Source organism: Lynx canadensis, chromosome A1 (assembly GCF_007474595.2).
Source record: "Lynx canadensis isolate LIC74 chromosome A1, mLynCan4.pri.v2, whole genome shotgun sequence".
In the NCBI taxonomy this organism is placed as follows: domain Eukaryota; kingdom Metazoa; phylum Chordata; class Mammalia; order Carnivora; family Felidae; genus Lynx; species Lynx canadensis.
Window position 1 is genome coordinate 61,465,072 of NC_044303.2, and position 72,089 is coordinate 61,537,160.

The window sequence follows — 72,089 nt, forward strand, 5'->3', positions numbered from 1 at the left end:
TTCCCAGTCTGTGGTCCAGAGAGGTTTTCCTCTTGTGCTAACTCAATGCTGCACTATCTCAATACTTCTTTCTCTCTCTGCTTTGTCTCTCCATGAAAAGGCTTACTTTTTCTCCATGCCGCCACCATTCTTTTCTCTTCCAATTCACATCCGTGCACCTGGCATCTGCCAAGCTGTCTCCCTCGAACTGTGAAGATCCTTTTGCATGCTGCAGATCAATTTCCTGGGTATTTCAAGTAATCTGACCTCTATATACCTGTGTTTGAAGGATAAGGAAAGCCCAGGGTCCCCCGACTTCTCTGACATCTTAAATAGTCTCTGGATGGATATTATTTGGCACAGTATGACCCAAGATAGAACCCCAAATTTAATAGATTCATATACTTCTTATATATGTTTGACAGTCTGAGTTGATGTGCTTTAGCAAATACTATTTTTGGTTAATCCAAATTAAAAATGGTTTTCAAAAACAAAAAACATAAATAAATAAATTAATTAATCAATTAAAAATGGTTCTCAAACTTACCAAAATGGCACCTGAGCGCTTTTACACCATTAGACATTTTTTTCCATTTTTGGTATAATATGATATTTTCTTAAGATAATGGAAAAACAATAAAGCTATTTTTAAAAAAGCTCCGGTTTGGCTCATTCTTCACTTATATTTAATTTTAAAGACCATTTGTGATCAGACTCTAATTTGCTATTTCTTTTTTGCTACTATGCATTTTGCATTTAAGAACTCCATCCACAAATCCGTAATTTCAGTGTAGTAAAATAAATGACAAACATTTAATAGTATGATGTTAGTAAGATCAATTTTTGAGTTTTAAAATAACTCACACTGGTTAATTTATTTGTAAGTGTTAATTATTTACCTGATATTGATTAATTTACCTGATATTGATTAATTATCTCTACTTTAAGAGGTCTTGCTGTGAACTTGAAATGAGATAGTTTTAAGACATTGAGATTTCATGCATCCTTCATTTGCCAGAAGAAAGGCTACAATTCACTGGGATATGAGAAACTCATCAAAACAAACCAAGTACCAAAAATGCATGGAACAAAATTGTTCCCTTTAGACATTCTATACAGAGGGATATTTCAGCTACTGAATCTGGGCTTTGCTCATATCCAAGCTGGAGAAATCCTGTAAGGATTCAGTGCTAGAAACATGCAGTCACATACTTTTTTCAAATATAGTGTACATCACAGATATTTTGGGGACTAAGAAACAGAGAAGTTTACATCAAGATGAAAGCTATATATTCAATAAATATATTAATATATTTCTCTGTGATTTCTATTTCTCATTTTAAATTTAGTGCTATAAATTGATGATATTAAAGACCTTGATATGCTTTCCTGTTTAATACATATGCAGTCCAATTATCTGTTTCTCATTTAGAGCTCAGCTTTTCAACTTAAGTTTGAAATATAATTCTGAACTTCTCAATTGACTTGGTAAAAAGTAATGATAAAGATGATGTGTGAGGGAGATCATGGACATTGACCATTTTATTTCAATAATTATAGAGTATTATCTAGCTTTTTTCCCCCTTTTTGTTTTGTTTTTGGTGTGCCAACTCTAGTTCAAGGAAATTTCCTCAAAGAAATTTTATGGCATATAATTATATTTATTCAAAGCGATGATGTGATTTGATTTTCTCTTTTACAATTTTGGCATTTTCTTTAAAAAACACCAATGTAATGGAGTGTGTTAATCCACTAATTAAATAGCCTTCTTTCTTTTCACAGTGATGCTAAACCCAAGACTAAAGTAACTTGAACTTATTATAATAATGATCTTGAGACTGTTTGAAACATTTTTCTTTTTCAAATGAAATTCATTTTATTTTTAACAGATAAATTTAAAGATGCAGAATTAACATTCATTTGGATAGATATTGTTTCTAATGACTTCTGGATTGGAAAACAAAAATCATTTCATCTTTATTTATAAATAATCAGTTTATGCATTGCCTATTAATGTCATAGTCAACAAGAGCAATGGCCATGTTATTTTTAAAACTTCCCACTTAACACTCTTCTCTCAATAACAGTAGTCTCGTATCATTTTATATCCTTGTCTTCAGAGCCTGGTTTTAAGTAAGTCTTCCTTTTGTGTATGTGTAAGTGTTTAATGGAATTAACACAATCTGATATACACAGGTGATATTTGTTGAAGGTTTGGGGAAGAGATTATGATTTCCTATAGCATATAGTGATATGAATTGCATTAATTAATTCATAAATATTTATTTTGCCTAGGTACCATGCTCAGGATAAGAGTGTAAAGGTGACCAAACTGTATAATCGATTAAGATTGACAAAATATTATTCAGACAATTCAGTAAATAAAGTAAGCTTGGAGGTGGTGTTAAACTATGCATAGAGCATATTGTTCTACCTGTAAATAACACTTGAAATTTGAATCATATGAGATTTGTAGATAAACAGTGTAATTCAGGCAAAGGACATAGAATGTCCAAAATCCTTGCTGTTGGAAATAAAAGGTGCATCTGAATTGCTAAAAGTCCTGTGTTATGGAGCCTCAAGAGTGAAGGTGATGGTGAGGGAGGTTTGAGATGGAGATGGGTATGAAGTCAGGGATTTTGTCATATCCTATAGGACACTAGTTTCTAAACTTAGAGAAAAAAATAAAGCATTTTTGAAATATAGTTAATATTAAGATAATTTTATTTGAAAATAAATAATCATATTGACCCATAAAGACTTTATTGGATGTTGAGAGTCTACTGAAAGTTATTGGAGTAATCTAGGCATTGGTGATGTTGTAAAGGAAGAGGCATATTGGCAGTCAGGATGGAGAAATCATATGTATACTTTATGGATTGGATTTCACTTAAGTAGTAAGTGGTGAGGAAGAGGAAGGTGATAGGATGGCAGATATTTTTCTGGCTTGCTCACTTGCATGAATGGTGTTGCACTGAATTGGAAGTCTTCCAATTTGGTAAGGTGAGGGGAAAAGGAAAATCACAATTTTGTTTTTGATGTATTGATTTTTAAGGCACTTTTGATGTTAAAAAAAAGAACTGTTCCAAATAGACTCTACTGTATGAATATGGAGAATAGAGAAGAGTGAGCAGTGGTTATGAGATCAGGAATTTCTGTGAATAAATAGCATTCAATGACATGTTTGTGAATAAAATTCCTCAGGGAAAATACTCAATGCAAAGTTGATAAGTAGGCACAAATGTAGTTTAATGAATTTCAAAATTCATGTGGGGAAAAGGAAAATGACCCTGAGAAAGAGAAAAAGGACATCCAGAGGAAAAGGAAGAAAACCTGGGGAGTGGGGTGCACAGAGATTGCTGTAAAAAAGTGTTTCAATAAAAGAGTTGACAAGTGTTGATAGAAGCTTATGTAAGGTAATATAAGATAATAAACATGAATTCCATTGAATTTAGTCACATGGAGGTCATTAGTGACATTATGAAAGCATGTATGTTGGAGGTGGATTTCAAGTTACATTTCTCTTATAACTCACATGTAATTCAGCAAAAATTTCTGTTAACTCTATTTACAAAACTCATCTAGAATCTCCCTGTGTCTCATTTCTCCACTGTCACTACCCTGGTCCAACCCTCATCATCTCTTGCCTAGACAACAACTTCTTCCCAGTGTTCTCTTGGAATCTGTCTCCAACACAGTAGTATGAATAAGCCTTTAAAAATATAAATCAGGTTATGTTGTTGTAGCATATTAGGCCAAATCAAAATGTCATGTGGCCAGTCATAACATCAAAAGACTAGGAATGGAACATCTTCATAGACAGGGATATCTAATGTGCTGAAAATAAGATAATCTACCAAGGCCTTAATATATGCCAATATTTTCCTAGGTATCTGATACCCATTTGATACTAGAATGCCAAAACATTATTATTGTCATTTAAATGATCTTAATGTTTTTACATTGTTTTCCTTTTATTTTTATTTTAACTCTCGTTAGCTATTTTACTAAATATTTTTTTCTCTTCTACATTTCTAGGAAGAGATTCCCTTTTAAAAAATATTTTGGCTTTTTCTCACATTCATTGGCATTTAAGTTTAGTTCATAATTTTACTTTCTGACTCCAGAGCCAAAATTTAATTTTAAAAATCCCATAAATGTAGTCCTGTGTTTTCATTGAATAGCAAAACATCACCAGATAAAATGATGCAAATTCATAAGCTTCAACTTGCTAATAAAAAAAAAACCTCTGGTTTTACCAGTCATATTGAGTTTTCCTTTCCTGAGTGGCAGACAACTGGAGAAAGATTAAGCTCCTTTTTTGTGCCATCCTAAACTGACAGGAGAAAGGAGAGAACTTAGTAGCAGTCCAATGCTAATGAAGTATGAAGATTCCCCAATAAATTAAAAATAGAACGACCATGTGATCTAGCAATTCTACTTCTGGGAATGTATCCAAAGGTAACAAAAACACTAACTCAGAAAGATATCTGAAAATCCTTGTTCATAGCAGCATTATTTATGGTAGCCAAGACATGGTAACAATGTAAGTGTCCACTTATGGATGAAAGGATAAATAACACACACATGCACACAAAGAAATATTATTCAGTCACAAAAATTAGGAAGTCCTACTATTTGTAATAATATGGATGGCACTTGAAGTTATTATGCAAAGTGAAATCTGTCAGAAAAAGACAAATACTTTATGATCTCGTATATAGTGTAATCAAAAAACAAAACAAACTCATAGAAAAAGAGATCAGACTTGTGGTTACTAAAGATAGGGGTGTGGGAGAAGGGAGGATTGGAAGAAGGTAGTCAAAAGGTACAAACTTCCAGTTATGTGATAAATAAGTGATAGGGATGTAATATACAGCGTGATGACCACAGCTAACACTGCTGTATGATCTATAGGAAACTTGTTAAGGGAGTAAATCCTAAGAGTTCTCATCATAAGGAGAAAAAAGTTTCCCCTTATATTTTATTCTTTTCTTTTACTGTATCTGTATGAGAAAATGGATGATTAACTTATTGTGGTAATTATCTCACAACCTATATAAATCAAACCATTTTTCTGTATACTAAACTGATACAGTGATGTATGTCAATTACTACTCAATAAAATTGGAAAAATTAAAAACAAAATAGAAATGGTAAATTTTTTAACATACATGGTTATATGGTACCAGGTAGACTTAGTTAAGACAGATTCCTGGAAAAGCTCCTGAAAGGTTAGGCAGACAGAGAAGAATGTATCTATCTGTGCATATACCAAATGGGATGTGTCTCTATCTAAAGGGTTGGGGAAAGGGAAGCAGGAGACAATAATATCATATGGCTTTCAGGGGTGAGTCACAAACCCACTGAATTTATGATGAGATCAGACATGTTCTCAATGTCAGTCCTAGGAAATAATACTGAAGGCAGATTTAAAACCTCGTGCTTTAGTGTGAGCTCAGAAACAAAAATCACTAGACAGTGAGGACCACAGCTAGAGGGAGAGAGAAAAATAAAACAAAACAATGGAAACTAATAATTTCTCACCTTTCAAAGAAAATACTTTAAATGAACTTGCAAACAGAAGTGTCAAAGCTCATGAAGAAATCCAGTGCTAAACAACAACAACAACAACAACAACAACAACAACAACAACAAACAATATATTCAGCAATTAGATAGTAGTAATTTCTAGTCTTTCTAAAGGAAACTCATTTTGTATATCAATCTAACCAAGATTTTGAAACACATATGTTAAGACTGTTCAAATATGGAAAGATATAATTTTTACTTAAAAAGAAGCATGCATTTATAAAATATCAAAAGGGAGGAGTTTAACAAAGTCCTATAAATAGCAAATAAACATTGAAATTGCTGAGTTTCTAGTTAAGGAGATCTGGGAGCATGAAGTTTGATCATCCTGGATTACTGCCTTCCCCACTTTATCCAGAAATTCAATTTCCCTAGTTTATGAATGTCTACATCCTAGTATTTGCCATGGGCATTCAATTTCCCTGACCTCTGTGCAAGGTCATATAAGTAAGATGCATAGTGGAATGGACCTCTTAAAAGGTCTATTTCATAGCCCAGTCTTTTAATAATTATATTCTACAACAGAGTATTTCAACTTGACTTTATCATGTGGTATACATCAAAGAGGCGTAGAATACCTTTGTTACCATATTCCTGTATTGGAGATTAACAATATTCACTAAATATTTGTGAAATATTGCAAAATGCTTAAATATGTGAGTTTTGGAGACAGGCTGTTTGGATTAGAAACTCAGTTCCATCACTTACCTTTTAGTGGCTATGTGAGTTTAGCTAATCCTCTACTCTAAACCTGGGATTCTTGATTTGAAATGAAGTTAGTAACAGTACCAGCATCAGTCAAGTATTGCAAGGGTTAAATGGAACAGTAAATGGAAAGTATTTGTCATGAAATACTCAAATCTACAAATTTTCACTGATTTTATTTATAATATCTATATATGTTTATTTAGTGGTAATTACGGAAATTTAAACAATAATTTGTTGTATGAAGCAACATGATGAAAGCACATGTTTGATATATAACTATAGAATGACTTTATTTTTTTGTTTTAATTCTTGTATGGTTCTAGAGAATAAGTTGTTTTTATAATTAAATGATAAATCAAAGTAATTTAAGCAAAAATGAGTAATGCGTTTATATTTCTTTTTGATCAGTTGGTAAAAGGCTAGTGACTGGTTGTGTACTCATCAGAAAGTTTTATATTTATAAATTAACCGTACTTTATAAAATTATTAATGGTGAAATAAAATGTCTCATCCTGAGAATAAATGTCATTACACTTTGAGATGATTATTATTGGGCAGAAAAACATGGAATTAAAAATAAAACTTTTTTTTAGGGTTTAGAAATAGAGCTTCTATTAATTGATAAAGATTACCTGTATTATCTTATATCTGACATCATGCTCAACAGCGAATATTTTTTTCAAAAAAAAAAATTCTTTGTTTTTTTTTTTTTTTTTTTTTTGCCAGCACTTTTTGTTCCAATAAGGAAAAACAAAATCAAACAAAATTTAAAAGGATTATAAAGCAACACTGTCATGATTCTGAGGTGGAATATTTACCTTTATGGAAAGTTCAAGTGATTATAGAGAATATTATTTGAACTTTTAAGGATGTTAACAATATCATTGATATAAGATCAATATAAAAGATTATTTTTTCTATACGTTAATACACTTAAGAAAATGAAATTAATTAAAAGATAACATTTGCATCAGCAATAAATGATTAGGTACTTAGGAATGTATCTTTTTAAAAGGTATGCAAAACTGTTCATAGTTTTTAGTTTTATGAAGTACCTTAATAAATAGATGAAATGACCCAGCATAAAATTGTACATGCTATTCAAATTTAGAGTATCAAAGCAATTCCAACCAAAATATCAAAATATTTTTTCTTAATTTTAATAAGTTTTACAAGACATTTCTAGAATCTATATAAAATTGTGAAGGACAAGCATAATCAAGGTTTCTCTAAAGATGATGAAGTTGAAAAGAAAGAATTTGTTGGGGCACCTGGGTGGCTCAGTCAGTTAAGCATCTGACTTCGGCTCAGGTCATGATCTCACGGTTTGTGGGTTTGAGCCCTGCGTCAGGCTCTGTGCTGACAGCTCAGAGCCTGGACCCTGCTTCTGATTCTGTGTCTCCTTCTCTCTCCGCCCCTCCCCCACGCATGCTCTGTCACACTGTCTCAGAAATAAATAAACATTAAAAAAATTCTTTTAAAAGAAAAGAAGGAATTTGTTGATGATTATTCAACTCTCCATTTTTGCTGAAAATGATTGTCAAACTTACCTAAAGTTTTGTATGATCTGAATTCCATTTCTTCTCTGAGCTCATCTTATACTATTTTTCTCCTTCTCCCTCCTCTCTCCTTCCTTCCTCTCTGTCTCTCTCTCCTCTTCTACACACACACACACACACACACACACACACACACACACTCCTTTGCTCTTTCTGAGGCATGGCATATACATGGAGTTATGAAATACTTGAATACCCTTCTTCAAGTTAGCCACTTGGTTTACCCCCTCACCACCTAAAAATCTGTTAAAAAATACATTTGCATAGTGGGGACTATCTTAACCACTCTTCTTAACCTCATAGTCTTCTACCAAATACAACTCTCTCTCAGTCCCCATTACCCTGCGGTATTTATTTTTCCAATCATTTTTCATGTCCTAGCATTCTAAAAAAGAATTCTAGTTTAGTATTCTTATTATTTCACTTCACTCTCTAGAGTATAATTTCTGAAGATAATTTGTTTTTGTTCATGTATGACATTACAAGTTTTAGAACTATGTGTATTCTATACAAATGGTATATATATATGAATATTAATAAATACTAAGAACGACTAATTAATAGTTAATGAATTACAATGTGTGTTATTAATAATATGCAGTAAGAAGTATTCGTTGGCTTATTGAACTGAATTTCACATGTGAGTGTAGAGAGATTATGTGATTTATACAATAATGGGAAGATGGTAGAGTCTGAAATTGGATTAGAATCATTCCTATATCCCCATTAAATCTTTGTTCTGCAAACTTAAGGGTAAATAAGCATTATCTGGGTACCTTTTATATAGAGGTATCTAGACCCAATTCTCAGAGATTCTTATTTTGTGTATCAGGTTTTGTCCTTATAACCTGTGCTCTAAACAAACACCCCATGTGGCTTTTGATGCAAGTAGCTAAATTCTACTTCAAAAAACCCTGAATTGTTGAACTGTAACAATGACTAATTTAATATTTTCTCCCCTATTTATTCTACATTTTGCATAAATTTGGGTGCCCTAGAACTGCATTTATCAATCCTGCATTTGTATAGAAGTGTGAAGCAAATTTACAAGCTGGAGGAGGGGGCAGTGTAGTGGTAAGTCGCACACAGGGAATCGGGACACTGAGACTTTTCTTTCCAGGATGCAGCTTTATTCATGTCAGCATGGGCTCAGCGGGCTAAGACCCAAAATACTGAGCCCTAAGTGCAGCACAGGGTTGGCTTTTATATAATTTTTGCTCTTTCCTCTCCTATATATGGTAGCATACAGTCTGAATGTGTGGTCTATGTTTCAGAGCCATGAGGAAAGTTGCACACGTGCACATAGCCAGATTGCCTTCCCTTGTCTTGAGGTTTTCACCACATTCCTTAGGGAGGAGTTCTACCACATTCCCCCCTTTGATGTTTGGACCCCCTATTTTGGGTCAAAGAGCATCATCTTGGTTTAGAGGTTTATATTTCCATAACATCATCACATGTGTGTTTGTTTTCCTTTTGACCATTACCTCAATGACGCTGGTGACAGACAGTATAACCAGGGAAGCTAGGCAAGGAAGTAAGCAAGCTCCCAAAATAAAGAGGATGATTCCTGCAAGGATTTTGAATCCCCCAAGAGTTGAAAACCATCCTCTGAATAACTCCTTGGGTCCCAACCTTTCCAGGTCTGGACTGGGACATGAGCCCTTTCTCATTTAATCTGTGATCTCCTCTATGACTTTTCCTTCATCACCCATCTGTAGGCAGTAGTTGCTCACATTAAACTTTCCACAAACTCCTCCCTCAGAAGCAAGCAAATAATCTAAGGCCAAGCAATTTTGATAGATAGCATTGCACATTTTGTTCTGCTGCTTGGCTCATAAGTTAAGAGCTCTGGCAGTTTCATGGGTTATAATTTCTACAACTACTTGCAGTCTGATTATGTGCTTTAGCATGTAAGTGGGAGTGCAGTAGCCCCAGGACCCATCCTCTGCCCAGGTGGTAGGACCATAATATTGGATTATACGCTTGGGAGGCCATTCATCATCTTTCCAATTACCAATACTTAGGGCACATCATTTCCTTTGAGTCTCCCTGTCTCCATACATTTGGACTCCCAAATGTTCCCCTCTGGCAAGTGGGAGCAGAAAGAAATATGGACAAATAGTTCCCAGCACACATGATCCTAACAAGCCTGAGGGAAGTCTTGTATAGGCCATCCTTCCACATATCCATATAGTCTACCTGGGCCCCACCATTTGATGGCTGTGTCAACATTGCCCCAGGACTCTTGGAGATGAGAGAAAGACAAGGGGTGGGTACTTGGTTCAAGGTGACCTGGGGATCCCCACCATTGGGTTTCCTGGGTGGTTGAGTTATAAAATCTTTGGCCTAGGCATGTTGAGCTTTCAACAGAAGTGGTAACTTTCTTCCCCATCGGCCAAGACAGTTTTTCCCAATGATTGAAATTTTGAGGAGCCAAACTTTGGTAGTAGGACTGGGGTATTCCGTTCCATTATAAGGTTTGTGGGGATCTAATTCTCCAGCCTCCCATGGCCATTGATTCCCCCATGTTGGTTCTCCCCACATATATAGCAAAAAGAGATCTTCAGAGTCTGGCCTGTAGTCTCTTTTAGGTCTACAAACAAGTCCCTTGCTGTGACTGAAATGGGAAGGGGGGTGCTGTTTCTTACTTCTTTGTAGAAGGAGTGGAAGACTTGATGGGACATGGTTGGATGGGTGGTAGTGACTCTCTTGAAATATAGCACAGTCCCTGGTTCTCTGCCTCGCCCATAGACCTGGATGCCAATTCTGGTGCCTCATTGTCATTTGGAATATCCTGGGTTAATGATACTAAAATTAACAGGGTTACAGGCCTTTGACTGACAACCTTATGTAGCTGCCCCCTTCTGAAGGAGTACTGTTGTGCCTTCTTTTTTTTTTTATATGAAATTTATTGACAAATTTGTTTCCATACAACACCCAGTGCTCATCCCAAAAGGTGCCCTCCTCAATACCCATCACCCACCCTCCCCTCCCTCCCACCCCCCATCAACCCTCAGTTTGTTCTCAGTTTTTAACAGTCTCTTATGCTTTGGCTCTCTCCCACTCTAACCTCTTTTTTTTTTTTTTTTTCCCTTCCCCTCCCCCATGGGTTCCTGTTAAGTTTCTCAGGATCCACATAAAAGTGAAACCATATGGTATCTGTCTTTCTCTGTATGGCTTATTTCACTTAGCATCACACTCTCCAGTTCCATCCACGTTGCTACAAAAGGCCATATTTCATTTTTTCTCATTGCCACGTAGTATTCCATTGTGTATATATACCACAATTTCTTTATCCATTCATCAGTTGATGGACATTTAGGCTCTTTCCATAATTTGGCTATTGTTGAGAGTGCTGCTATGAACATTGGGGTACAAGTGCTCCTATGCATCAGTACTCCTGTATCCCTTGGATAAATTCCTAGCAGTGCTATTGCTGGGTCATAGGGTAGGTCTATTTTTAATTTTCTGAGGAACCTCCACACTGCTTTCCAGAGCGGCTGCACCAATTTGCATTCCCACCAACAGTGCAAGAGGGTTCCCGTTTCTCCACATCCTCTCCAGCATCTATAGTCTCCTGATTTGTTCATTTTGGCCACTCTGACTGGCGTGAGGTGATACCTGAGTGTGGTTTTGATTTGTATTTCCCTGATAAGGAGCGACGCTGAACATCTTTTCATGTGCCTGTTGGCCATCTGGATGTCTTCTTTAGAGAAGTGTCTATTCATGTTTTCTGCCCATTTCTTCACTGGGTTATTTGTTTTTCGGGTGTGGAGTTTGGTGAGCTCTTTATAGATTTTAGATACTAGCCCTTTGTCCGATATGTCATTTGCAAATATCTTTTCCCATTCCGTTGGTTGCCTTTTAGTTTTGTTGGTTGTTTCCTTTGCTGTGCAGAAGCTTTTTATCTTCATAAGGTCCCAGTAATTCACTTTTGCTTTTAATTCCCTTGCCTTTGGGGATGTGTTGAGTAAGAGATTGCTACGACTGAGGTCAGAGAGGTCTTTTCCTGCTTTCTCCTCTAAGGTTCTGATGGTTTCCTGTCTCAGATTTAGGTCCTTTATCCATTTTGAGTTTATTTTTGTAAATGGTGTGAGAAAGTGGTCTAGTTTCAACCTTCTGCATGTTGCTGTCCAGTTCTCCCAGCACCATTTGTTAAAGAGGCTGTCTTTTTTCCATTGGATGTTCTTTCCTGCTTTGTCAAAGATGAGTTGGCCATACGTTTGTGGGTCTAGTTCTGGGGTTTCTATTCTATTCCATTGGTCTGTGTGTCTGTTTTTGTGCCAATACCATGCTGTCTTGATGATGACAGCTTTGTAGTAGAGGCTAAAGTCTGGGATTGTGATGCCTCCTGCTTTGGTCTTCTTCTTCAAAATTCCTTTGGCTATTCGGGGCCTTTTGTGGTTCCATATGAATTTTAGGATTGCTTGTTCTAATTTCAAGAAGAATGCTGGTGCAATTTTGATTGGGATTGCATTGAATGTGTAGATAGCTTTGGGTAGTATTGACATTTTGACAATATTTATTTTTCCAATCCATGAGCAGGGAATGTCTTTCCATTTCTTTAAATCTTCTTCAATTACCTTCATAAGCTTTCTATAGTTTTCAGCATACAGATCCTTTGCATCTTTGGTTAGATTTATTCCTAGGTATTTTATGCTTCTTGGTGCAATTGTGAATGGGATCATTTTCTTTATTTGTCTTTCTGTTGCTTCATTGTTAGTGTATAAGAATGCAACTGATTTCTGGACATTGATTTTGTATCCTGCAACTTTGCTGAATTCATGTATCAGTTCTAGCAGACTTTTGGTGGAGTCTATCGGATTTTCCATGTATAACATCATGTCGTCTGCAAAAAGCGAAAGCTTGACTTCATCTTTGCCAATTTTGATGCCTTTGATTTCCTTTTGTTGTCTGATTGCTGATGCTAGAACTTCCAGCACTATGTTAAACAACAGCGGTGAGAGTGGGCATCCCTGTCGTGTTCCTGATCTCAGGGAAAAAGCTCTCAGTTTTTCCCCGTTGAGGATGATGTTAGCTGTGGGCTTTTCATAAATGGCTTTTATGATCTTTAAGTATGTTCCTTCTATCCCGACTTTCTCAAGGGTTTTTATTAAGAAAGGGTGCTGGATTTTGTCAAAGGCCTTTTCTGCATCGATGGACAGGATCATATGGTTCTTCTCTTTTTTTTTGTTAATGTGATGTATCACGTTGATTGATTTGCGAATGTTGAACCAGCCCTGCATCCCAGGAATGAATCCCACTTGATCATGGTGAATAATTCTTTTTATATGCTGTTGAATTCGATTTGCTAGTATCTTATTGAGAATTTTTGCATCCATATTCATCAGGGATATTGGCCTGTAGTTCTCTTTTTTTACTGGGTCTCTGTCTGGTTTAGGAATCAAAGTAATACTGGCTTCATAGAATGAGTCTGGAAGTTTTCCTTCCCTTTCTATTTCTTGGAATAGCTTGAGAAGGATAGGTATTATCTCTGCTTTAAACGTCTGGTAGAACTCCCCTGGGAAGCCATCTGGTCCTGGACTCTTATTTGTTGGGAGATTGTTGATATCCGATTCAATTTCTTCGCTGGTTATGGGTCTGTTCAAGCTTTCTATTTCCTCCTGATTGAGTTTTGGAAGAGTGTGGGTGTTCAGGAATTTGTCCATTTCTTCCAGGTTGTCCAATTTGTTGGCATATAATTTTTCATAGTATTCCCTGATAATTGTTTGTATCTCTGAGGGATTGGTTGTAATAATTCCATTTTCATTCATGATTTTATCTATTTGGGTCATCTCCCTTTTCTTTTTGAGAAGCCTGGCTAGCGGTTTGTCAATTTTGTTTATTTTTTCAAAAAACCAACTCTTGGTTTCGTTGATCTGCTCTACAGTTTTTTTAGATTCTGTATTGTTTATTTCTGCTCTGATCTTTATTATTTCTCTTCTTCTGCTGGGTTTAGGCTGCCTTTGCTGTTCTGCTTCTATTTCCTTTAGGTGTGCTGTTAGATTTTGTATTTGGGATTTTTCTTGTTTCTTGAGATAGGCCTGGATTGCAATGTATTTCCCTCTCAGGACTGCCTTCGCTGCGTCCCAAAGCGTTTGGATTGTTGTATTTTCATTTTCGTTTGTTTCCATATATTTTTTGATTTCTTCTCTAATTGCCTGATTGACCCACTCATTCGTTAGTAGGGTGTTCTTTAACCTCCATGCTTTTGGAGGCTTTCCAGACTTTTTCCTGTGGTTGATTTCAAGCTTCACAGCATTGTGGTCTGAAAGTATGCATGGTATAATTTCAATTCTTGTAAACTTATGAAGGGCTGTTTTGTGACCCAGTATATGATCTATCTTGGAGAATGTTCCATGTGCACTCGAGAAGAAAGTATATTCTGTTGCTTTGGGATGCAGAGTTCTAAATATATCTGTCAAGTCCATCTGATCCAATGTCTCATTCAGGGCCCTTGTTTCTTTATTGACCATGTGTCTAGATGATCTATCCATTTCTGTAAGTGGGGTGTTAAAGTCCCCTGCAATTACCACATTCTTATCAATAAGGTTGCTTATGTTTATGAGTAATTGTTTTATATATTGGGGGCTCCGGTATTCGGCGCATAGACATTTATAATTGTTAGCTCTTCCTGATGGATAGACCCTGTAACTATTATATAATGTCCTTCTTCATCTCTTGTTACAGCCTTTAATTTAAAGTCTAGTTTGTCTGATATAAGTATGGCTACTCCAGCTTTCTTTTGGCTTCCAGTAGCATGATAAATAGTTCTCCATCCCCTCACTCTGAATCTAAAGGTGTCCTCAGGTCTAAAATGAGTCTCTTGTAGACAGCAAATAGATGGGTCTTGTTTTTTTATCCACTCTGATACCCTATGTCTTTTGGTTGGCGCATTTAATCCATTTACATTCAGTGTTATTATAGAAAGATACAGGTTTAGAGTCATTGTGATGTCTGTATGTTTTATGCTTGTAGTGATGTCTCTGGTACTTTGTCTCACAGGGTCCCCCTTAGGATCTCTTGTAGGGCTGGTTTAGTGGTGACAAATTCCTTCAGTTTTTGTTTGTTTGGGAATACCTTTATCTCTCCTTCTATTCTAAATGACAGACTTGCTGGATAAAGGATTCTCGGCTGCATATTTTTTCTGTCTAGCACACTGAAAATCTCATGCCAATTCTTTCTGGCCTGCCAAGTTTCAAAAGAGAGATCAGTCACGAGTCTTATAGGTCTCCCTTTATATGTGAGGACACGTTTACCCCTTGCTGCTTTCAGAATTTTCTCTTTATCCTTGTATTTTGCCAGTTTCACTATGATATGTCGTGCAGAAGATCGATTCAAGTTACGTCTGAAGGGAGTTCTCTGTGCCTCTTGGCTTTCAATGCCTTTTTCCTTCGCCAGTTCAGGGAAGTTCTCAGCTATTATTTCTTCAAGTACCCCTTCAGCACCTTTCCCTCTCTCTTCCTCCTCTGGGATACCAATTATGCGTATATTATTTCTTTTTTAGTGTATCACTTAGTTCTCTAATTTTCCCCTCATACTCCTGGATTTTTTTATCTCTCTTTTTCTCAGCTTCCTCTTTTTCCATAACTTTATCTTCTAGTTCACCTATTCTCTCCTCTGCCTCTTCCATCCGAGCCGTGGTGGTTTGCATTTTGTTTTGCATTTCCTTTAAAGCGTTTTTCAGCTCCTCGTGACTGTTCCTTAGTCCCTTGATCTCTGTAGCAAGAGATTCTTTGCTGCCCTGTATACTGTTTTCCAGCCCAGCGATTAATTTTATGACTATTATTCTAAATTCACTTTCTGTTATATTATTTAAATCCTTTTTGATCAGCTCATTAGCTGTTGTTATTTCCTGGAGATTCTTCTGAGGGGAATTCTTCCGCTTGGTCATTTTGGATAGTCCCTGGTGTGGTGAGGACCTGCAGGGCACTTCCCCTGTGCTGTGGTGTATAACTGGAGTTGGTGGGCCGGGCCGCAGTTAGTCCTGATGTCTGCCCCCAGCCCACCGCTGGGGCCACAGTCAGACTGGTGTGTGTCTTCTCTTCCCCTCTCCTAGGGGCGGGATTCACTGTGGGGTGGTGTGGCCCGTCTGGGCTACTTGCACACTGCCAGGCTTGTGGTGCTGGGGATCTGGCGTATTAGCTGGGGTGGGTAGGCAAGGTGCACGGAGGCAGGGGGGGCAGGCTTAGCTCGCTTCTCCTTAGGTGATCCACTTCAGGAGGGGCCCTGTGGCAGCCGGAGGGAGTCAGATCCGCTGCCGGAGGTTTGGCTCCGCAGAAGCACAGAGTTGGGTGTTTGCGCGGAGGGAGCAATTTCCCTGGCCGGAACCGGTTCCCTTTGGGATTTTGGCTGGGGGATGGGCGGGGGAGATGGCGCTGGCGAGCGCCTTTGTTCCCCGCCAAACTGAGCTCTGTCGTCCGGGGGCTCCGCAGCTCATCCTCCCTTTGTCCTCCAGCCTTCCCGCTTTCCGAGCAGAGCTGTTAACTTATGACCTCCCAGACGCTAAGTCGCGCTTGCTGTCGGAACACAGTCCGTCAGGCCCCTCCGCTTTTGCAAGCCGGACTCAGGGGCTCTGCTTGGCCGGCGAGCCGCCCCTCCGCCCCGGCTCCCTCCCGCCAGTCCGTGGAGCGCGCACCGCCTCGCCGCCCTTCCTACCCTCTTCCGTGGGCCTCTCGTCTGCACTTGGGTCTGGTGACTCCGTTCTGCTAATCCTCTGGCGGTTTTCTGGGTTATTTAGGCAGGTGTAGGTGGAATCTAAGTGATCAGCAGGACGCGCGGTGAGCCCAGCGTCCTCCTATGCCGCCATCTTCCCAGAATCGAATCTGTGCCTTCTTTTTTCCAAGTAGCCCATGAAACACAACTCCAGCGGCGGCATAAAAACTCAGGTGTGTAGGCACATAAACTGTTTTCCTCACACATGTGTTGGTCACTGAGTCAGTATTCACACTCCCAATCTAAACCTCTGCATGATATATCAGGAGTCCTTGGGCACTCTATGACAAGAGCCCACATTTTTTGTGTGATAGATGCCGCTGGACGCGTTCCTATTACTGCACATATGTCAAACAGCATTGACACCAGTCGTTTTGTGTTAGTGATTTGTGTCCGGCTGACCAAGGCCCTGCCCTTCTTGGTAGGATCAGACTTCTAACCAACCAACTGGGGGGATATTGAGGGTCGAGACAAGTGTATGGACTCTCCTGTTGGCAGATAGAATAGGTGGTTTTATTGTGTCTGCATGTCCCTGGGACTTTTCCTTGGTATGAGAAACGGGTATGGTATAGTAAGGTGCAAGTGACTCCCTGGCCTAACTTGGGTACGTGAATACATGGGTCACTTGATGAGAGATCTAGGTCTACATAAGGGGTCCAGATTAGAAGCAACCAATACCAATGAAGGATCCTATCTACAAAGGGAAGGTGAGTGCTAACAAAAACTCTCACCATACTTTCAGGTGGTCAGGGCAGCCTCTGGAGAGGCAAGGCATGACACAAGGGGTGACAGTGCATCACAGTAAGGAAACATATAGAAAATAAGGACAGTCTTTTTGTTCCACTGGACCGTTGATTCCTCAAGCTTCTGCTGTGTGTAGATTAGTCAGCTTCTGGAGTGACTAAAGCAGGGCTGCACCCTCCCAGAGCCTCTGGAGTTGCAGATTGTTTCTTTTGTATAGTCAGCTTGCAGGGCATTGATGGATCAGGAATGCACTTCCAGTTTTGAGATGCTGGCTTTATTCTGCTGTGGTGAATCCAGGGATCCACTCTGGCTATCTTTACTGCAGTATGGGTGGACAAAATGACAGTGAACAGGCCCCTCCAGAGGGGTTTTAGGGGTTGGACATTCCACTCCTTCACCCATACAGCATCTCTGGTTTTCAGGAGTGAGCATCTATGGTCAGATTCAGGTAACTGCTCCCTAACCTAGGGGTGTAAGGTGGCTAGGGTAGAGCCAAGAGCCCTCATCTGTTGCTTTAGGGTTAGATTACCTGTCTCATTTAGATCCCCCATTATAACCTTGATAACAGGGGGAAGGCACCCATAAAGTGCCCATAAAGGATTTCATAAGGGGAGAACCCCATCTGCTTAGTGGGGCTACATCTGATTCTTAACGAAGTGATTGACAACACCTGGTCCCAGTGTAGGTGGGTTTCCTGACATAGTTTATGTAATTGCAGCTTCAGGGTACAGTTCATTTGTTCCACCATCCCAGAGCTCTGGGGTCTGTATATTGTGTGTAACTTTCAGGTGATCTTTAACCCCTTTGCCACCAGCTGCACCACTTCAGCCATGCGTGCTAGCCCGTTATCTGATCCCATAGTGATAGGGAACCCAAATTGAGGAATGATTTCTTTTAGAACAAGTTAGGCCACTTCCTGTGCCTCAGTGATAGAATTCAAGGTCACTATCGAGAACCCTGCAAGGTGTTCTCCCTCTTTTACAAAATTGCAACTGTTGGTGAAATATCATCGGAGTCCTTGAGGGGCTGGTCCCTCAAGTCTGGTCTGCTGAAGAACACCTCATCCATGACTTCCATGCAGTAATGATCTGGTTGACCTGGCCTGACAGCCAGTAGGGTTGCAGGGTTTAGGGTCTGCACTACTTCTAGGTGAATGCATGGGTTTTCTGGCCCAGTCCTGGTGTGTCCTCAGCCCACACCCCCAGTACTCTGTAGGGCAGCTCAGGTCCCTGTTGTGGCTCCTCCATGAAACTGTAGAGGCACCATTCTTCCCCTTGGGGAATCATGAGTGTCATAATCTTTGCTTCTGCTTTCATAGGGTCAGAGCAGGTTTCTGTGGGAGTTGAAAATTATCTGGACCTGCAGCTTTCCCCAAAGGTCTCAACACATTAAAGCCACAGGGCAATTTGGGAGATACAAGAATTCATGGATGATTTTATGGCTGCCCAAGTTGCATCGCTGAGGCATCAGGAAGGGACAGCATGTCCTATTGCCCATGGCCCCCACAATGGTGGCTTGTCCCTGTGAGAAGGGCCTCATGGTTTGGGTTACCACTGAGCGTTCTCTCCCAGTATCTACCATGAAGTCAATGGGTCAACCCCCGCACATTAATTCAAACCATAGGCTCTTGGGGACCTAACAAAATAGAGCCTGGTCTCTACTAGACTTCCTCATGGTCCTTCATGTTGGTTAGCCCCACAAAATCATCTTTGGGGCCCCCTGAGACTGTGATGCTGGTTAGTACTGGCCCTGGACCACATGGCCTCTTTCTTTCTGCTTGGGGCTCTACTGAGAATTACCCAGACATAGGGGGCACTCATTTTCCAGTGGCCCTCCTGACAACAGTGAGCATACTGGTCCTGTCCTAACTTTGGTCCTGGGCGAGATGATCCTGTCCGTAGTTCCCCTTTTTGGCCATAGCCCCATCCCTGCAGGGCAACTTCCTGGGAACACTCTGACTGTTCCACCAAGACAGCAGCTAAGAAGTCTGCCTTTTTCTGTATCTTCTGGTGTTCTTCCCTCTGCACCGCCTGGTCATGGTTGGCAAACACCTTAGTTGCTACTTCCCACAACTGACTAGTATTCATGCCGGCAAAACCCTCTAGCTTTTGCAGCTTGCACCTGATGTCCCCTTGGGCCTGACATACAAAAGACTCACTGACCATCCACTGGTTTAACAGATATCTCTGGATCAAAAGGGGTGTACAGATGAAATGCCTCACATAGTCTGTCATAGAACTGGCTCGGGCCCTCATAGAACTGGCTCAGAGCACTTCTGACATTTTACTCATATTTATGGCCTTCCCCCTCTTCTTCCTTCATGTCAAATAAAAGGGCTTCTTGATACTGTTCAGTCCTTGTGAGCCCTCCATCTACATTTGATTCATTTGGGTCCCATTTGGGGTCCTCCCCAGGGAAGTGAGCCTGAGTATAAGCCTAGGTGTCTAGCATCCCAGCTGGGGCATTCTCCTTTAACCATTTAGGGCTGCCTGGGTAATTCGGTGACACACCTCTGTGTTGAAGAGGGTCAGGAGGAGTTGGCGGCAGTCCATCCAAGTAGGCTTATGGGTGTAAACTATGGACTGCATTAGTTCAAACATAGCCTGGGGCTTATCTATATAGGGGGGATTATGGTGTTTCCAATTTAGGAGATCCATAATGGTAAAGGGTTGGGTATACAAAAACATGCTTTGCACCTTGGATCTGACCCTTGTGATCCTAATAGATGGGTCCCCTAGTTTCCCTCAGTGGCATCAGTAGGGCTCCCTGGTGTTGCTGCAGGGAAGGACTGTCTGCTGGCCTGATCTTCTAGTCACCTTCAGTCAGGGGTGTATGAGGTTAGGACCTGTGGTCTGAGTGATCCAGTCACATCTGGAGAGGCCAGAGGTGTTAGAGATGGCAAGGCCCTGGGACTAGGGGCAGGCTTCAGTGGGGTTTCGGCAGCCTGGGCGGCTGGAGGCACAGGTGGCAGTGAGGGGTACAGTGGGGCATATGGCAGTGGGGTCCCCTCAGGATCTCCCAACAATATGTTTTTTTTTGTTTTTGGCTGGTATTTGGAGGAAGCTGTGACATGAGTCATCATAACTTTACAGTTCTCTTCAATAGAGACTTTTAGCCAAGGTGGCTGGGATAGGACCAGGTCTTGTCAACAGTTAATGTAAAGAAATTGGTCAGGGTGGCCTGGATCCCCCACAGTGACCCTGAACGCTCGGCTAACTAGTTCCTTATCAAGTGAAACCTCGAGGGCCAGCCCAACCCGAACGATGGCCAATCAATTTCAAAGAATGTATGGAACTTTCTGGGAGTTAACTTCATACCATAATCTCCTGACTATCCTTTTTTGAAATTCCTCAACATACACTCTAGGGGAGTAGGTTTACTGTGCTTTCCACCCATTTCCTCCCCCTAATGGACAACTTTCATGCACAAGAGAGGAAAAAGGGGGAAAGGAGGGATTAATTTGGAGAGGACACACACTCCCTTCATCATTCATCTGCTCTCCTCTCAGAGATATTTCAGGCACCTCTTAGCATTGGTGGGTTCAGTGTCAAGCCCTCACTGGGATCAGACTTCTGAGGAAGTCTGATGCTGCCCTGAGCCACATGAACTGTGGATTGGGACTCAACACTTGCTTTGGCCCACTGGTCAGGTTAGAAACTTTCCACTGTTTGTCTCATTCACATAAAGTCATACAGCAACTCCAACCCACTGCCCAGTGCCCAGCGCCTTAGAGGGCAACTCTGGGAGGTGATCAGGCCTCCCTTCTGCCTCTTAGAGGCAGGTCTACCCAAATTAACCCGGGTTCTTACCAGTATGACAGGTGATACTCCCTGAGGTAGTTCCTGGGCCTCACCAGGTTCCTTTGTGCTTCTGGGGACCCTCACCCTGGGGCACCAGGAGGGACTAGTCTCCTACGGATCAAGTGGTCCATTGACACCAGGTGAGGGCACCTCTCCTGGTGCCCTGAGGTTTGTATCCTGGCAAAAAGGTAGGTGAAACACCTTCTCCACATCCTGGATGAGCCCCACGAAATGTAGCGGTGAGTTACACACAGAGAGTCGGGACACCAAGGCTTTTCTTTTCAAGAAGCAACTTTGTTCACACCAGCATGGGCTCAGCAGGCTAAGACCCAAAAGGCTGAGCCCCAAGCACAGCAGGGAGGTTGATTTTTTGTACAATTTTTGCCCCTTTGTCTCTCATATATGATAAGATACAGTCTGAACGTGTGGTTTATGTTCCAGAGTCATGAGGAATGCCCCACACATAGCCAGGTTGCCTTCCCTTGTCTAGAAATTTTCACCACATTCCTTAGGGAGAGGCTTTACCACAGAAGGTTCTAGCTAAGATGGAGTAATCACAGTCCACTGTGTCTCATCTACAGAATGCAGCAATTAAACCTTGACATAGTAAATTTCACAGTTATTCATGGTGTCAGAAAAGCAAACAGTAACAAGCAGATTAGAGTAGAAGACTATGAAAATAAGAGTGAGTTTACCATTTTTTTTTCCTGAATGAAAGAAATTTGCTTGGAAGGTTGCATGCTGCATGGTTCCATTTATATGGCATCCTGAAAAGAAAGAAATAGAAAGAGAAAGAGCAGATTTTGTGGTACCAGGAATTAAGGGTGGAGAAGGATGTTACTCCAGAGGGATAACTCAAAGTAGTAGTTTGGGGATGATGGAACTGTTGTCTGCCCTCACTCTGATTGTGGTTTAAACAAACTGTACATGTGTTATGTAATTCATAGGCCTATACACACACAAAGTTATTTTTACTGTATTAGCAATTAAAATAACATAAAGTAAAATAATACTGATGCTTATTCTGTGCTTCAAATAATTAGTTGATCTTATGTGGGGACTGATGTGGGGTTTGGATTTGTGGTGGGAATCTGGAGCCTATGGCCAAGAAGTTCTTGAGATGTCTTTGGTGCAAAAAAGTGGTTTTATTATAGTGCAGGCACAGGACCCCTGGGCAGGAAGAGACACCCTAGGTGGTCAGGAAAGACTGATCATATGCTTGGGAGTTGGGGAGGTTTATGAAAGGATTTTCATATGCTAAGGAAGACTCACAGGATCCTGGAAGCCTAGCTAAGGTTGTTTTTACCCTCTAGCAAAGCATTAATATTAACACATTAGGGAGTTCCTGGAGGAATGTTTTACTCACCTGCCTCAAGTATTTGTCAATGGGCTGCAGGTTATAAGGTAATTTAATTTTATCTACACTTCCTTCTGCCTTTGTTTCCCACATCAGGAACCAGATAATTTCTGAAAGCAGCTCATGCAATTTCAGTACAAATCCAACGATGGAAACCATTACAGTAGACCCTGTTGTAACCACTAGATGCATCTCCAAATTTTTTTTTCTGTTAATTTTAAGTAGCTTAATCTTTTGTGGAAAGCAATTACCTTTTTCTAGACATTATTTAATTTCCTAGAGAGCTACATGCTACAGCATGAGTGTTGCACTCTTGATTTTGGCTCAGGTCATGATCTCACAGTTCATGAATTGAAACCTCTCATCAGGCTCTGTGCTGACAGCATGGAGCCTGCTTGGGATTCTCTCTCTCTCTCTCTCTCTCTCTCTCTCTCTCTCTCTCTGCCCTTCCCCCTTCAAAAATAAATAAACACTAAAAAAATGTAACTAACTCAAAGACTAAAATTTTAGGCTTTTTCTGCCTTTCCCAATTTGCCCCCATATTCTTGTCATTCTAATAAGAATGACAGTTAATAAACTCCCATGATTATTACTATTGTGCAAACATTATGGGCCTTAGTTCAGTCCTCAGTCTCCCTGACATTAAAATGCCTCCCATGCAGTTATAACAGTGAGATCCTTCAATACTCTACACACCATCCGTTTGGTTTTCCCTTCCTTGTTAAGCTTAACTAAGTGTAAAACTAAGTGTAAATGAAGAGCTAAGTGTAAACCTTTTCTGAAGGAAAAGTGAGAGAATTCATTCTCTAATTTTCCAGAATAAATAATATGAGATAATTGGGAAAATTTATGAGGCAGTTCAAATGAGATCACTGTAAGAAAGAGATGTTTAGTGCTTCTCCACTTCAAAACGCCCCAAAGATATTTACATGGCAATGTCAGCAGGACAGCTTTTGAAAATTGTACATTTCAAGATTATGAATTTAAATTCTCTTGAGTGGGGCATAACAATCTCTACTTTTCAAAACCCACAGTGATGTTGATTGATGCCAATTTGGAGAATTAATGGTCCATTTATCCCCATTCAAAATCCTGTTGGAGCTCTTAACTTTATCCTATTAATCAAATCACCCATAAAATTAGACGTTTGTATAACTTGTTGTGTTTGGTGGAGCTGTTTGTACCTACCTACTATTTTTTGTACTTACCTATTATTAATTGCACTTTATAAGCCACACACATGGCAAAAAACAACACATTTAAAAACCTTAAAAAAATGATGAAACTAAACTTGAGAGGTTTTATGTGATTTACTCAAGATCTCAGAGCTAGTAATTAGCCTGTCTTGACTCTAAAGACAGTGACTTAACCCGCAATAATATATTTTACCCTTGGGCCAATACCCTACATGTCATCACAAAATGAGCTTATTTAACAAATTGGCAAGCTCTTTGACTGATATTTCATTAAATAGAAGTATTGCCTATGAATATAACAGGCTATTTTATAGCCAATGATAGTGTAAAACTCATTGCATCTTTCTTCATGCAAACCCTGAAGTAACAATGTATAATCTGACTACAAATTTCTCTGGGAAATTGTTAACAAATGTGTACTTAAGAATAATGTATCAATGATATTTTTATCCACATATGAGGAATAACTCTAGTGCATTAATATCATGAACACATTGATAATACTTGAAAAATATAAATTTGCAGTTAATATAATTTATGCTAAAGCCAATAATTATTTAAAATGAAGTATAACAAATTCATTTTATGTTCAGAAGTAATAGACAAATGTTTTCACATATTTTCAACATTATGTTATCTTTCAGTGATATGATAGATAGTAACTATAATCATGTAAGATCAATGAAGCTGATGGCCTTTAAACCTTTGATGTTTTCTTTTCAATATTAAGGATTTTCTTAGTAACGTTTAGCTAAAAGAGGCAAATAAAGGAAAAACAAAAATAAAGGTAGGAATTTAATGTCATACCTGAGGATTAAAGAAATGCTATAAATTCCTTTTATTGAGGCATTTTAGAAAAATATGAAAGAACTGTATAGGTAGCATGAGAATTGTCTAGAATCAACTATAGCATTACACAATGTTTTTTCATCTTTAAATTAATTGAAAAAGTTATGATCATTTCAACTGTGGATGGTCAAGTTTCTTTAATAATGAGTATAAAGCTTAAAATCCCACAGAAAATGTTGACAAATTCTTTTCTTTAAAAAAAGTTCATCAAACTATTTTGTCCATGTAACAGAAACATTGAACTAAAACAGCAAGATATTCTATGTTAAACCATTTCCCAATATTTTAATATCACATTTTATTATTCTGCTATATATATATAATCATAAGGGAGGTAAAATAAAAATCCTTCTCCAACAAATCCTTATCTGTGTCAAAGGAATTTAAATCTCACAAATTTTATCCCAACACGAATATTGCTTTTATTGCAATAATAACTAACACTGTTCCCAGGCCTTGATGCACAGACAGATATATATTCAGAAATATCATAAACTGAATTAGACCAATATATGTTCAAGAACAAAAGAATTCTCTAAAGATCTTAATACCATATAATCCAACAATAAAATCATCCATACCTAAATATATTTCACTAGCATATCTTTAAATTCAATTGGTTGAGGAATCTTTTTTTGCTATTGCAAATGCAAAAGAATTTGCTGTCTTAGAATACATTTTTGTTTTCATTATTTTTGTTTTTCTCCTTTGTATTATCCTATAAAAGTGCAGTCAGTGACTTGCTATTATTGGGTTTATTAGCAAACAATTTGATGCTATTTCCAATATATGCAAATGATTTATTTCTAAATATTTTAAAGATTAGAAAAATCATTTGCATTTTCCTTTTTTCCATTGATCATAGTAAGCCTTTGGAAAACCAATGGGATTGATAAAAAGAAGTCTTTGGAAAACAAAGGTCAATTCTTCAATGATTTTTATTTTTTTTCAGTTCTTGGTGACAAAAAGATCCTAGGTGTCCTAGTGCCATTCTTTTTTTATAAAATATACATATTTAGTCCATTGTTTAGGGCTTTAATAGGTGCTTTTATGCTCATCACCTTCCTTTTCTTAAACTAGTGTCCTTCATTTTGAAAGTATGGATTTTTTTTTAAAAAAAGAGAGAGGAGTATGTAATTTATAACCTATAAAAAAACAGGTAATTATCTTTAAGCAATAGAAAGATAAATAGAAAAATTATTTGTCATAGATTTTAAAATAAAGGTATACCTAACAATGAAGATATCCTTTTATTCCGAAAATTCAAATCCTTCTTCTAGTGTCAGGAAATACAATGTCACCTCCTCTCTAATGCTTTCTCAGCCAATGAAAACAATTTAAAAATGAGCTAATATGTAACATATTACATATTATATAAGTGTATATACCGTGTGTGTGTGTGTGTGTGTGTGTGTGTGTGTGTGTGTGTATGTGGAGAGAGGTTTCTTATGCACTAAAAAGAACTATCTGCTGTATGATCCATCAGTCCCAATTCTGGTCATATTTCTAAAAAAATGAAAGTAAGATATAGAATAGATATATACACTCCCATGTTTATTGCAATATTATTCACAATAGTCAAGATAATGGAAATAACCTACTTGTTTGTCAGAATGGATGGATGGTTAAAGAAGATACAATATATATACATGGTAGAATATTATTCAGCCATAACAAAGACAAAATTCTACAATTTGCAACAATGTGTATAAAACTTGAAGGCATGTTACTAAATAAGTCAGAGAAGAATAAATACTTTTTGATGATATCACTTATATGTGAAATCTATAAAAGCCAAACTTATAAAAACAGAGAGTAGAATGGTAGTTATTAGAGGCTGTGGCTTGGGTGGGGGAAATGGGAAAATGTTGGTCAAAGAATACAAATGTCCAATCATAAAATGAATAAGTTCTGGATATCTAAAGTGCAGGATGGTGATTATAGCTAATAATATTGTATTATATACTTGAAAGTTTCTGAGAGAGTACATCTTAAATGTTACTACATTTAAAAAAACAGTAATTATATAATGGAGTTGTTAGCTGGTTATCGTTTTGCAATATATAAGTATAAAAAATCACATTTTTTAGTGGTTTTATTTTTTTTATAGCTGGAGGGAGAGTGGGAGAGTTTTCTGCAGGCTTTTCTGATCTCTGTGGACAATCATGGCAGGCCCATAGTGCCATCTAAATTAGAAGTCACAGGCAGCAGCTTTTAAGTACAGATAAAATTCTTTCAAGGAAAGACAGAGATGGGGAATTTTGCCAGATCCCTCTGCACTGAGACCTGGGAGGATAGCCATAGCAAGTACACTCAGGCCTGTGAAGAATTGTTTCTTTGCATGCTATAGTTTTGTGGTCTTGTAGATACCAGCCCCATTGCTTGCAGAAGTGGGTGTTTTGGGAGACTGTCCCTCTTGTGGTAGTCTTAAAAGTTGGTGTGTTAGATGTACAGTCCAAACTCTTTACTCCTCAGGGAGAAGATGGGAGTTGATGGGTCCCTGCTGGTTGTGTGGCACTGAGTGGAGGTGGGGTTTATGGCAAGAATGTATCTCAGATTTTCCTACCTTTTGGATGTAGGTATTGTCTCCTTCAAATGATATGTGGGAGTCAATCAGCTAGTATTGGGCTCTCTTTTAGAGGGAATTCCTTCATGTGTAACCACATTTTCATACCTCTGTGGGAGGAGAGATGCTCAGGAGCCTCTGGCACTGCCATTTTGGTTGACTCTTGCAAGGCCTTCATTATTTTGGTCATTTTATTTTTGTTTGCACTTTTTTCTCAATCTCAGTCTTTTGAATGGTATATTTTGAAAGTTCACATTTAAAGTAATTATTGACATGTTTGAGTCTGACATTTATTATTTGTCTTCTGCTTCCTTCTATGTCTTGTTTCTTGTTTTTATTTTTTCTTGCCTTTCCATGGGCTACTTGAACCTGTCTTAGAAGTCCTTTTTTATGTGTCTATAGTGTTTTGGAATATATATTAATGTGTGTTTTTATTCTCTTTGTGGTTGCTTTAGTTATGAAAATACACAGATACAGTCATTTCCCTGTCTCTGCGGATGATCCCCAGTGGATGCCTGAAACCCCAGATAAATACTGAGCCCTGTAGAGTTTTTTTTCTCATATACATACATAGCTATGATAAAGTTTAACTTCTAAATTAATCACAGTAAGAGATTAACAATGGGACTAATAATAAAATAGAACGATTGCAAAAATATACTGTAATAAGTTCCATGGATATGGCCTGTCTCTCAAAATATCTTATTGTACTGTCCTCACCCTTCTTGTGATGCTGTGAGAAGGTAAAAGGGCTGTGTGATGAGATGAAGTGAGGCAAGTGACCTAGGGTGTGACTGCTATTGACCTTCTGATAATCTGTAAGAAGGACGATCATCTGTATCCAGACTGCAGTGGACCATGTATAACTGAAACCACAGAAGGTGACACTGGGGACTAAGGAGGAGAGCTGTAGTTTTCATGCAGTGAGCATGTCTTTATTTTCCCTTTCATTCTTCCTCTTTTTTAATCGATTGATCAATATATAGATAAATTTGAACGTAGAATTCTAAGTTGGTAGCTCCTTTCTTTTAATATTTGAAAAAAAGTGTCACTCTCTTCTAACTTCCATGTTTTCAGATGAGAATCTTCAGTCAATATAATCATTGTTTCTTTATAGGTCATGCATCTTTTCTTTTTTCATGATACGAAGATTTTTTTTTTCTTGTTTTTACTTTTCTGCAATTTGATTAGTTTCTGTCATCAGGATTTCTGTGAATTTTTCCTGTTTGGGATTTGCACTGTTTCTTGAGACTATTAGCTTATGTATTATGACTTTCATAAAACATGTGAATTGTTAGCCATTATCTCTTCTAGTTATGTTAGCCATTATCTCTTCTATCTTATCACTATCTCTAAGCTCCACATTTTTCTCTTTTCCTCCTAGGATTCTGAGGACATAAATGTTATGTATTTTATATTATCTTATAAACTTTGGGGACTGTTTTATTTTCCTGTCCATTTTCTCTTTCTTACTCAAATAAGATAATATTTATCGATGGGTTTTGAGTTTACTCATTATTTCCTGTTGTTTCTAATGAGTCTGTGCAATGAGTTCTTAATTTTGCTTATTTTACTTCCATACTTTTACTTATTTTTTTCATAATTTGTATTTTGGCTGAACTTTTTAAAATGTTTTAATTACTTTCAAGAGTGTTTGTATTTGCATGGTGCAGCATAAATAAGTGGCTTGTTTGACATAGCCATTCTGAATATCAGAGTTGTTTCAAATCTGAACATTCCACATATCTATTGATTAAAATATATTCTTTCTTAAAAAGTTTATTAGTTTTTATTCTTTAACTTGAGAATTACCAGTGTCCTATAATGGAATAACAACTTTGATTTTCTATGTTGTTATTCTACATATATATATATATATATATATATATATATATAATATGTAATTCTGGTGTACATGTTGTCTTTATACTGAGCAACTTGTTTTTGTATAAATCATACAATAGAATCCTGAATTTTTTTCAGGTCTATTATTAATAATGATAGAAAATATGTTGTTAATGCTTTTGCAGTACGTGATATGTTCTAGGTGCAAACCTCACAATGATGTAAATAATCACACTGATTTAAAAAATTCACGCTTCTAATAAACAATGTTCTCTTATCAATTCTTACTTTGTAAATTCTCCTCATTTCTTATTTGTTCTCCTCCCACTTCTTCTTTCCTTTGTGATCTGGGATTAGCCTATAGAAAAACATGATACACTTTCTTTCTTTGGAAATGTGCAGGGGGTTACTGATTATCTCTAAAAATGCAGCTATTACCTCTACTGGATAGAAAGGAATTCTCTGTTCTTTTTTCAAGTAATACTAATAAACATTGTCTCTGCTCCAGTAGCTGAGGATTTGGCTTTTTGAATACTTTTTACCCATTAACATGCTGGTAATGTATGAAAAACTTAGTATAACTTGAAGAAAGTCATTTTTATACATTGTTTTTCCATTAATAAACACTTATATGTGTGTGGAAGCATTTGCTTTTAAATTTTACAAATGTTTCATAGGAGAACAACCATAGTGAATTTGTGCATATAAAATATCATCTTTGTTGACTATTTTAAATAGCTTCCCTCTTTTTTTTTCTCCTGACTGATGATATTCCTGGTGATATTTTATGCAATAACCAGGTGCAACTGTTCCTGAAAATGGAGAAACTTCTTAAATATTTAGAGACTAAATCTTTCTTTTAAGAAGTATCTTTGCAAGATTTATTTTAGTTGATCACAGCTACTAGGTAGTTAGCTAGGTATGGAAGTAAAAAAAATAATAATAATGCAGGCTAAAAGGCTAGATGTTAATTTTGTTGACTTTAACAATTAGTAGTGGCTTGCTTCCAGCTACAAATAGCCATTAAACTTAAAGAGGGTAAAGCTGCCAAGGATTTTGCTTAGAGCATGTTAAGTTCAAAAATCAAATGACTGTTAGTTCACTGCTGATGACAAGATATTTCACTATAGCTTAGGCCCGCTAAAGCTTTTACACATTCTTAAATATATTTCATTGCTACTTGGAAAATACTTATTTTGTAAAGAAAGCAAAACATCTTTCTATTATTAATTCCAGCTCAATCAACATAGTTGGGTGTTATGATCACTAATTTTCCATAAATGTATGTGTTGTATCACAGTTATAGGAAAATTTACATAGTTGTTGCAATATGCATCCACTTGTCAAAAATGTTCCTATAGGCAAACCAACATATGTATAGTAAGAATAACTTCATAAATTTTAAAGCACCTAGTAACATAAAATTTTTTATAGGGCCAGTCTTTTTTCTCTTTCAAATTGTCTTTCAAGGTACATTCTCCACAAACTGTATCAGAAGACACATCCATAGTCTGTTGGTTTCTCTACCTCTATCTTAGTATATCTGCATCATTCAGTACTTACTTTTCTCTGAGTATCTCTGAGTATTTCCTATGCCTTTCTTTTTTGTAGTAAGTCAAAACTTATTTCTAGGTCTTTTGGGATAAGTTTACCCTAATCTTGAAAGTAAATAAATTTATACTGATACATTAAAATTTGCAGCAAGAATTTCTGCATGACTTTGCATTCATAAAGTCAATGACATTTACAACTTAAATAGAATTAATCTTTAAGATATATATCTAACTTTGCATTATAATTAATACTCAAGGGTAAATGCTTTGAAGTAGGTAGTTTTCCTAGGCCTCTGTTTTCATTATAGGTCACATTGCTTTTAATAGAAATGTGTATGTGTTTAAAAATTACAAATGTAATGAACCTGTTTGTAACATCATATCTAGCAAACTGTTTGAAGTAAACTGAAATTTACTGAGGTGTATCAGTGTCCTTTCTAAAAACTCAAGTAGGAATATTGCATATATGGAGTGGAAGGAGAAAAATGGTATCCTTGTTTTTCTGATGCAGATGAGGTGCTATCAGACTGATTTCAAAATTTTTATTTTAACATTAGCTATACTTGAAATTCAATTTATTATTGTTATATTCTAACTCTTTTAAATAATTGTACTTATTATATTATTTATAAGGTAGTATTAAATTTGCATAGCTGTACTTTTCTGTAAATAACATATTCTTTTTCATCATTATTTGGAGTTTGGTGAGAAATGTACTTGAATTAAATAATGCACACATTTTTGGTTCATTGTTCCAGTTTATATAAGATACTCAGAGAAAATTAACCCATAAAAATATACAATGTGTGTAGTATAGAGAGATATGATTTAAACAGCCAGGATGACTATCAAGAAAAAAAAAATATGCAGATATTTCTTTAAGAAAAAGAAATATATGCATATATTTAGAGAGTTGCAACCAGGGGTTTCATGGTTTGATATGCAGAAATCTCTGCATTCTAAGGAGGCTTGCATGGCTTATATAATAATAACTTTATGAATGAAAATGAAATATGGATGGAATGGAAGTGATCAATTTTGGCTTGATTTTATTTACTTCCTCTTCTGGATGACCTTTTGCTTACTATCCAGAAATCCAAATCCAGAAAAAAAAAAGTGGTTTAGCTGTGTTAATGAATAATTAGAGGATAAGCAAAGAAATGCAAAATAAATGTGAGGCTAGCAAATAATGTGTTTTTATTCAACATGATACCTTTTATTTATGCTATAATACATATTTTATATGCTATTCTGAAGATGTTCTAATTGAAACTTGGCATCTTTCCATAATTTGGCTATTGTTGAGAGTGCTGCTATGAACATTGGGGTACAAGTGCCCCTATGCATCAGTACTCCTGTATCCCTTGGATAAATTCCTAGCAGTGCTATTGCTGGGTCATAGGGTAGGTCTATTTTTAATTTTCTGAGGAACCTCCACACTGCTTTCCAGAGTGGCTGCACCAATTTGCATTCCCACCAACAGTGCAAGAGGGTTCCCGTTTCTCCACATCCTCTCCAGCATCTATAGTCTCCTGATTTGTTCATTTTGGCCACTCTGACTGGCGTGAGGTGATACCTGAGTGTGGTTTTGATTTGTATTTCCCTGATAAGGAGCGACGCTGAACATCTTTTCATGTGCCTGAAATATGGCCCTTTGTAGCAACGTGGATGGAACTGGAGAGTGTAATGCTAAGTGAAATAAGCCATACAGAGAAAGACAGATACCATATGGTTTCACTCTTATGTGGATCCTGAGAAACTTAACAGGAACCCATGGGGGAGGGGAAGGAAAAAAAAAAGAGGTTAGAGTGGGAGAGAGCCAAAGCATAAGAGACTGTTAAAAACTGAGAACAAACTGAGGGTTGATGGGGGGTGGGAGGGAGGGGAGGGTGGGTGATGGGTATTGAGGAGGGCACCTTTTGGGATGAGCACTGGGTGTTGTATGGAAACCAATTTGTCAATAAATTTCATAAAAAAAAAAAATAAATAAATAAATAAAAAGAAACTGAAAAAAAAATGAAACTTGGCATCTGGTAGAAAATAAAGAAAATATTTTAAAGATCTAAGTTTTATATATTAATCTAGGTCACAATGAATCTAAAGGGGAAAAATCAAAGATTACTAATTTGGCTTAAAACCTTTCTGTTTTCTAATATTAAGAACTACAATGGAAATATAACATTTTATTTTATGTGAAACTTAGATTTTCCCATAAAAGCATAATTATTTAAACTCTCTTGGTTTCCTACATGACTCTGTGTCAGTTTATTGTTATTTTCACAAAATTTATGTGATCATAAAATTCAAACATATGTTTATTAAATTATGTTATGACTACTGATATAGTTTTGAAAGAGTGTTATAAATTTTGGGAAATGCTATAAATGTTTTGGGCTTAGTCATTTCCTTTACACTAACTGGGAAAATTTTAAACTGGCATGTGAAATAGTTTTAGTATCCACAATGAATGAGGTTCTCTATAATGGCAACTTAAATATTTAATTTCCAAGATCATTTTTTACTTTAAAATTTGGACTTAACAGTAAATTGTGTTAATGAATGAACCCCTTGTTACCTGCAAACCTCCTAAGGAAATTAATGTATTTTTTGTGCATTTATTGCTTTTATACCCTTATCTATAACAGATGTAATGGCTTTTTGTAAGATTTTAATTTAAATGGTTCAGTGTGGTATAAAACACCAGTATGATAATAAATTTTTCAAAAATATTAGTATATGTATAGCTAAATTAAGACATTTAAGTCTGTTGTTCAGTTATATACATTATAAAGGCATACATTGTTATAAAAAAGTTTGTAAATAGTGAAGAATAAAAATAGCAAAATGTTATTAGAATATAGTTTGTTTTTGCACAAAACATGTGTATATATTTATCAATATATATATAATCTGCTTTATAGACATGTGAATGAGTAATTCATTTATTTATGATAACTATATTATAATTATATAAATATATAATTATATAATAATTACATTATATAAATCTAAATTATATATAATTATAAATTATATATATATATATATATACATATAGTATGTATAATTAAAAGCAAAATATATTTTCTACCTGGTTGCAGAATTTCCTTATCACTTACTGATAGCTGTTTAACTATGTGTGCTTTTGTGCTGATTCTGCTATACTCTGAATTAATTTTAGTAAGTTTTTCTTACTGTTAAAAATATGCTAATTTCCTCTAGATGCCATTTCAGTTTAAATGTTATCACTTTAGATGCAACTGCAAATTCATAGCTGTGTATCATCTTTGCACATCAATTAATTGTTGTTAATCTTGATATAAAAACCAGTACTCAAGAAAAGAACACTTTCAATATTCTTTCCTCTAAATTAGGTTATTTTTTTAAACTTTTTTATTTGTTTTTGAGAGACAGAGTGAGAGAAAGCAGGGAGGGGCAGAGAGAGAGGGAGATAGAGAATACCAAGTGCTCTACACCTAGCACAGAGCCTGATGTGGGGCTTGATCTGATGACAAGATCATGACCTTTGCTGAACTTAAGAGTTGGACACCTACCCGACTGAGCCACCAGGCACCCCTCTAAATGAAGTTTTAATGTGGACATCAAATTCAGTATATTATAAATATGAAGATGTCTTTTACACCTAAAGAATTTTTGTGGTTCTCATAGTATTGGGTAACAAGAAATATTTGCTCACTCACATTATCGCCTACCTTGACATGATATTCATCAGTAATGAGGAATGGAAAAATAGTTGTGTAAATACATATTTTATGTGCTCCCTGTTTAAATAGACCAATATTACTGTGAGAGATGTGCAGTTTATAGAGCCCATGATATGTAAAATAAAAAAAAAATCACCAAAAATCTAATTATACTCAGATAAAACTGTATGGAATGAATGTATTTTAGCAGTTACATACTTTTCAAGATGGACAACTGCATATTCCTGTTCAGGTAAAAAGATACCATAGTAACATTCAATAAGGTAACTTCTAAAAAGTTTTATTTTTTAGGTTGAAAATACCTTTGTAAAGAGGCAGCAGTTTTAGCACACACTTTATAGCATGACCCCATAGAGACCCATACTTTCCAGTCATTATAAACTAATAGCCAGACATCGAGTCCTCTAAAAGAAAAATAAAGGCAGTTTGGAATCTCCAAATCCAGGGCTTCATTGAGGACTCTTCATTGTTCACACTTCTGAATATAGGCTTCTAGTGTAAATGAACACTGTCATCACAAACTTACACTTGACTGTTCCAGGGGAATTAATCAGGATTTGAAGGACAATTTTGGTCCAGAAGTTGACTTCATGAAAGTAGATTGTTGATCTAAGAGCCAGGGGAACAAAGTTTCATCATGTAGGAATTAATACAACTAATGAGGGAAATCTAAATGCTTTTATAATATCAATTATTGATTTTAGATTAATACTACTGTAGTTTTTTTAATTTCTATGTTTTATGATAGGCACCTGAGAAAGCAATTGTTCTTTCTCCTTGAGCTCTCTCTAACCTTCCACTGAGCAGTCTATATTTGTGCAATATGGAATAAAGACATTTTTGAATGATGTGTTTCCACTCAGCACTCAGAATGTAGGAAAATATCTGTAAAAAGTCTTAATATTATAAACTCATTAATTATAAGAGGAATACAAGGATGATCATTCTATTCTTTAGATTCATGTCCAGATTCAATAGCTTGTTTTGAAAAACATTCCACAACATTGGCCAAGATATCTTTGTCCGATCTCTTAACTCTTAACCTACATGGGTCTATGATAGAAGGAAACTAAGAAATATTCCTGGAATAAATTAAGGTTATTCAACTAGTCTATTAACACAAAAATAAAATATTAATGCAGGGGAGACTGAAAAGGTTCTCACCTCATATTACTGGATGCCATCTTTGTTTGGTATACATAGCCCAACTTGATTTTTCAGCTGAAAATGTGTACCACACTTCGTAGCCCTTAAAGAATCACTGTCTGTCAGATTTGATGATCAGTAGAGCTTATATAAAATTCACAACTTATTGGGGTGGGCTGGGTGGCTCAGTCGGTTAAGTGTCTGAGTTCAGCTCAGGTCATGATCTTGTGGTTTGTGAGTTTGAGCCCTGCGTGGCTCTGTGCTTAAAGCTTAGAGCCTGGAGACTGCTTCGGATTCTGTGTCTCCTTCCTCTCTCTGCCCCTACCCCTGCTTGTGCTCTGTCTCTCTCTGTCTCTCAACAAATAAATAAATGTAGAAAAAAAAATCACAACTTATTGTGCCAGCAATCAGCCTTAAGTCAGCAAGTAGGACACGTGTATTACATTACAGTAATTAGCCGGTTACAAGAATCTAATGATACAAGAATTTGAAAACAGGAGCACCTGGGTGGCATCAGTCTGTTAAGCATTCAACTCTTGATTTTGGCTCAGTCTTGATCTCATGGTTCATGGGATTGAGCCCCCACATTGGCCTCTGTGCTGACAGCATGGAGTCTGCTTAGGATTCTCTCTCTCTACCCCTCCCCCACTTGTGTGCACTCTCTGTCTCTAAAATAAATAAAATAAGGATAAAACATAATTTGAAAACAAAAGAAATAAACCAGTAGCTTTATTTTTTCATACAAAAATATATGTATTGGCTGTTATATGTCCTAGCTATGCTTTTATTTGAATAGACAGACTTCATAAACACACTTCTGTCCTCATATACAAATACAAATTTATTCCTGTTTGACTGTGATCCTGTGAGACCTATTACATGCCTAACATATGTCAGAAGCTATACTAGAATATTGACAAATATTATTTCATGCAAGCTTTTGAGGTAGACATTAAGTCGTTAATTAAAGAAAAAGAAAAGGGCTCAGAGAGTAAGTAAACTTTTCATGATTACATATCTAGTAACTTGTAGTACGGTAGTATTAGATTCTCTTTGCTCACATTCCTTTCGTTCATCATTATATTTCAATTTTCCTTTCACTCAGCATTATTGCTGTTCTCTTTGGAAAGGCACTTCATATGAGTGGCCACCTGTGTTGTATGATGTAAATCTATTCAAAGTGCTCTGGTATAACACATAATACGATGTATTTTGAGCCAAAACTAACAGGCTTGGAAATCCCATCTCCACCACTTTTAACTTCTGTGGCCTTAAGTTCCTTAACCTCCAATTCCACAGCTATAGAGTAGAGCTAGAATAATTCCATCCTCATGCATTTTTATGAGGATCAATTGAAAACACATGAAGTACTTAGGCCTATGTCTTCCATGTGGGGAGTGCTGTATGATTATCGTTCATTATTATTGTTGCTATACTTGTTAATATCATAACACTTAGTAGTGATATGTTGGTACACCTGCCAGAGAATTCATTTGTATTTCCTTGAAGAATGGAAAGGAGACCTTGTTAGGACATACTTTGCTCTGAGATTTTCCACAACTCCAGTATTTGTTCTAGCCAAGTTCCAAGAATAATTGATTAACAACATAAGAAAAAACATCTTAAACACACTATTTTTATAGTCTTTTTTTAAATTAAGTAAGTCTGTGCCCAACGTGGGCTTTAACTCATGACCCCAAGATCAAGAGTCACATGCTCTACCGACTGAGCTGGTCAGGCACCCCTAAGAAAAAATATCTTATAAAGCAGTTATTTAACCTAATTTATTACCATCTAACTAAAAGACCTAAAAGTTACCTGAAAATATTCCCTTTTGAAGCAAATACTTTCTATAATAAATGTGTACCAGCAAAATTGGAATTTGAAAGCAGATTATTTAAGGTAAGAATCTCAAAATAGTATTTTAAACTACCTTTAGGTAAATAGAATATAAATAGGCCTCCTTTTCACCAAAGGCACTTGTGACTTCTCATTGCCCTTATGTAAAAAAAAAATGTTTTTAAACTTGTTTCACTTTCTCAATTCAACCAGCTATATAACCTCTCCATTCAGTGCTCTGCCTCCTTGTCTACACTGATATATTCAAACATTGTTGGAACAAAAACTGTGGACAATTTGACACTAAGTGTAGACAAACATGTGCAATTTTTGTTTGATTCTTGGAGGATGTATACTGTTATGGGCACGACTGTGACAAAGGAAAGCTTTTTTCTGTAGGCTGTGCAACATGGGTATAATATAGTTTACCGTTGGCAGCCACACTGTCCCAGTCCGAGATGAAGAAATATTATGTATATAGTAACATAAATAGTTTTGTGTATTAATATGTAAGAAGTCCATGATCAAGCATATGAATGGTATATAAAGTCAAGAGTAGCATGATAGCGGTATATTCAATTTAAATTTCAGTTATTCCAAATAATGTACTGGACTATGCACACAAAAAATTAAAAACTATAGTTTTTTTACAATCTAAGAAATTAAATTTCACAAATATGACTTGTCATCGCTCAAGTAAATCTATCTCTTAGGCTGTTCTCTTACCAAAATCATGACTCCTCCTGACCTACTTACCACTCAGTGATCATTGGTTCTCAGTTTAACTATCATTTCTTTCTTTTTTTTAAATATTTTTTAACATTTATTTATTTTTGAGAGAGAGAGACAGAGTGTGAGCAGGGGAGGGGCAGAGAGCGAGGGAGACACAGAATCTGAAGCAGGCTCCAGGCTCTGAGCTGTCAGCACAGAGCCCAACACGGGGCTCGAACTCACAGACTGTGTGATCGTGACTTGAGCTGAAGTCAGACGCTTAACCAATTGAGACACCCAGGTGCCCCAAACTATCATTTCTTTCAATCTGTTTATTTCCTTTTCCCATGGTGTGATATCAAATTATGTACCTTGTTAATCTATGGATTTGCTTGTGTTTGCTGTTGGACTGCATTATGTATAATGAGAAAATCTTATTCACTTCTCTTTCCCCTTGGTTATCATGTAGTAGGTTCTTTAATCGTGTGTTTGGCTATGTAAAAGTAGAACTCTATTTCTATAACCACATTTGATTTTAGGTGATTAGATTTTCCATAATTCAGATTTCTCTGTTCATGCTTGCCCTTGTGTTGATCCATATGCATTGCTATGGCCCTACCAAGAAGGGATAGTCAAGTCCTTAGCTATTTATTTTATATGTGCAGGCATCAATTATGGCATTTGTATTCCCCAAAATCTTCAATAGGAAACTTCATGTAAATGCTTAATAAAAAATATATATTACATCAAATCATGGATCCATAAAATATTTTCAGATATACAAAAATTAAAAGAATTAATCACCAGCAAGTCACACTACAAGAAGTGTTAAACCAAACCCTCAGGCAGAAGGAAGATGACACTGTATGAAATATGTATCTACACAAGGAATGGGGAGTGCTGGAAATGGAAACTACATTAATGAATATGTCAACTTTTTCTTATAATTTAATACCTATTAAAAGAGAATTATTATTTAACTGAAAATAACACCAATGTAATTTGGTGTTCATATCATGTATAAAATTAAAAGGGGTGATAACATTAATAAAAATTTCAAAAAGATAAAAATGCAAAGAAAATATTTAAATGTTCTTTTTTAAAATGTTTATTTATCTCTGAGAGACAGAGAGAGAGAGAGAGTAGAGAGAGTCAGAGAGAGGGAAACACAGAATGCGAAGCAGGCTCCAGGCTCTGAGCTGTCAGCACAGAGCCTGACGCATGGCTCAAACCCACAAACCCTGAGATCATGACATGAGCCAAAGTTGGATGCTTATCTGACTGAGCCATCCAGGCACCCCGAAAATATTTTAAGTTCTTATAGTATAAGTAAAGTCATATAATATCACATAGCTGTAATAAGTTAAATATATATAATATAAACCCTAAAGCATTAAAATGAAAAAGCTATAACAAATTCACCAAAGAGAAAGGTAAACTAGAACTAAACATTAGAGTCAATTAATCTGAAAGACAGTAAAAGAGAGAAAAGGAAAAAAAAAAGCAGTAATACAAGTAGAGGAAAAATAATAATTTTATAGATTTAAACCTCACAATAATACAAATATAAGTTTTGGGAAAACCCAAATTAAAATAAGAGATAGTTAGATTAGACAGAAAAGCAAGACTCACTATGTTCTCCCTGCAACAAATACACTTCCAATACAAAGACATATATAGCTGCAAACAAATGAATGAAAAGAAACATACCATATTCACATTAATCTTTAAAAAAAAGCAAAAAATAGGGGTTCCTGGGTGCCTCAGTCAGTTAAGCATCTGACTCTTGATTTCAGTTCAGGTCGTGATCTTACAATTGGTGAGATTGAGTCCCATGTAGGGCTCTGCGCTGAACAAGGAGCCTACCTGGGATTCTCTGTCTCTGTCTCTGTCTCTCTGTCTCTCCTTCTGCTTCTCCCCCACTCATGCTCTCTCTCTCTCTCTCTCAAAATAAACAAATAAACTTTAAAACAAAAATAAAAATAAAATAAAAAAAGCAAAAAACAAATAATATAAATATAAATGGATGATATGTTATGGCCAGGTAGAATTTATCCCAGCCATGCAGGCATGGTTGCTTTAATGTTTAAAACCAATCAAGATGATTACACATATACAAAAACTAAAAAGAAAGATCATATTATCTCAATAAATTCATGAAAAGCTTTTCACAAAATCTAACATCTATCTAGAAAAGTAGAACCTAAACAAGGTAGGAACAGAAGAAAATTCACTCAATTTCATAAAGGGCATCTAAGAAAAACCTGGAGTTAACATCCATACTTAATGGTGAATGACAACACTTTTCCCTTAACATTATGCAAAAACAAGTGACCAATCTCATAATATCTATTCAGCATTTTACTGTAGCCAAATCCAGAAAAAGAGATAAAAGGCATCCAGATTAGAAAGTTGAAAGTAAAGTACTCTGTATTCAAAGACAATATGCCCGTCTACATAAAAGAAAATCCAGTGGAATCTACAAAATGCTAATAGAAGTAATAAGAGTTTCTAGCATGTTTATAGGATATAGTATAAACATACCGAAGTAAATTCTATTTCTTCAAACTGACACCTGACAGAAATGGATGTTTTTAAAAGTAAAATTATAAAAATGGCAAGAGTATGACATATGTAGCGATAAATCTAGTAAGTGATATGAAATATCTGTACAATGAAAACTATAAAGTATTTCTGAAAGAATATAAAAAAGACCTGAACAAATGAGGGATATATTGTGCTCATTTACTGCAAATTATAAAATTGTTGCATTGCCAATTCTCTCTAAATTATCTATAGATCTAATAGCAAAAAATCCACAAAACTTCTTTGTAGAAATGAATTTATTCTAAAGTTACTATGAAAATACATAGAAAATTGGGGCGCCTGGGTGGCGCAGTCGGTTAAGCGTCCGACTTCAGCCAGGTCACGATCTCGCAGTCCTGAGTTCGAGCCCCGCGTCAGGCTCTGGGCTGATGGCTCAGAGCCTGGAGCCTGTTTCCGATTCTGTGTCTCCCTCTCTCTCTGCCCCTCCCCCGTTCATGCTCTGTCTCTCTCTGTCCCAAAAATAAATAAACGTTGAAAAAAAAAAATTAAAAAAAAAAAAAAGAAAATGAAATTACCAAAATGGCTTTGTAAAAGAGGAAAAATTTGGAGGACTAATTTGGTTAAAAGATTAATTAAAAAGCTGTGGTCATTAAGACACTGTGATATTGCACAAGATTGGCCAGTATATCAATGGAACAGAGGGAAGATAGAAATAGACTCATGAAAAGTTGATTTTTGACAAAGATGTAATGGAAGTACAGTAGACAAAGGAAATTTATTTAAGTAGATGTTGCTGGAAAAATTATATATTTATACAGCAATTTTTGTAAAAATTCAAAATAGATTTCAGGACAAATGTATAAAATCTCACGCAAGTGATTGATTCATAGGAGTGGCCACCAAGACAAGAATGTTGACTCAGGAAAACTGTCCTGATCAAGGAAGTTATAAAGAAGAGGCTAGGCAGGCAGACATGGGGTGTATTGAGGAAGGGAAATAGGCATATTTATGTGACACAGGAGATATTAAAAATAGTCTAATAAATGAAAAACATGGTGTGGGGGGTAATACTTGCAACACTATATAAAAAACCTAGTATTGAAATTTATTGTGGCATGGGATTATGCAAAAATTTCTTAGAAGCAACTCCACAAGGAACATTCATAAAATAAATGATAATTGAACTTCATCAAAATTAAAAAGAAAATGTCTGCTTTTCAAAAGATATAGATAAGCAAAAGAAAAGACAGTACTTTGGAAGAAAATATTTCCAAGTGATACAGCTCACTTGGAAAGTGAGTTGAATCCTATTTATATAAATGTTCTCAAAGAAGAAAAACAACTCAATAAAATGGATACAGTTTTAAGCTGACATATCCCCAAAGTAATTTCACCAAAAATCTGTATAAGATTTGAAAAGACATCTTACCATATTTATCTTCATAAATAAGTACATGAAACATCTTTAGATGTTAGGAATATGCAAATTGAAAACACAAGGAGATGCCACTAATCACCTAGTAGAATAGCTGGAATTAGAAAGACTGATGATTTTACATAAATATCCAAAGCAAGTTTATGAGTAAGGGTCCCAAACTGAAACATCTATCAACAAATGATTGGGTAAACAAATTATGGTATGTTAACAAAGAAACATTATTCAGCAATAAAAAGGGGGGGGGGACTATTGATACATGCTATAAATGTGGAAGAATCTCAAACTGTTACTCTGAAAAAAAAAAAAAAAGGCCAATTAAAAAGGAGCACATATTGTATTACTCTATGTAGATTTATAGGAAAAGCCAGCTAATACATCGTGACATGTAGTGGTTGTCTGTGAATGAGGAGGATGGGAAGGGCATAAAGGAAACAAGGATGATGAATATATTTATTATCCTGATTATGTGATAATATCATGGATTGGATACATACTGAAGGGGAGCAGAATATGCCACCCTTAAATATGCCACTTTGGCATATTGATTATTTGGAATTAAAGGGCTTTTAGAAACAGGTAGTGCAAGAAAGACAACGTGATCCTTAGTCTCCTTAGTCCATCTGAGAGCAGGAGATAAATCTCCCATGTGAAATGTACCCTACCTGTACCAGAAGGGGAGAAGGCATTCTTATCACCAGAGATAGGGAATTTAAGGCTGAGAAGGCTGTCTAAACAAACCCTGTTACTTCTTTACCAATACTACCCCAAGCCCAAACTCCTTTGTCTTGTCAATTCCACACAAATTTATTGTTTCTTTGTCTAAAAGGTATAAAAGCTTCTGGCTTTGGTCACTTCTTAGATTCTCATTTTTATGAATCTTCTGTAGATATGAAATTAAATTTGTTTTTCCCCTATTAATCTGTTTTATATCAATATAGTTATTTGATCAGCCAAAGAACCTAGAAAGAAGGGAAGAATATTCTGCCCCCAACAAAGTCAAAACATATCAAATATATGCATTTTACATATGTGCAATTTATGGTATGTAAACAACATGATGGTAAAATAAACTTGTCAGGTAGAAGGAAGAATTATTAAAGATGACATTAAAATTTTAACAAACCAGAAAAACTGACAGAAAATGGTAGAAATAATAAACATTCCAGGATTGCTTCTTTGGAAAACAAACAAGCAAAGTTACATAAAATATATCAGATACTGTTAACATGGAGAAAAAGCTCAAAGTGGCAAAATAATATACAATGAATTTTAAAAATAAAACATAGAATTTTATTCATTTTTGCAAACAAATGTGAGAACACAGATGGAAAGAATGCCTTTCTTGAAGCATATACAATTAACATATCTAACCATATGAAGATATAAAATAGACAATATATCATAGACAAAACAGATAAAGTTGATAATTGCCTTGATTTCTAAAATTGAAAAATTATCACTTAATATTGAATAAAAAATCAATTTGTAGTACCCTCAGTTTTCTTGTTTATGTATCAATGTTTAACATTTATTTTTTGTTTTATTTTATAATAGTAAGTGTTAATATATGAGTGGAATGTCTCTTAAATCGTATACAAGGGGCCTACTAACAGGAGTCATCTGGAGTTATGAACTGTATGAGTGTGGGGCTAGGACAAAAGAGTAATGTATTATTTTAAATAATTTTGAAATTATGAAATATTTCAAATGTACAGATGAGAATATATGTGCTTAAAATTATAAAATGATCCCCTGCACTTCCATTAAAAAAAAGAATATTAAGTAAATCTTTTATGTATAACCCTCCCAAATTATAACCCCTCCATCCTTCCAGTCAATTACCTGGAAATTCTATTATCACACATATTTGCCTTGCTTTAATAGTTTTATCATATGTACAAGAATACCGAAACATTATACTGTACAATATTAAATGTTTTCAAAATTCAGTGAAAATGTACTACATAAATTCATTAACAAGTTGTTTTGTGCTCTCAATACTATTTTTTGAACCTTAATTAATGTCACCATGTTCAGCTAAATTTTGTCCAAAGACATTTGAGTTTTCTTTTAAGTTTTTTGCTATTATAGTTTTTTTATTATTACTTCTTTGGTTATTATTGCTTTGGTCATCTTTGTATACAACTTTTAAGGAATATGTTTAGGAAGCATATTTGGAGTAGAATTGCCAGATCCTAATTTACAGGCAGACTGATATATAGCAGTAGATTAAATGGTTTTCCAATGTAATTGCATCAATTTATGCTCTATCTGCAATTTTTAAAAATCTTGTCAACATAGTGATACTAAATTGTAATGGAGTGATTTAAATTTCTGTATCACAGATTATTTAGCAGCTGAACAGAATTTTCGTAATATTATAGACACTTATGTTATCTCCTTTGTGAAATATCGGGTGATAATATTTTGCCCATCTTATCCATTAAGTTGTTTTCCTTTTTATTGATATTTTTGAGCACTGCTTCAAAGATTAAATATTTTATAAATGTTTTCTGAATTTTTTATTTACCTTTTGTATTTATGCTATATTTTTATAAGCAGACGTTTTCAGTTTTAATGATTTCAGTTGACACAGTCTTTTCTATAATGGTTTGTGATATTTGTATCAAAACTTAACTATAAACTGGAATGGCACACCCAGAAAACACAGGACCTAATACATGCCATTTTCAGATAAATCCTGAGATTATGCACTCGTGACAGAACTTCATTAAAGGGCTCTTTAAAGATGTACTACAGAAATAGGGAATCAAGTCCTGAAAGTGAGAAAAACAGTGAAGCAAGAAAATAGGAACCACATAAATAATCCAAATAATTGGTGATTTATGAAATTTTTGTGGTAACTTTACTTATTTTGAGACAGAGAGAGAGAGAGAATGAGAGAGCAGGGGAGGGGCTGAGAGAGAGGGAGAGAGAGAGAATCCCAAGTAGGTTCTGCACTGACAGCACACAGCCTGATGTGGGACTGGAACCCGGGAACTTTGAGATCATGACTTGAGCCAAAAACAAGAGTTGGAAGCTTAACCTACAGAGCCACCCAGGTGCCCCAGTGATTTATGAAATTCTGAAAACAATCCCTGTAGAGTTAGTATATTCTGGTGGAAAAATTATAGATATAGGTGTATAGATGTTTACATGTTATGTAAATTAGAGAGAGATGCATTTCAATGAGTGAAAGCATTTCTAGTTTATGGCATTGTGTAGGATGTTAAAGATTGTGATATATCTTATATTTTGATAATATAATATATAAAACTTATAGGGTAATCATTGACATATAAAAATATTACAAATTTGTAGGGGAAATAAAAGGAATAATTAGGAAAATTTCCTTGCCATAAGAAGAAACACAGAAAGAGATAAAAATGCACTCTAAAATAAGGCAAAGAGGTCATGCAAAAGCACATAACATATATAAGTCCAAATAACGTTTCATATGTAAAGATCCTTATTTGAGTTTCAAGGTTTAAATATTAATCTTTCAGTAAGTCATTTTTGACAATTAAACTCTAAGAAAGAAGTCACTAGAACCAATTCAGTGGCAAGTCATTGAATAATTCTAAACACAATAACAATAAACCAACATATTACAGTGTTTAGCGACTACTTCACATCTTCAGCAGAGCGATCAAGGACTGAATGGGCATTCAAACTGAATAACAGTTACTCCTAAAATTGGTCCCTCCGGTTTAGGGTTGAGTGAGCTTTGAATTGCCTGCATTCTATTGACTATTCAATTCTCTCAGTCAATTGATAAATAAAATACTTGAGTCATCAGAATTAATCCACTTTCATGACACTTGCTTTTCTTGAAACATTAGATTAGCTCTTTTTGTTTACTGAATTTAAGATTCAGGTCAAGTTAAATGGAGTTTATACCATTACAAATGTCAGGCATAACTCCTCCTGGGAAATTTAAGGATTTTTTTTGTGAAATTAAGTCTTTCTAAAATCAGCAGAGAACAGTATGATTTATGTCAGCATGTTAATTTTTTCTCCTATGGAAAATAATTATATCACAATAAGATACTTGAAAGTTGTTAATAATTAGTTGAAATTAGCCTGGGTGGACCATTTCTGTCTAGTGACTGAAAACATGTCAACCTATGATATATTTACATTTAATATAGATTATTGTTTTTAAGATGTATATATGTATTTTGGTTTATATTATTCTATTGTCCCCCAATAATTTAATCTTGAAGGATATGCAAATTGTTGTTTTAATAAATTTCTTTAGCCATCATTGAAAAGTAGGTAAGTGTAAATTCTCTAGTTTTCCTTCATCTGTGAATGTGTTGATTCCCTCTTCATTTCTGAAGAACATTTTCACAAAACATAGGATTCTGGGTTGGTAGGGATTTTGGTTTTTTTGTTTGTTTCCCCCAGCACTTGAAAAATGTTCTGTGAGTTCCTTCTGAACTTGAGAAGGGTATATTATGAGAAATCCATTGTCATTTCATTTTTTTCCCCTTATAGGTACAATGTCTTTTTCTCTCTCACTGATTTCCAGGTATTTTCTTTGTCTTTATTTTCATAAGCTTAACTATGATGTGCCATGGTTTGTATTTCTATAGGTTTGTAGTGTTATAGATTCATCTGTTTGGGGATTCACTGAAATTCTTGGACTGTCGATATATGAGATTTCTTTGCTGAATTTGAGGAGTTTATTCTATTTTTTTTGAGTGCTTAAGCTACTTTTCCTTATCAGCTCTGGTGACATGACCTTACTTATCATATTATAGTTTCACTGTTTCTTACATTTATTTTCTAATTCTATTTCCTTTTTGTTATTCAGATTAAATAATATTTATTTATTTATTTATTTATTTATTTATTTATTTATTTATTTACTGGGGGAGGGGCTGAGGGAGAAGGAGAGAGAGAATCTCCAGCATGGAGCTCACACAGGGCTCAATATCACAACCATGAGATCATGACCGAATCTAAAATCAAGAGTCTGACACTTAACCAACTAAGCCGCCCAGGAGCCCCTAAATAATTGTTATTTTTAATTTTACTAATTCTTCTGTTTTCTGCTGCTGCATCTATATATCGAGAGTTATTTTAAAATTTTAGTTATTATACATTTTAGTTCTAAAATTTCCATTGGTTTCTTCTTGAACTTCTGTTTCTTTGCTGGGGGTCTTTATTATTTTTTTTTTCATTTATTTCAAGCATGATCATTGAAGTAGGCTTATGAAGACTTCTTTAAAATATGTGTCAGATAATTCTAATGTTTCTGTCATCATTTTCTTGACATCTCCTGATTGTGTTTTTAATTCAGTTTGAGATCTGCATCGTTCTTGGTTCGTTGAGTGATATTTAATTGAATAGAATATTATGGATATTATGTGAAAAGATTCTGAAGGTTAAAATTCTGTCTTGGTTGTTTTCTTTTTACTTGGTTCCACTAGATGAGTTCAAAAGCCTCATTGCGGCCTTGTGAAGGTGAACAATTTAGACTCCCCACTCAACATTTGCTGGCATGGATAGGGCTGGGGTTATTCTGTGGGGTTTCACTATTATTTTCTAAAAGTTTTCCATCTTGCTAGGCTGTCTTTGACTATTTTTTAAAATTTAAAAAAATTTAAAATTATTTATTTTTATTTATTATTATTATTTTGTCCATCTACATAACTCAGGCTTTTTGGGGAGCTTCTACTGTTTGCACCTGTTAGCATTTCCAGGTTGATGGATACTCCAGCATCCATTCCAGGGTACGGGTATACCTTGTTTTGTTGTGTTTCACTTTACTGTACTTCACAATTTGTGCTTTTTCTTTTTTAATGAACTGAAAGTTTGTGGCAACCCTGCCTCAAGCAAGTCTTTGGTCTCATGTTTCCACCAGATTTGCTCACTTTGTGTCTCTGTGTCACATTTTGGTTATCCTCATAGTATTTCAAACTTTTTTCTATTATTATTACATTTGTTATGGGAATCTGTCACATATGACCTTTGATGTTACTATTGTAATTCTGGGGGGGGGGGTGCACCACAAACTGCACCAATATAAAACAGTGACTTTCATCAATACAATTGTGTGTATTCTGACTGCTCCACTGGCCTGCCATTTCCCCATCTCTCTCCCTTTCCTCAGGCCTCCCTATTCCCTGAGACACAACAATATTTAAATTAGGCCAAATAATAACTCTACAGTATCTTTTAAATGTTCAAGTGAAAGGAATAATTGCACATCTCTCACTTTAAATCCAAAGCTAGAAATGATTAAGTCTAGTAAGAAAGATGTGTTTAAAGGTGAGATAGGCCAAAAGCTGGGCTTCTTGTGCCAAACAGTTGGCTAAGTTGTGGATGCAAAGAGAAGTTCTTGAAGGAATTTAAAAGTGCTACTCCAATGAACATACTAATAAGAAGCCAAAACAGCCCTAAATGCTGATATGGAGAAAGTTTTAGTGGTCTGGATAGAAAATCAAACCAGCCATCACATTTTGTTAAGCCAGAATCTACTCCAGAGCTAGGTCCTGACACTCTTCAATTCTATGAAAGCTGAGAGAGGTGAAGAAACTATAGAAGAAAAGTTTGAAGCTAGCAGTGGTAGGTTCATGAGGTTTAAGGAAAGAAGCAGTTTCTAGAATATAAAAGTTCAAGGTGAAGCAGAAATGCTGATATAGAAGCTGTAGCAAGTTATCCAGAAGATCTAGCTAAGATAAGTAACCAAGGTGGCTGCACTAAACAATGAGTTTTTAATGTAGACAAAACTAAAGAATCTTCCAATCTTCTATTTGAAGAAGATGCCATCTAGGACTTTCATAGCTAGAGAGGAAAAGTCACTGCCTGACTTCAAAGCTTCCAAAGGATAGAGTACCTCCCTTATTAGGGCTAATGCATTTGGTGATTTTAAGTTGATGTCAGTGTGCATTTACATTCTGAACATCCTAGAGCCTTAAGAATTATGCTAAATCTACGCTGTCTTTGCTCTATAAATGAAACAACAAAGACTGGATGACAGCACATCTGTTTACAACATGGCTTATTGAATATTTAAGCACACTATTGAGACCTACTGCTCAGTAAACAAAGATTGTTTTTAAAACATTAGTGTTCATAGACAATGTACCTTGTCACCAAAGAGCTCTGAGGAAGATGCACAACAAGATTAATGTTTTCATGCCTGCTAACACAACATCCATTCTGTAACCTATGGATCAAGCAGTAATTTTTACTTTCAAGTCTTATTATTGAAGCAATACATTGTATAAGGCTATCGCTGCCATAGATAGTGACTCCTCTGATGGATCAGGGCAAAGTCAATTGAAAACTTTCTGGAAAAGACTCACCATTCTAGGCATCATTAAGCATGTTCATGATTCATGGAAATAGGTCAAAATGTCAATATTAACAGAAGTTTGGACAAAGTTTATCTCAGCCCTCATGGATAACTGTGAGGGGTTCAAGAGTTCGGAGGAGGAAGTAACTACAGATGTGGTAGAAATAGCAAGAGAACTAGCACTACAAGTGGAGCCTTACTATGTGATTGAATTGCTGTGAATCTCATGATAAAACTTTAATGGATGAACACTTAGTAGACTGTAATTTAAACATAACTTTTATATGCACTGGGAAACCAAAAAATTGATTTGAATCATTTTATTCTGATACTAGCTTTATTGTGGTGGTCAAACCTGCAATAACTCTGAGGTATGACTGTAGAGGAGGCACTAAGAAATCGCTGGAACTTACTGCCATATTGTTTTTCAGGTCATGTGAACCCTAGCTGGCTCACACTTTTTTCTCCAGTTTCCAGAGTTTTCTTATGTTGGTTTTATATAGAATGCCCACAGTTTGTCATTGTACTGAGAGGAGAAATAGGAAAAAAAAGTGCAAATACCCCATTTCCCTGAAGTAGAAACTCCTTTGTTTCTGTTTTCCAATTTCTTTTTGTTTCATGATATTTTCTCCTTTTTCATTAGGTTAAAGAAAATGTGCACTTAATTGCTGAAGCATTTCTTTGTGGGTGATTTTAAATCCTTATCAAATCCTTATGAAATAATACATTATTCGTGGTATTCATGCTAGTTTATGGTCTTTCTCACACAAATTGAGGTGTCTTTGCTCTTCACGTGTCAAGTGAGTTTCAGGTGTGGCTTGGACATTTGGATTATTATATTAGGAGACTCTTGATCCTGTCCGCATCATGTGTTTTTTGCGGCAGTTGCCCTGTTTAGGTTTAGCATGTAGGTCTGAGCATTTTTGTGGGCTGTAGTTCTAGTCACTGTGTAGGTCCCTCCCATGGCAGTGCTATTCTGCTCTGCTTCATTCGCCTGGTGTTTCTGGGATTCCTGCTTAATCCTGCTGGTGCCATCTGTAGAGACAGAAGGAACTTCCATGAGTTCTTTCTGTCACTGGGCAACATTTGAGAGATGTGGGCAAAGCGACTGGGCTGGTGTGTCTAAGCTGGGTCTTGGATGGCCCCGTAGAACTTGTGGCCACAGCTGCTGTAGGTCCCTTCATTGGGTTTAGGTTAGGAAGCTTGGCCTGGGATGGCCAGGCTTCACGGCAGCCTCTGCTGCAGGCAGGTCAGATGACCAGTGGTGCCTGAATTTTGAGCAGGGCTAGAAAGGATTTCGTCTTTGCTACTATTGCTTCCGGTGGATCAGATCGTCAGCAGTAGCCAGCTGATGAGTCAGCTCTCCACTAGGTCTCTGTTGGACTTCTGCTTTTCAGGTGCTTAACCAAGGAGGACCAAGGGTTATTCTCATGTGTTTGCTTGTTTGATTGCTGTTTCACTATGCCTTTTAGTGATCTGGTGTTACAGGCCCCTCCACCGCCTGGTCCAGAGGTACATCAGAGATTGAAAGAAAGCCCAGGGAACTCATTTCATTGTAGTTTCTCATGTCCTGGGATCCAAGGCAGTCCAAGAGCTATCAGAATCCTTCATCACTGTCAGTGTAATACTTCCCAAGGTATTTAGTTATATTAAGAGGAGGGAGAAGGGCACCTGGGTGGCCCAGTCAGTTAAGTTTCTGAATTTGGCTTCGGTCACCATCTCACAGTGTGAGTTTGAGCCCTATGCTGGGCTCTGTGCTGACAGCTGGGAGCCTGCTTTGGATTTCTCTCTCTCTCTCTCTCTCTCTCTCTCTCTCTCTCTCTCTCTCTTTCGGCCTCTCTCTCTCTCTTTTCTTTTCTCTCTCAAAAATAATAAATAAATAAACATTTAAAAAAAAAAAGAGAGGAGGAGGGGTCCCTGGGTGACTCAGTCAATTAAGCATCTGACTCTCTTGGTTTCGGCTGAGGTCATGATCTCATGGTGTGTGGGTTTGAGCCCTGCATTGAGATCTGTGCTGGCAGTGTGGAGCCTGTTTAGTATTCTCTCTCTCCCTCTCTCTCTATGCCCCTCCCCGCTCACTCTCTCTGTCTCTCTCAAAGATAAATACATAAACTTAGAAAAAAGAGAGCAGGAAGAGCAATGAAAAATAAAACTTTTCTATCTTGTTCAGCACCTGTAAGAGTATATCTTTGTGAGCAATATAACTTTCGCTCTTATAAAATGTTTGCTTTGGTTTTATGACAGTACTAGTTTCTCCCAGGCTTGCTTTTTACCCCCCAAATAAGGTAGTCCTATGTTACTTTTTTTCCTTTCTTTGTTTCACATAGATTTTAACCCTTAGTATTTGAAGTTGATTGTTACAGGTGATAAAGGAATTCATTAGTCCTTTAGTTTGCTTTCTTGTTTGTTTTTTTGCCTGTTTTACTAACTGTTTGAAACTGTACTTGAGGCTGGCTTCCTAGGAATTACATCCTGTACTAAGATAAACGACTCAAAAATGTGGGAGCTAGGACAGTCACTTCAGTGAAGAGACAAATGTGAAGATCAATTATGCAGTTGATCCTTGAACAGCAGGGGTTTGAATTGTGCAGGTTGACTTATATGTAGATTTTTTTTTATGGGAGAATACTGTGCATACATTTTGTCTTCCTTATTATTTTCTGAATACTGTATTTTATTTTTTCTAGCTTACTTTATTGTAAGAACATAGTATATAATACATATAGCACACCAAACCTTGTGTTAATTGGCTGTTTACATTATCAGTAAGGCTTTCTGGTCAGCGGTGGACTATTAGTAGTTAAATTCCGGGGGAGTCAAATATTGCATATGGATTTTCTACTTTTGGCACCCCTAATCCCTGTGTTCTTCAAGGGGGAGCTATAATTAATAGATAGTACTATGCTTTTCTCTACGCAAACTTCTCTTTTTTAGTTCATTAATGACTATCTCAATATTTCAGCATCACGTTTTAGAAAATAGAATCCAAGAGAGAAAATGAAAGATTCTGATTGGCCAGGAGTAAATAGTTGACCCTGTATGACCTCTCCATCTGCAGTAGCAGACTCTATTCTAGGATAAATACATCTGCTGCCACTTGGCTATCAAGCCCTTTATTTTTGGTTTGGTTTTGTTGTTATTGCCATTCTCCCCCCACCTTTAAACAGGCATTTGAAGTGTGGCCCTTTGGAATTTCCTCCTATTAATCCTACCAACACGGCGCTCTATTCACAAACCAGAAAGAATTTGGCTATTGTAGAAAATGCTGCAATAAACAAGGGATGCATCTGTCTTTTCAAATTAGTGTTTTCATATTCTTTGGGGAAATACCCAGTAGTATAATTGCTGGATCATATGGTAATTCTATTTTAAATATTTTTAAGTTTTTCATTTAATTCCACTTAGTTAACATACAGTGTTATATATAGTGTATAGTATATGTATAGTATAGTATAGTGTATAGTATAGTGATTCAACTCTTCCATACATCACCTGGTGCTCATCACCAAATGCCCTCTTTAATCCCCATCACCTATTTGACGCATCCCCCCACCCACCTCCCCTCTGGTAACCATCAGTTTGTTCTTTATAGCTGGGAATCTGTTTCATGGTTTGTCTCTCTCTCTCTCTTTCTCCCTTTGTTCATTTGTTTTGTTTCTTAAATTCCACATATGAGTGAAATCATATGATATTTGTCTTTCTCTGACTGGCTTATTTCACTTAGCATTATACTCTCTAGCTCCATCCATGTCATTTCAAATGACAAGATTTCATTATTTTTTAATGGGTAATATTCCATTGTTACACACACACACACACACACACACACACCACATCTTCTTTATCCATTCATCAGTCATTGGACACTTAGGCTGCTTCCATAATTTGGATATTGTATATAATGCTGCTATAAACATAGGGGTGCATGTATACCTTTGAATTCATGTTTTTTGTGTTCTTTGGGTAAATACCCAGTAGTATAAATGTTGAATCATAAGGTAGTTCTATTTTTAACTTCTTGAGAAACCTCCATACTATTTTCCACATTGGCTGCACCAGTAAAAGAATGAAAATTTGACACTTGCAACAACATAGATGGATCTAGAAAAGATAATGCTAAGTGAAGTAAATCAGTCAGAGAAGTACACATACCATATGATTTTACTCAGATATGGAATCTTTTTTAATCTTTTTAATGTTTATTTATTTTTGAGACAAACAGAGATAGAGCATGAATGGGGGAGGGTCAGAGAGAGAGGGAAACACAGAATCCAAAGCAGGCTCCAGGCTCTGAGCTGTCAGCACAGAGCCTGACGTGGGTATCGAATTCACAGACCGTGAGATCATGACCTGAACCGAAGTCAGATGCTCAACCATCTGAGCCACCCAGGCACCCCTCAGATATGGAATTTAAGAAACAAAAGAACAAAGAAAAAAAGAGAAAAAACTAGAAATAATTTTTAAAGCCTCTGGTATTATCTCTTTTTGTATTTTGGCAAATATAATTATCTTCTGTTTTGGGGATATTTATAATACTTCTTTAAACTTTTTCCTTATACTTTGCATACAGATTTCCATTTTATAGGTACTTGTCTGTCCCTCCTGTTAGGTATCAAGAAGTTGGTCATTTTGCAAACATAAGGTAGTGTTACATTCAACCCTCATTGTAACAAGTATTTATTGAGCACCTTTGTGCTAATCACTAGCGAATAGTATTATGGAGATAAACAGTAAAACACTTCTCTGAAGGAGACATATAAAAATTAAACAATGAAAGTGTATACTATAGTTAAAGTTACTCTTAAATACTATTTAGGTTAGGATGATAAATTATAATGGAGAAAAATACCTGCCTAAATGAGAATGGTTCGAAAGACCTCTCTGGGGACATGTTGTCTGAGTAGAAAGTATGCAATGAGCCATGTGAAGACTTGAGTGGAAAGACTGCAGGTGGTGGAGAAAGTATGTGCAAAGGCTCTGTGTTTGGAAAGAACATATTTGGTACCAAGATCCACATAAAGATTATCAGGGGAGGAAGATACTAGAGCAGTCAAGGGTATATTGTTTCAAAGTTGGACAGAGTAGACCCTGATATACCATGATAAACATACAGGATTTATTTTATCAGAATTTTTACCATGCTTATTTTTGTGTATTTTTATCTTGTACCTTATATATTATATAGGATACATCAAAATATTTCCTGAGAGAAGGCAGAATTTTTAAATAGTTGATACATTAGCTAAATCACTATCTAAAATATATATGAACTAATATTTCTTTTATTACATTTTCTTGCACAGAAGGTGGGTGTTTCTCACTAGATTGACACTTCATGAGGACAGTTATGTTGTATTCCAGAGTCTAGTACACTGCTGTAATATGTGGCCATTAGGTAGTGATATTAACTTATTTTATTTTATTTTATTTTTAATTTTTAAAATTGTTTTTTTAAAGTTTATTTATTTATTTTGAGAGAGAAAGAGACAGCAGCCATGCAGAGGAGGGGCATAGAGAGAGGAAGAGACAGAAAATCCCAATATGGGGATTGACTTCACAAACGTGATATCATGACCTGAGCCAAAAATCAAGAGTTGGACACTTGACCTACTGAGCCACTCAGGCACCCCCAAATTAAGGTTTTTTAAATATAAATAAAACATTAGCAAAATTTATATTTGTGTCACTAGATGCCATGTAGATTAAACAGATAAATGATAAGATATAATCTGCATAAAAATCTGTATACTATATTAGATATAGTATCTCTATTTATAGCACTATGGTCCACATTGCTGTTTAAAGCAGATGAAAATCCAACATCAAATGTTAAGAAAGAAGTTTTTAAGTTCATCTATGAATTGGCAAAAAAAAAAAAGTAAGGAATACCAAGGCTAAAATCTAAATGAAAGCTATCATTCAGAAATATAAAATAAACTGTGAAGCTGATGTTCACCTTGAAAGCATTTGTCAAATTTAGTGAACTCATGAATAGTTTTTCATAATGTCTCAAGTCTTGGGGGCTACCAGACAAAACTCAGGACCCAAGCATAGTGGGAAAACTAACAGGAAACCCCAAAACTCTGCCACTGCAAATACTGCTTCCTCCATAAATTTGAATTAACTCCTTATATAACATTTTCTCTTCACTTCCCCCAACCATCAATGGATCACTAGAATTCTGTCTTTGGCACTGACTGTGAAATGAAAAAAGAAATGGAAAAAAATAAAAAAATATGTATAAAATAGACTTTATAGGCACTAAAAGTTATCTGGCATTTGTTTTTGGGGTAGGTGTTCCTGGGTGGTTTTGGGGTAGGTGTTTCTGCCAGACAGTGGCTCCAGAATTCCTTTGGACTTGTTGTCCTGTGTCTAGCCAGTGGAGAGGAAAAGAAAGTAGAAGGAAAGAAGACCTCTTTCTTAAGTGCCTTGGCCTGAAGCGGGCACAGAAACATTTGTTCACATGTTTCCAAGTGTTAACTCTGTACTTTGGTATTTGTTTCCCAGCTCTGACACATTATAAGAATGTGAGGTTTATTTCTCAATACAGAATCAGTTAAGAGAAACCAGATGTTAATGCAATACAGATTTTTTTTTATCACAAACTCTGGAAATTATTTTTTTATTACAAACTACAGCAATAATTTGAAATCTTAAGGAGAAGAGGTGACTGCCCCACACTCATGCTAAAGGTCCAGTGCCTACCCAGAAATGCAACTGTGCTGAAATTGAACAGGATCATCTACTTTACTGAGACAGCAAGTTGCGAGAGATTCTAGTACGTGATTAATAAAGTACAGGAAAGGGAAAAAAATCCAACAAAATTTTTTGAATTTATAAATTTATCAATGTATTCAAAAAAGAAGAAATTTTGGGAAGTTTACACTACTGCTATTGAGATTTATTATAAAGTTATGGTTGTTGGGACACATGGGAGTCTCAGTCGGTTAAGTGCCCAACTTCAGCTCAGATCATGATCTCATGGTTTGTGGGTTTCAGCCCCATGTCAGGCTCTTTGTTGATAGTTCAGAGGCTCCAGTCTGATTCTGTGTTTCCCTCTCTCTCTACCCTTCCCCCTCTTGCACTTTGTCTCTCTCTCCCTCTCTCAAAATAAATAAACATAATGATTTAAAAAAATAATAAAAAAATTAAAATAGTAAAGTTATGGTTGTTAATGTAGTGTCACATTGGCTCCAAAACAGGCTAAATAATGATGGAATAAAATAGAATCCAAACAGACTTATGCATATGAAGACATCAAATGTATAAGAAAGGTGGAGAACAAATTAAAAAAAAAAAAGAACAAAAAAAGAAAAAGAAAGACAAAAAAAAAAAAAGAGAAGCTTTTCAGTGAAAGTTGCTAGATCAATCGGATATCCATATGGGAAAAAACAAACGACAATGACTCCTACATTACATTATATGAAAAAAATATTTTAGCAAGACAGAGAACTAAAGAAAAGTAAAAAAAAAAAAGAAACTTTTTAAAGATGATTTTTGGATATTATCTTCAGGACCTCAGAATAGCAAAAGTTTACTTAAACTAGAAAGACTAACTATTTAAAAAAGTGATAAATTAGACACATCCTAATTATGAACCCTGTTCTTCATGAAAAAATTTAAAAGAATGAAAAAATAGACACACAAAACCATTAGGTGGTAGTACATATGTGATGTATTTAGTAGTAAAAAGTCACCAAGAGATGGACAGTAGAATGAATACATCAGTTTATTACAGCCATAAATGCAATACTCTATGGCAATAAAAATAAATTAATTTCTGCTACATATGAATAACTTATAAGCATAATTTTATTTATTTTTAATTTTTTTAATGTTAATTTATTTTTGAGAGAGAAATGAAGGAGTGGAGAGAGAGGGGGACAGAGGATCTGAAGTGTGCTCCATGCTGACAGCAGAGAGCCCGATGCAGGGCTTGAACTCACAAACTCTGAGATCATAACCTGAGCTGAACTCAGATGCTAAACTGACTGAGCCACCCAGGCACCCCTTATAAGAGTAATTTTAAGAGAAAGAAGCTAAACACAAATGAATGCAGAGTATATTAATTTAGGCATTTACAATTTTGAAACAGACAAAACCAGTAACTTATGAAAATCCAATATATTGCTTGCTTCTGTATAGAAAGTAAAGGATAGAAGTTGACAGCAGTATCGATAACTTTCAAAGGTGCTGATGACATTCTGTTTCTTCACCTGAATAGTGTTTCCATAGGTGGTAATTGATTGTGTCATATATTTATTTTTGGGTGTATCTTAATAAAAATATGGTTGATATGTATTATGCAGTTAAGAGTTAGGTTCAAGTCTGGCTTTAGGGTACTTTTGTTTATTAAATCAATTATTATGAAGAAGAAACATTTTTTCCCTTTTCTTATCTCTGCATCTTAATTACTGCTATAGCTAAGAATTCATGATGCCAATATTCAGCTAACACCTCACAGAAGTACACACTTCCTCCTTCATGTTTGACAGAATGAGAGAATCTTTCTCTTAGCATACACAGAATAAATCCTGAGTTTCAGAGTAATTGTTTGACTCATATCACATGCCCACCACTGAACGAAAACTGTGGCAAAGGGGGAACATGAAGTGAATGGGTTCCCGGAGCTCAGGATCTGAGTGTGTAAACAACGTTAGCACAACTGATGCCTTGGCAGGAATAGAAGAACTCTGGGAAGGGAAGTTACTAAATTCAGCTAACGATTATCTTATTCAGAATGATAAGAAAGAAAACAAATTGGCTCTATATTACACCAATTACATTCTCAAATCTAGAGTGAACCAAATAATGATTGTTTTAATATATAGAATGTTATGAACTCACCTAGTTTAAAAAATGGAGTTCTAAGTAAGTACAAAATGGAAAATAGAGCATGCTGACACTTTCTAGACATGGCTCCATTGTGCTGTTAAAAATGACTCTTAGGGGTAGTCAGTTGAGCGGCTGACTTCGGCTCAGGTCATGATCTCACAGCTCATGAGTTCGAGCCCCGCATAGGGCTCTGTGCCGACAGCTCGCAGCCTGGAGCCTGCTTCGGACCTGTGTCTCCCTCTCTCTCTGCCCCTAACCCACTTGCATATTCTCTCTCTCTCTCTCTCTCTCTCTCTCTCTCTCTCTCTCTCTGAAAAGTAAATAAACATTAAAAAAATGACTCTCAGAAAATATATCACAGTGTTTATCCATCCACAATGCCATTAAATGGAAACTCTTGCTACGGAAAAATTAAATGTGAGGTTAACAAAGTTAATTCACATAGGGAGCATTTAAACTATACCAAATTAATGTAAGATTCAACATTTGGTGAAAAAAGCAACAACATTAGGGGCATTAATGAACTGTGGGTAACTAAGCTCTCCTTTCACACTAGAAAGTACTTCTAATTTTTTGAGGACTGCAGGAATTAATCGGGAGTCACATCTTGAGTCAATTTGTAAGAAAAAAAAACTGCTATTAAAGAATCTGGCCATGTTAAGTCATTATTATTGGTTTCTACCTTACAAAAATAATTACATAATAAGATCAAATGGGGCTTTTGAGAAAATATAAGTAATGTGTATTTAAATACATTTGTGATATTTGAAAACATTTTTAAAACAGGAAATGAGAACTCAGTCAGTCTACAATGTCCATATAATTGAGGAGTCTGTGCTTCTTGGAAAATTCTTGAACCAGAAAGTGTTTTCTTCTTTCTTAGTTTTGATCTTAAGTGAAATTAAATAAATACTACATTAGCTATTAAGAGCAATAATCAACTAGTATATTGAGAATAAACTTAAATTTTTAAATAAAGTGAAATTTCATGACTAATTTTCATTTTGTTTAATTACTTTGAGAGAGAGAGAGAGAGAGAGAGCGCGCAACTGAGCACCAGGGAGGGGCAGAGAGAGAAGGAGAGAGAGGATCCCAAGCAGCTTCCACACTGTCAGTGCAGAGCCCAATGCGGGACTCTAACTCCCGAACTGTGAGATCATGACCTGAGCCGAAATCAAGAGTCTGACACTTAACCAACTGAGCCACCCGGGAGCACCTATGACTAATTTTCTAACAGCTTTTTGGACTAACACTTTAGTTGTGAGAAAGACATAGAAAGAAAACTCACTGTAATTAAATTTACTGTAAAATGTGAAGAGGAAAAGTATACACTTGTTTTTCAAATAATTCAGAGAATTAATTTGTTTGTTGTCTTAGCATTTTATACTTTTATCATATATGTTGCTTTTTTTTCTTTCTATTTCAAATATTATCAGTCCCTGTGTTATGGAGCTCACATAATTACTCTTCTCAACCAATATAACGGTGCTACTTGTCCTCTTACATGTCATTTGGATAGCAGTATTATTTACATTCACTTATACACAGATGTTTGTAAATGGTTTTATTACTATTGAAAAGAAAATAAAGAATACGTTTATAAAATTATACTTTTAGTAATGTAAGCAAAATTGTTTGCACCCAACTTCCAACTGAAAAAAAAATTAAATACACCATATTAAACCATTGAAGAACTGAGAGGATAATAAGAAATTGTCACTATAGCTTCTGAGAAGGCAAAATTCCAGGTAAATAGATTCACGGAGGCTACATACATGAAAACACACAAGCCTATACACATTGGGAGAGAGAGAACAATAAAGTAACTTGGGCAAAGGTAAATAATCCTTTAGTCTTGATAAAAAGTATAAGAGAGTTTCTCAACCTATTTCCACAACTTAAAAAGAAATAAATTTAAAAATTTACATTTCAGGGGCGCCTGGGTGGCGCAGTCGGTTAAGCGTCCGACTTCAGCCAGGTCACGATCTCGCGGTCTGTGAGTTCGAGCCCCGCGTCGGGCTCTGGGCTGATGGGTCAGAGCCTGGAGCCTGTTTCCGATTCTGTGTCTCCCTCTCTCTCTGCCCCTCCCCCGTTCATGCTCTGTCTCTCTCTGTCCCAAAAATAAATAAACGTTGAAAAAAAAAATTAAAAAAAATTTACATTTCCAACCAAATCAAACTGGAACAAAAAAACCACTATTTTTAACATAGTCTTTGTTTTGAAAATTCTGGTGACCTTAATATACTCTAAGAACTACTATTTTAGATAATACTTAAGCTATTTGCTGGAAAAGCAAAATAAAAAAAAAAGAAAAGAGAAAGTAGATAGTGATTTTTAGAATATATTAAAAAGTTTAAAAACAATAATACTAATGCCTAGAAAATCTGTAAAATATTGCATATATAAATAATATTTTCTAGATCTGACAACAATGTATAAGTAAGGAGGGAGATTATAGAGTTCAAATATTCTAAAGCCCTGTATTATGTAGGAGAGTAGGATCAAACTCTGTGTGAAGTCAGCATGGAAAACTTCTCTCTCACAATATATTCTAATAAATCACAATTTTAAAATCTGTCTTCTTGCCCATAAAGATCAGGTTAATGTGTTGGCTTTTTTCCTTTCTTTTGCACTACAATTTCACTCTGCCCAGATCCCTTTGAATTATCAACCCTAAACCTTATATTTATTTGTGTTTCCTAGAATGTCATCTAAATATGAGGGCAAGTCTACCATCCTGTCCCATCTTAACTGTAACTTTTGGAAGAGTTCCGGTGCTCAGAAGAGCATGAGCCTCCTGTAATGCCAAAGGGGATTTGTGTCTCTGTTGGAAGAATTTCCTTCATTAGGATCCAGCCTTCTCCCACTTCACCCCTCACCTCTTCTTGATGTTCCACTCCAGGCATGGTGTGAGAAATCTGCCTGACAAGATCTTTCTGAGATGGACAGGCTCAGAACAGTAAGTGAAATCAGAGAATCAGCACCCCCAGCAATAATAAGCAACACCACACTTGATAGTATCTGTATTGCCAGGCTAGTTGTCAGGGTCGGCTCCAGTGCCAGTTCTAGGTGTAAACAAAGAAAGGTGGTTTTAAAACTGTTTGTGAGCTCTTCTGAGAAATATTTGACCAGAGGTTACTTCCCACCTTTTAATATATAAACTGTCTTGGCATGGCTGCACTAGGCAAGTTTGACTAAAAATCAGAGTATTTACACATGCTGTAAAGATAATATGCAGGCGGACTCAACACACCTAGCTGTTGTACCTCCAGCAACATCTCTATTTCTGTGTGTCTGGGGGTGGGACGGAGTGTTTGGGCCGAGGGGAAAAGGAGCTGAAATAAGTAAAGTGATGTTCTGATCCATGTTCTGGCCTGAAAGATGCTGTTAGCGGCATTTCTTGAGCAAGTTCATCTCTAGCCCCTAACTTCTCTTTGTGTTTCCAAGGACAGTCAGTAAAACCAGTCAAGTAGAAGTGTCTGTGCTTGTGTGTGTGTGTGTGTGTGTGTGTGTGTGTGTGTATTAAACCTCAGGTTCAACACCTGTGGTAAACATGCACGAGTTGCCAGTTTCTCTCTTTATGATGCTCCGTTTTTACTTGTTTCTCTTTCTCCTTCATCCCTCACACCAACTTCGACTCTCCAGCCTCATAGGAACTCATAAAGTATGTTTACTATGTAGAATTAAAATGCATATATATTGGGACGCCTGGGTGGCTCAGTTGGTTAAGCTTCTGATTTTTGATTTCCGCTCAGGTTATGATCTCATGGTTTGTGAGTTTGAGCCCTGTAGAGCCCCACATCAGGCTCCAAGCTGACAGTGTGAAGCCTGCTTGGGATCCTCTCTCCCTCTCTGTCTGCCCCTACCCCACCCCCTGCTTGGGAGTCTCTCTTTCCCTCTCTCTCTGCCCCTCCCCTGCTCATGCACATGCTCGCTCTCTCTCTCTCTCTCTCTCAAAATAAATAAAAACACTAAAAAATTAAAAATAAATAAATAAAATGCATATATCTTTAAGAAGTCCTGTTTTTGCAGCAAAGGTGTTTTTATTTTATTATTTTTTTTTAATTTTTTTTTTAACGTTTATTTATTTTTGAGACAGAGAGAGACAGACCATGAACGGGGGAGGGTCAGAGAGAGGGAGACACAGAATCTGAAACAGGCTCCAGGCTCTGAGCTGTCAGCACAGAGCCCGACGCGGGGCTCGAACTCACGGACGCACCGCGAGATCATGACCTGAGCCGAAGTCGGCCGCTCAACTGACTGAGCCACCCAGGCGCCCCAGCAAAGGTGTTTTTAATTTACATGACGAAAGTATGCTATAAATTGTTTAAATTTCTAAATTCATTTAAAATAACTCTCTGACATAGCAAGTGGTTATTAAATTCCCAATAAGTGATTTCTGTTATACTATTTTATTAAGGAATAGTGTAAGAATATGTTAGTAAACTAATATATGACTAGTGTCTAAGTCCCTTACACTCAACTTCTGTCAATGAATTTATGACTTTTTTATATCCAGTGACCTTTCCTGTGTCCTTATATTTCATAGCCTGTTTTTAGAATTTGACCATGTTGACAGTTAGGAGACTATGAAATTGGAAGTTAGAGTTGATAACTTATGATGATTGATACAAATGTGTGTTGCCAGACAGAAAAGCAGATGTTCACATCCACATCAAATCACTGGTCTTAGGGCTTTTATGACTTTCTGTGTAACATGTGACTAAAAGGGGTTCACCCATTGCAGAGCAAGAAAGAGAAATTCCTGTGGAGGATTTCTTTAGAGCAAGCTGTGTGTTAAATCTACTATGTATGGGGGAGTTGGGAACTCGCTGCACTTAATTCTCCAGCCTAAGTTCGGAGGAGGTGTTGGTCATAGAGAATTTATTTGTCTTTTGGAGTTTGACGTCTGACCCCTAACCCCAGAAAATCTGGAAAACAACACTGAATAGACTGTGAGATTCTTGGGAGATCCAGTCAAGGTGAGATGCTACCGTGTTTGCCTATAAGTCAAGGATACGATGACTAATTCCTTTGAACAGAAGTGGATCGTAACAAGAGAGAGCTGACAAGAGTCATGTTAAGTTCTGCTCAAGAAGACCACCTCGAAGCAAAAGAATCAAATATCTACTAGTCTTCAGAGTTCCTGCAGTTTACTCTGAAGACTAGTAGATAACTGCAGGAACTCTGGGAGTAGGGAGGAGTGGAAGCCTACATGGTTCATTCACCCACATCATTTCTTAGCCACAAGTGCCCAGCATGGTAAACAATGATGTCTCCACACAAATGTGAAACATGGAGTCAGCAAGAGTACACAGCATCATGTATTTTAAGAGTAAGCCCTTAATTCTTAATCAGTTCTCACATTGGGCCCCATGCTAAAGGGGTCAGACACAGTAACTAGCGTGTGAGGGAGATTTGAGGAAAAATGAGAAGATATGGATCATGACCATTCTTTTGGTTCAGATACTAAAGCTAGGGGAAAAAAAAGTTATCTCTCACATCTTTCCTTATTGTTAGGCAACTGGATATTTAAAATGAGATTCTTTTTGAGACCTGAAATGGCAGTAGCACTTTGGATGTGTGAACAGAAAAGTCATTGATTTGCCCCCTTTTTTTTAAGAAAAGAATCAATGTTAAAATGAAGAGCAAGAAATAAAAATAAAGTTGTAATATTTTTTATATCATGAAAGGGCATTGCTTCAACATAATGATTAAATCAATTATTTATAGATTCTATTTCCTTTGATTCATGAATTTGCCTATCTTGTTTCTCTGTGTAATATTACTTTTTAAATAGCTTCTTAGTCTTTAATTTATTATGTCACATGCTAAATATAAGTATTCAAAACTTCTCTCCTCAGCTATTTTTTGCTCATTCAGATCATTCATATGTGATCTGTCAGTAACATTGCCTCAATTATCACCATTATGTAAAGTATGCACATATTAAAAATACCTCTATCTGTGTTCCTTAATATGAACTGGGGTACTTTCCACTCCAGTGTTAATTAGGGGTGTATGTGTGCATGTGTGCATATGTGTGTGTATGTGTGTGTGTGTGTGTGTGTGTGTGTGTGTGTGAGATATAAATTCTGCAACACTCAACTATTCTTTATGGACATTTTCAAGTTATTTATAATACTCTGACACAACCACAACAAATTTTTAAACTATATCTTGTCAATGGTTTGAAAAATCTATCATTTTCAGTTTGGCTTCACTAATTCACTTCCTCTTGTATGAACCAATTCCTTTGTCCTGTAGGTCCTTCCAATTTATGCAAATTTGTGTCCAAATAATCTACTTTGAACAATGAGTTGCTGCTTGCATGTTAAACACATATAACAATTTGAATTTCATACCATTTATTTCCATCCATGTCTCCAATGATATATTTAACTTTCAATTTTACATCATACTTCTCTCTGAGTGCAGGTATTATATGTAGAATAATATTTTATTGTGGGAAACATATAACACACTATTAGATGATTTGGGGGCCATTTCAGTAGCTAGTGTTGCTGGATGTTGCACACTTGTTTCATGTGATGGAACCACACAAGTATAGGAGAAATTAGGGAGAAAAGATTGAGGGAAATTTCCATTAATTCAAAAAAAAATTCAAAAATATAAAGCAGAAATGCTATAAACTAATCAAGAATAGAGTTATAATTATGAGGGAAACCAAAGAGATGTATAAAAAATGAAATGTTATAATAGTGCACTACATGGCTGTATTATCAGTGATATTTACAAAGTTACATTAAGTATACTCAGAATTTTGATTTAATTAAAAATTATATCATAAATGTATTGGTAAGATGAATCTAAGGAATTTCTGCAACCTCCTTAGAGTCAATAATGAAAAAAAAAAATAATGCCTAAAACTGAAAAAATAGTAAGTAGCTCTATGATACTGTTACTCAGAAATATGGTAGTAAATACTCAAGTTAGTAAATAAAATACTTAAAAGAAGATTCTTCTGGGGATGACAAATGGTGACGATGCAGTGTGAGTATGAGTATCCCTTTATATAAAACTTCTGTAAAAAAAGAATCTAAAATTTAAAAAGCACATTATTTTAACAAGATAAATTGCAATTTATATTTCTTTACAATTTTAATGTTTATTCATTTTTGAGAGAGAGAGAGAGGGAGGGAGAGAGAGACTGAGACCACGAGCTGGGGAGGGGCAGAGAGAGAGGGAGACACAGAATATGAAGCAGACTCCAGGCTCCGAGCTGTCAGCACAGAGCCTGATGCAGAGCTTGAACCCGCGATCTGTGAGATCATGACCTGAGTGAAGCTGCACACTTAACCGAGTGATCTATCCAGGCACCCCTGCATTTTATATTTTTGTGTTTTATTGTGAAAAAAATTAAAGAACATCAATATTGGTTGTCTGTCTTTAAATTTTTATGTTAAAAATAGATTTTAGGAACAATCTGCGTGTCATATCTATATGTGCATTATACTGTCAATCTCAAGCAATTTCATCACTTTGATTTAGCTTCGTAAAGTCTTTACTGTACTTACTAAATATACTTGGATCTTTTGAAAAATGTATAATATACATGAAAGATTTGAAGAAGAAAATGCACCAGGTGAACAAAAACAGTGTGTTAAGAGAGGGATTCGGGGATATCTGCATACCTGTTATCAAAAAAAATATATATATATATAAATCTAAATCATTTTATTTTCCTAAAATCTGCTTCTTTGTTTATTAAAAAGGAAAATCTGAGGACTATTACAATTTTCAGAAGTTCGCTTTTATCTTCTCTTACTATTTATAGTGGTTGTTAGTTGGCTACTCCTTCTAAAAGTAACTAGAAATGCTGGAATATATCATATATATCATGTGTGATATATGGTATTTTTGAAAATAAACACACACACACACACACACACACACATACACAACCTCATAAACCCTATAGCACAAATTTAAAACAAGCTTGTTAATTGGTACAAAAGAATCCAGCTGGGAGTTTGTTTGGAACCACATTAAATCTACAGGTCTATCTCATACGAACTAATAGCTATATGTAGTTTCTTCATTAACCAGCAAAATATTATCATTATATTTGATTCGGCCTTCATAGATTTCTTTAGCAGCATTTTGTTGTTTTCATCATGCAAGTCTTGAATGTATTTTTTTCAGATTTATACCAAATCATTTAATATTTGAGGGCTAATCTAAGCACACTTTAATGCAAATTCTAATTGCTGATGTATAGATATACAATTGATTTTTGTAGACTGACCTGGCATAGTGTGAAGTTTAAAAAAGTCATATATTAGGTCTAATAGCTTTTCATAGATGCTTTGAAGTTTTCTCCATAGCAAATCATGCTGTCTGTGAATAAAGACAGCTTCATTCCCCGTTATTCTGGTTATATGGCTGGTAGCAGGTACCAAAGAAAACATTTCTTTTAGAAATTTAATAGTGAATGTATTTTTAGAAGCCAATTTCCATGTAATGTTTCAACTATACGTTGAATTTATTTCAACTATACGTATTCAGTCATTTGATATCTTTCGGGTTTTTTTTTTTCCACTAAAAATCAAAATATCATGACAACGTAAACTTTTTGTCCTTTATTATTTTTAGCTATAATTAGAAGTTCATAAGAAGTTAACTGCAGCAATGCTCATCTATCATAATGCAAGAGAGGGTTTTTGGCATTATGCAATATTACATTTTTCAGTGAGTCTTTTTTAAATTTGTAAATCATATTTAATATTATAGTATTAATTTTGGAACATGTCTAGTAATTATAGTAATTTAGCAATAAGAATGAGCATGTTTAATACTGTGCTTAGTAGTGGCGAAAGAACAAAACATCTAATATTTATTTCTGTAGGTGTCAAATGTGTATTTTCCTGCCTGGATTCAATCTCCTCAGAAAAGGCCAAGCAGATGATAGGCTGTTGTGGAAGGCTTCAGAGTGGCCTGTTCCATACTATCAAATGTAAATACTTTTTGAGGTCTTTCACAGCTTTTCTTCAGAGAGTATGCTTTGAGAGCATTTTTTCTCAAATCTTTGCATCTCTTTAAAGTACAACAAAACATTTGGGGCGCCTGGGTGGCGCAGTCGGTTAAGCGTCCGACTTCAGCCAGGTCACGATCTCGCGGTCCGTGAGTTCGAGCCCCGCGTCGGGCTCTGGGCTGATGGCTCAGAGCCTGGAGCCTGTTTCCGATTCTGTGCCTCCCTCTCTCTCTGCCCCTCCCCCGTTCATGCTCTGTCTCTCTCTGTCCCAAAAATAAATAAACGTTGGAAAAAAAATTAAAAAAAATAAAATACAACAAAACATTAAAATGTAAACATTGTTAGGAGCTTTTTATGATACATTTCTTTTTATTTTTTTTCAACGTTTATTTATTTTTGGGACAGAGAGAGACAGAGCATGAACGGGGGAGGGGCAGAGAGAGAGGGAGGCACAGAATCGGAAACAGGCTCCAGGCTCTGAGCCATCAGCCCAGAGCCCGACGCGGGGCTCGAACTCACGGACCGCGAGATCGTGACCTGGCTGAAGTCGGACGCTTAACCGACTGCGCCACCCAGGCGCCCCAATGATACATTTCTTTATGTGTTATTGCTATTTAAAGTGAAAACCAATGACATACGCACATTTTTGAAGTTATATTTTGCCTGGTAACAGTAGTATAAAAGTTCAAAACACTACTTTTTAAAACTCTTAGATAATATGCATGAAAGTTACTGTTTTGAATCTGTTCTAATAGGCTTAAAAATAAGCCTGAAGTCAGAGGTTTAGCAAATTTTGAATGTTATCAAATTAAAAAATAAGAATTATATATTATTTAATAATTAAATAACTGTATTATTATTGCATTTATATGGAGTAGAATAATCCATTGGCCTGAGAAATAAAGACTTTAAAAAAAAAAGACAAGTAGGTATTTTAACTTGCCAAACATCATTTTGTTATTAAAAGACATCATGTACCTGAAAACATACCTACTGAATTACAATGCTACTGTCAAATAATTTATAAATAACTTTTTCTCCACCCACTTATTGAGGGCTTATTAGTAATTACTTCTTTCCTTTCGTTAATATGTATGAATTTGAGGGTTTTTTTCAGATGCAGTATTTCTTAGGTGTTTTGGAGGGAGGAAGGGTTATGGAAAGCAGTCATAGAATATGCATCCAGTTTTGTTTGCATTATTTCTAGCTGAGTTCAAAGCATTAGTCAAATTTTGATTATTTATACTTTACCTATTGCCTCCTAATTTCTCTTTTCTGCTTTTCTTTCTGTGCTACCCAATTAATCTGTCATTCTATATAATAGTCATTTGCCGCTTAAAGCATTATCAGGGTGTTCCTTGTTCCTCTATTCAAATAATATTTCTATAATATATTCCTAAGGTCTTTTGCTGATTATAGACTAAACTGTCTTGGAGTTCTCTTTGTTCCCAATCTACTAGCATAATTTTGCATTTCTGTTTGCAACAGGTTGAAAATAGACAAAATACTATGACATTGACTGTTCGGGAAAATCTAAGTGGCTAATATGGCAATACATTAAATTATCTTAGTTGTAGACTGTTGCCCTCAGTTCTCAGTCATGACAACCACAAAATCTGCTTATCAAGCCATTCCTCCTTAAAGAATTTTAATGAATCCAATCAGTGGAAAAAAGAAAGATAGAAATACAAGATCTGTAATCGTTATTTACAATAATAAATGGTCAAGTAAATAAGTGGGTATGATTTGCTCATATTCTCATATCCCCTTCATGAATGCAGATATATATATATATATCAAATAAAAAATATAAGTAATTATTTTACAATAAGTGATGTAATGATTGTCTGACATACTGTCTCTCTTTAAGCTTGTTTGGGCACGTGTAACGTCAATTGACACCTAATACCTGATGGACAGACACAATAGCAAAGTAAGGGAAGCCAGCTTGCTAAATCTAATAGATAATCCGATATCTTCTAAAATAATAGCCATCAGACCAGACACTGGTTTCCTAGCGGGAGCACTTTCTTTTTGACAGTTTTTAAGAAATTCTGCAAATATATTCTTCTCTCATCTTGTTCCATGCTTCCTTTGCTGAGGACTCACATTCTGATTCGATTTTTTTTTTCCCATATTATAATACTGTCAGTCATATAGCAAGTAAGCCCAGGGCCATCTCTTTTCTTGTATGACTTAGTGGAATGCATTTTTGATGAATTAGAAGTAACTCTTAGATGGTGATCTTTTTTTTCTTTTTTTACTTTTAAGGTTTGGGGTCATGGTGCTCATTAACTTACTCATGTATCAGAGAAAGAACTCTACTTTTATTATTGTGCTAAAAGCAGATTTCAGTATCTGAAACAGTTAATGTTAATATTACATAGCAATTATATGTGACAGACACTAAGTGCTTTACATATAATTAACTCATATAATACTTACAAAAATTCTTTGAAGTAAGTTTTGGTTATTATTTTCATTGTACAAATAAGAATATTGAACTACATGCTGTATTATTTATGTACAGGGTAATTTCAAAATTTAAAGAAAACATTACCAATTGCAAGAGAGTCTGTCTTGTTTTTATCTTGGCCGAATGTCAGTACCAGATTTCTAGGAGTCTCCAGAGACTAGCACAGATCTATACCAGTCCCTCTGTATGTATGATAGACCAATCTTACACAAAACTCTACTTCTGTTCTCAAGTGATTCATGAACATTTCTTAGGACACCTATCTGATAGTGAAATTTGTCTTTCTTTTGAACCTATCCCTTTTCTTGCAGACACTGGTAAGACAGTCTTCTTGAGATACAAAATGTCTGAAACCTCAGCATTGAGACATGGGTAAATAGCCTTCCACGTATAATTGCAACATTTCTGTAAGCCATCCTCCCAACTATAAATAGTGATTTTTTAAAAATGTACATCAGACTATGTCATTTCCTTGGTTAAACTTATCCAAATAATGAACAGACTGAGGATATAAACATATTTAAGGTACTATACCTAGCACACATATTTGTTGAAGATATTAAAACACTGATATTAAGCCATAAACAAGTAGCAAAAATATAAACTAGTGAAATTAATGATCAGCTTCATTCATGAATATTGTAATATTTATTCTAAATAAATCACTGGTACATTTTATCTAAATATTAGATAATTAAATATTAGAAACTATTTATGCAACTCATTATATTAAGTTTTCCAACAACAAAAATCACTGGATTGTCCTAATAGATACCGAAAAATATAATTGCAATCATAGTACAATAGAAAATAAGTTACTTCTCTAGCTTTATGAAAACTTTATACTTCAGACCGAAAGCCAATATCACGCATAATGGGGATTTGCAATAATCACGTCAGCTGAAATCAGAGAGAAGACTATATCCTCACTGTCCTTTAAGTGTTATGAGTGTATTTGCCAATGTAATTAGTCAAGACAAAAGATAAGAGAACTGACATTTGAAAAACAGAAAAGAAATTATTGTATGTAAATAGTAAGAGAAACAGGGAATTAGCAAAAACAAAAAGCAAACAAAATAAAATAAAACGAAAAACTATTTAGGTGTAATAAGTGATAGGTATTAAAGAGTGTACTTATCATGATGAGCATCTATAATGTACAGAATTGCTGAATCACTGTATTGTTCACCTGAAACTAAAATAACACTGCATGGGAATTAAAAAAATTAAAATACATACATACATACGTACATACATACATACATACATGTTATTTACGAAAAAAATAAGAGAAGGCAGAGAAACTTTTTCATGAGATTATAGAAAAGAAAAAATAGATAAAAAGCTATACTTTGGGTGTACAACTGTGCATATGAAAATTCATCAGTTTTAGTCTTATTTTCTTCGAATTATTCATAAAACCAAGGGAAACTGTTAAATATGTTATGGGAGGGGAGACATGTCATAGCACATATTGAAAAATTCTATGAAATTTCAGTATTTAAAGCACTTTGGTTTGGGACAAAAGGCAGATTCATGAAATATAGTCCCTTAGTAAGGACATTATTGTACATGTACTAGTACTAGTACTTAATGAAAAATGCAAATACACATTAACCGCATAACTTCACTCTTACAAATGGTAGAAAAGCTGGTGATCAAGTTGATTGGAGGTAGGGCAAAGATTTTTCTCAAAATGCACAATGGGCAGTTCTTGCCTCAGCTTTAAGGAATGGTTGATGCTACAATGGCTGTTCCCTCTGCCCACCTGTTGATATGTTGGAGGGGCATTATATGTATAATTATAAATATATTTATACACATACACACATTTATATACATATATGCACACATACATATATACACATATACACACTTACATATGTATACACACGTATATACACACATACACAGTCTGAATATATATTACAATACATGTATATTGTGTGCATACATGTACATAAATACAGTGCAATTATGTATATATGTATATATAAGATATATATTATACCATATATATATTATAATGTATGTGTATATATTATGCACTTCTATGTTTACACACACACACACACACATATATATATACATATTCATATTTGATCTTCAAACTTGAAACCTCCAGCCTGATTACTATATGGAAATACCTATGTGTGTATGCAGTACACACATATTTATTTATATATATTTAAATATACTATCAAATATGTTTATACTGCATGTATACATCCTTTTAAGGGGGAGTCCCAGTGTTTCTTGGTTCTGGAAAGTAACACAAAAGTAAGAGATGAGGATATTGGGGCCAGGAGAGAGGCTGCGCATGGAGGCTCATTCCTAATGAGATGGAATGCACCGGGCAGGAGGACGGGCCAGCTGTTGACTAACAGACTACCAGCTGTCTGGACATTTCACTGCCCTTTCTCTTATATAAGGCCTGAGAAAAATGTGTCTGACCACTCCCTGTACTTGTACAGAGCAAATGCTGAAAGCCAACCTTAGATCTCCTACTGATCTCCTACTGATTTGGCAGCCAAACAAACAGAATCCTGATTGCCCATACTCCATACTCAATCTGAAAAAATGAACGTGAGAGGCACCGTCCATG